The sequence below is a fragment of the Agelaius phoeniceus genome, chromosome Z (genome assembly GCF_051311805.1).
Source record: "Agelaius phoeniceus isolate bAgePho1 chromosome Z, bAgePho1.hap1, whole genome shotgun sequence".
Lineage (NCBI taxonomy): Eukaryota > Metazoa > Chordata > Aves > Passeriformes > Icteridae > Agelaius > Agelaius phoeniceus.
The window spans coordinates 22,262,691-22,334,779 of NC_135303.1; the positions used below are offsets into that span (position 1 = coordinate 22,262,691).

Consider the following 72,089-nt stretch of genomic DNA (forward strand, 5'->3'; position numbering starts at 1 on the left):
CAGGAGGAAGGAGGTGATTCTACCCCTCTGCTCTGCTCTTGTGGGACCCCACCTGGAGTGCTGTGTACAGTTCTGGTGTCCCAACAGAAGGAGGATGTGGAACTGTTGGAGCAAGTCCAGAGGAGGGCCAAGAAGTTGATAAGAGGACTGGAGCATCTCTCCTAAGAAGACAGGTTGAGAAAGTTAGGGCTGTTCAGCCTGGAAAAGAGAAGGTTGTATAGAGACCTCCTAGCAACCTTCCAGTAACTGAGGAGGGCCTACTGGAAAGCTGGAGTGGAACTCTTTATTAGGAACTGTAGTGGAACTCTTTATTAAGACAAGGAATAATGGGTACAAACTGAAGAAGGAAAAATTTAGTTTAGATTTTAGGAAGAAATCTTTTGCTATAGGGGAGACAGGACACTGAAGTAGGTTGCTCAGGGAGGTTGTGAATGCCCTATTTGTGGTGGAGTTCAAAGCCAGGTTGGTTTGAGCTCTGAAAAACCTGGTCTAGGCGGAGGTGTCCCTGCCCATGGCAATGGGGGTTGAAACTAGAGGATCTTTAAGGTCCATTCCAACCACTTAACATTCTATGATTCAACTTGTGTGAAGGCATTCAAAGATATTGATTGATTTCAGTAAACTCTGTGCTTACAAATTATCTGATTAACACAGTATATATAAAAATTATTTTCAAATTTACAGTTTGAAAATAATAATCCATGATAACCCTTTTGACTTACAACTGGAAAAGTAACCTTTAACTTTGCAGTAATTTAAGACCCTAGGTCATTAATTATACTAAGAAGATTTGTTCTGTGACTTTATAAGGAAACATCAAATCCATCTAACTCAGTTTACCAGATGACTTTTTAATATGCAGCATTTTCTGACAGCTAATTGAAAAACACCTGTTGACACAGAACTGGAAAAATAACTGTTGCTGCCTTCTGTGCCTTGATTTTAGGGTTGGCAGAGTTCTTATAACAATCGAAGTTTACCCCTACATTAACTGTTGCTTCAAAAGGTTCTGCTGACAGAGTGCAAGTTAATATTCTCACTGACAGTAATTTATAAATCCACTTTCCAACAGAGATAAAAATCTTATTAAATTTTGCACAAGATAATCATCACTGCAGCAAACAATTAATGAATTTTATGAGAATTTTGGATTTCTAGCTGGGAAGGGAGCTGCAGACTGCATGTGCTTGGTTATGCATCCATCACCACATAATGACTAATGAGACAAGGTAAAGAAATTGAAATTTTTTTCATTCTGTCAATATGTAGTTGGTGTAGGATGCCAGATATAAAATCATTTGTGTATTTGCCAAGTTTCCCAAATCTTGTCATGATTTATTCAAACTTCGACAACCAGTATTAGGTCAATATTTTGAAAATTATCAGATTCAAAAAGATTGATTTAATAGATAAGTAGATTAATTTCTTGTAAATAAAACATTGAATATATATAAAAAATAAAGTTATTACTTACAGCCTGAATTTTTGGGTTGCACTTGGTCTCATCTGAAGAAATCACTAATGACAGTTCAATATCCCCAAATACCATCAGAATGACTCATTATAGAGTCATTCTGATGGTATTTGAGGATATTCTCTATAATGAGACACATAAATTCATATGAGCAGTAATTGGAAATAAAACATGGCATCCTGAAAAGAATACAAATTCCTGTCCAACTATGTGTGGTATTTTATATGAAACAACTGTTTGAATATTTGTGAATCTTCCTTGTGTTCTGCATATAATGCAATCAAATGAACCTATTTATAAAAGTATCTGAGAGAATGAGGTACCATGTCAAAACATAAAGATATATTTAGCTGATTAAAATGAGTCTGGTAATATGACTTTTCACTTTGATACACAAGAATAAGCATTTAGAATTGTTTGGGTTAGTATTAGTACATATCAAGCAAAATTCATGTTTGCCAAATATGCATTAGATTTCTTTGCACAACATATATATGTATTTTCTATGAAGTATATTTTTAAAGATATGTCTTTCATAAAAGGCTTGGTTTTTATGACTATGGCCTTTGGAGACCCAGTACTTACATGATGACATTCTTGTACCCTATGTACATGCATTTGACTTGCTGAAGCAAGAATAGAAAATGATCTATCACAGAATTTGCCACCACAGAATCTTCTGAGTTGGAAGGGACTAACAAAGATCATTGAGTCCTACAATGAATGTGGATCAAACCCACAACCCTGGCATTCTTAATACCACACTTTAACCAACTGTGCTAATTTCAGGGTTCATAACTGCTCTCACAGTCTCCTTCTGGACAAAATATCACCTCAATAACCCTGTTAATTGATGGGTGAGCAAGTGGGTCAGAGATTGGGTGCAAATGATTATAGTGAATGGGGTGTCATCAGACTGGCAACTGGTCACTAACGGGGCTCCAAAGGGCTCCATCCTCACCCCTGTGCACTTCAGCTCCTCATTAACAATTTGGACAGAGGACTTAAGGGAATACTGAGTTTTCCAGTACTAAACTGGGACAAGGTTGTGTGACACTGGTTGTGTGTGTAGACTGGAGAATGAGAGGCTGGAAAACAGTGCCATGGAAAGGAAATGGATATGAGGGTCCTGGTCAGTGGCAAGTTGAACATGAGCCAGCAGTACCCTGGCAGCCAGAAGGGCCAAGTGTGTCCTGAGGGTACATCAGGCCCAGCATCACCATCTGGGCAAGGAAGGGGATTGTCCTGCTCTGGTCTGGGGCAGCCTCACCTTGAACATTGCATCCAGTTTTGGGCACTGCAATATAACAAAGAAATTAAGTTCTTAGAGACTTTTCAAAGGAGAGACATGAGGATGGTGAATTGCCTTGAGGTGAAACTGTATGAAGAGCGGATGAAGTAATTTGGTCTGTTCAAGCTGGAGAACAGAAGACTGAGCAGAGATCTCATCATATCTTCAACACCTTCAGTAGGGAAAGTGTAGGGATAGGGACTGATCTCTGCACTCTTGTGAACAATGAAACAGTTTGAGGAAACTCTCCCGAAAGGTAAGTTAAGGCACACAGAAATAAGGAGGTGATTGATGGCAGCTGACACGGCGTCACCAAGGGCAAAACATGCCTGACAAATTTGCTGACAATTTCTATGATGGTGCCTCAGCAGAGGTGGATGAAGAAAGAGTGACCTATCTGGACTTGTGCAAAACATTTCACACAGTTCTGCACAACATCCCTGCCTCTGAAATGGAGAAGTATGGATTTGAGAGATAGATCACTCAGTGGATGAGGAATTGGCTGGATGGTCAGACTCAAAGCATCATACTCAAGTAGCGACCAGTGGTGTTTGTCCTCAGGGGTTGGTATTGGGACCAGGCCTTTAACATCTTTGTTGGTGACCTGGATAGTGGGATTGAGTGCACACTCAGCAAGTTTACTGACAAAACCAAGCTGTAGTGCTATCACATGCTGGATGACTGCATCTCTATGGGAAGAGATGCCATCTAGAGGGACCGAGACAGGCTTGAGACTTGGGTATGTAAAAAACTCATAGGAGTTCAATAAGGCCAAATGCAAGGTCCTGCACCTGCGTCAGGGCAATCCCCAAGCATAAGAACAGACTGGGCAGAGAATGGATTGAGAGCAGCTCTGAGGAGAAGGATTTGGGTGTTTTGGTGAATGAGAAGGTCAACATGAGTCGGCAGTGTGTACTCAGAAAGCCCTTTGTGTCTCAGGCTGCATCAAAAACAGCATGACCAGTAGGGCAAGAGAGGTGATTCTGCTCTACTGCTCTGCTCTGCTGAGACTCCACCTGGAGATCTTGGACCTATAGGGCCTCCAACATAGGAAGGACATAGACCTGTTAGTGCAACTCCAGAGAGTCATGAAGATGGTCACAGGGTTAGAGCACAACTGCTTTGGAGACAAGCTGAGAGATCTGGGGCTGTTCAGCTTAGAGAAGATGAAGTCCTGAGGACTTAGAACCCCTTCCAATACCTAAGGGGCTCCCAAGGAGCTGGAGAGAGAATATTGGAAAGGAAATTTTTATGGAGTGATAGAGAAGGGATAATGGCTTAAAAGTGAAAGAAGACAGGTTTAGGTTGGATGTTAGGAAGAAACTCTTTACTTTGAGAGTGCTGAGGTACTGGAACAGGTTGAGAAGAGAAGCTGTGCATGCTCCATCCCTGGAACTGTCAAGGCCTGGTCTGAACTGCCTGGTCTAGTGTGTCCCTGTCCATGAAAAGGGAGCTGGAACAGGACGATCTTTAAGGTCCCTTCCAACTTGGTTTGAAAAGACAGGTGTCTGCTAGGGAAAGCAGGAGCCTCTCTTGAAATGGAAAATGTAAACCCCCTCCCTACAAATTATTATAATTTTGAAATTAAGGGGCTCTCAGGCAAAGATATGGGAGCAGGAATAACACTTCATTCTTGGGAAAAAATAAAAATACAATAAAAATACAAATGCAATAATACAAAACAACACTGACAAAGTCAGAATATGACCTGACACCCTGTTGGTCAGGCTGTTGGTAGCAGTCCAATTCAATGGTGGCTGCAGTCCTCCTGAAGTCACAGATGTGGTTCTGTTGAAACAATAAGCCTCTAGAAAGGATGTAGTTTTCCTCTGAAGGTCCAGTGGTGGAGTAGATGGGCCTGGTCTTCCTCTGAGAATCAAATAGAAAAAAGAGCTGCTCCTCTGGGAATCCAGAGGGAAAAGGCTGGTCCTTTGGGAACTCAGTGGGAAAAGGCTGCCTGTGCTGTTCCAAATTTCAGATTATATCCAGGTAGGAATGCTTGGCTCCTCCCCCTGGGCAGAGCATGTCCCAATGGGATGATGTAATTTTATCAGTCATGCAGTGACATTCAATGGCCCATGAACAGAAATCTCCCCTTCTCTCTTCCTTCCCCTATGCACACCATATTCTCCCCAAACCCTTGTCTTTGGGATTATTTGTACTTCTGTAATTTTGTAGGAGAAGAGGTCTCTTTTTTTTAAAGAAAAAAAAAAAAAAAGAGTGTGTTTTATGCCTACAGAGAAGACCCAACTTGAATAGTTAAGATAGGTTCAATTGTTAAAATAGGCTGAATAGTTAAAAGGAAGACGACCAATACACAGCTATGTAGACTTCCAGTCTGATAGTATTTCAAGCTACTGTTTCAATAGCTCTTTGAGGTCATTATTGAAAATTAATAATTAAAAATCTATTCTCATAGCTATCTTAATTTCTGCATTAGATTGGTTTGCCAAGGGTTGTGCATAGTATACAGCCCAATATTTACATAAGAGAGACACAAACTCATAGAAAAATGCAAGGTTTCAGACTTGCTTGAATGTTTGCCTTCATTCACTAAGCTAATGATCTTATATTTCTGAATACCCACCATAGAGCATAATGAAATATAGGTGAGTTTCATATGGCATGATGCCAGTAATTTAAAATGAGACACTAAAGGACCCTTTTAATTGAATGAATCTTTGTAGTTTTTTGGAAGTTTGGCATTAAAGAGACAAACTAAAAGGAAAAACAATCAACAATAAAACTACCAAACACCCCAAAATAAAGAAAACCTCCAAAACCCAGCAAAACCAACCCTGGCCATTTTCCCCTCAGGTAATATGTCCCTGAAAGAGAAATCAGAACTCATAATGTCTAATCAAGTCTAGGTTTAAATGTATTTTGTAACAGAAATCTGCATTATTTAAATGACATATGTAACTATTGAGTGTTTAAATTGCTTGCTAATCAAATTCTATTTTTTAGATGGCTAAACAAAATGTGTTTTAACATACTGCTTTTAGTTATTATATTAAATGCTTACAAGCACAGGTAAGAATTTTATGGCAAATGCTGCTGTAGAGTACATTTTAAATGTCTAAATAGTAATCAATATTAAGAAGTTAGGTATTGACTAAAATATTTTTATAATAAGTAAGTATTAGATTGCTCTTTTCAATTAGACATTTTGCTGACAAATATATGGTCATGAAACTAGACTGTAACCTTTTCAGCTTTCTTCTTTATATGAAAATGGTAGGTTTAAATATGGCTGTATTGTACTGTAAACATCAATTTTAAATTATTTTTAGGTCAAGATGTAACATATGTGATTAGAACAAGCCTCTGGCACACTGTTTTTGTTACAGGACCTTCAGCTTTCTCAGCTTACATTCCTCATACTGCTGACCTTCACAAAATGGTGTGATTTTTGGTCAGCATTTCCCAGATTATTCAATAGTTGTCCAAATACCCTTTTGATAATATTTTTAGTAAAACTAATATCTGTAGTAAAACTTCCATGGACTTTGGCAGGAACTGTGTCTGGTCAGCAATGAGTATTGCTGAAGATTTCCACCAGAAATTGCCCTTGCCTCTTTGGCTGTTCTGGCCACTGATTTCATTCAAAGCTCACTGTTAATCCAGGCTGACAGCATTACAGCTGTTGCAGGCCTAGAAGCTTGCTGCATACAAGCTTAGATTGTTTTCTGTTTTCATGTTGCTTAAATTTTTAATTGTATGAGTATTTTGACTATGAAAAAACAGAGTCCACACCTTTTTATATTAAACTAATAGATGTTTTACACACAGACACACACACTCACAAAGGATGAGTTTGGATAATTGCTTTGGATATTTGTCGCTTTTCATTGGTTTGTCAGTAATAAGGGTTTATCATATCATAAGATGTTTCATAGATATTGTCAGAAAAGCAAAAAAAGTTGCTTCTGATAGCTAGCATTTCAGAAAAAGTAATGAAATGCATTCCTTGATGGTGTGTTTTTATCAAATAGCACATCACTAGCTCATTTGGAAAGAAGAAAGGGATCAACTACAGTCTGTGGCAATAGATAGCCTGCATCTTTAGATTTTGTCAGATGCCCAGGTGATATGGAAAGTACTGTGGCATTGTTTTCAGTGGAAAGAGTCAAATATGTTTTTAGCAGAAACATGCTTTTCCAAACCCTCCAATATAACTGAAATGAACAGGACCTGACAAGCAGTTAAAAAACATAATTATTTTTAAATTTTTTTTCCTTATTGCACCAGCACATTGTGTAACTCTGGGAGTTGTACTGAGTTCTTGTAGAGCCCACTGATTGCCCTGAATGCTATGTCTAGCATATTTCATGTCTGGGGATCTTGTTGGAGATACAGGACTTGTGACGCGCATTATACAGCTGGGAAAGGCAGGGACGGCTACAGAAAAAGAGGTGGCAATAGTGGAACTGACTCCTATAGCAACAGCTTTATACTTTATTCAGGAAGAATCAAGGGAATATGATATCCTCCTTAAACTTTTAAAAGATAGTATGAATGCTGGGCTAAAGATTCTTTGCTTTTACTGGTTTCAAACATGAAGTAGTATTGGAGTGGTGACAGTATATAGATTGAGGTCACCTTCCTTATATCCTTATCCATGTTTTACTACCATGTTGCCCTGATCAGAATACCTTAGTGCAGGATGCATCTAAATCTAAACATGCATTTTCTATTATCTAATATTGAAATGAATGTGACTTTGCTGTCCCCTACTTAGTTAAAGTACTAATGACTTTGTTTTGGATAAACCCCAATATTTCAAATTCCTATCTTTTCATATTAATGTGGTTGGTACCTTCTGCCAAACATGAATAGTTCAGGGAAGGTAATACATGTTGACTATGTTGCATTCATAAGTTATGTGACAATACTTGAATTCACAATGCCATAACTTACCATCAGGAGAAGATAATCACACAAAAGTTAACCTTTGATACCTCTAATAGCTTGCATCAGAATTAATTCTTTATCTCTTGCAATGAGCATTTCCATATCTGTTTGAGCAAATATCTGAGCAAATATGTGATATTGGTTTGATGTAATCACAGGCAAAATTATAATGGACAATATCAATGTAATTCTCTGAAACTTTCCTGACAGTGGAGTTAATGGAGCTGTGGTCTTTTTTAAAGAGGACCTAGTTCCATTATTTACAGAATAAAATTTATGGGAGAATGTCTCAATCTTCCAGCATCTATGTCAAGCATAAGTTGAGCAAATTAATTCAGTGTTTTGATGGTGTGCCACAGACAAGCTGAGCTTCTCTTTTTCCTCATGACTTTGTATTGACACCTAAATAAAACCTGAAAGCAAGTTAGGTGCCCAGATTTTGAAAGCTTTACAAAACTTTTTAAAGCTTTTTGAAATGTTCTGTATTTACATTGTAAATACAATATTTTCTGAAGGAAGGAAATAAAATATTTCATAAATATCCTAGGTTCGTAGGAAGGAAATAAAATATTTCATAAAGGCTTTGCATGCTTGTACACTGTATTTATCTTTCCACTTAAAAATATATTATGAATTAATTACAAATATTAAAAAAATACAATCAAGTAATAATAAGTTAGTAATAACTTGGTTTTATACTTAAAGAGGTGCTTTCTCCTGGAGTCTGTTAGTGAGTTTAGTGTCTCATTTATGCTTCTGTGGTATTTTGAGCTGAGCATAGGCAGCAGAGCAGCTGCAGGTTAATTTGACAAGAAACCTCTAATTTGCTAAAGGCAGTCTACTTATAAGTGCCTGATGGATGTCATACTGTGGAAAAAGTACTGTGGCATATGTACAAACCAGTTATTGTCCACTACTTAATTTTGTTTAGTGTAAGCAAAGAAAATCTAGGTATTTTAGGTGTAATATATTGTAAGATGCTGTATTGTATTTACAGAAAGACAGTTTGAGGGACAACTATAGTTTCCTGTACTATATCCATCAGCCCTCTATTATTTTAGATATTTGAAAAGTTTATATGATGCTTTATTAGCTGTCAATTCTGAGTTTTTTTCACATTTTTAAGAATGAAAGGCATATGAGAATGTTTTGTTTCTGCACAGAGAAGATTATTAATGATTTAATTCAGTAGAATTCATGTCTTTTTAGAGACATGGATGGCTCAGTCATGTAACATATGAGGCTGTGGCTTTATCCCCTTTTTGGAAATGTCTTCTACCCTGTAATTTTCCTGAAGAAATATTACTGTTGTACTGTCTAAAGAATCAGGAGTTGCATGTACTAGGGTATGGGTCATGAACTTGCATTTTCTGTGTGCTTTAAAGCTGAGCTATAAAGTTGAGCTTTTTCGTCTTTTTTATTTCAGAAAGGGTATTTTTCTAATGATCACCTTCTGTTCTCTTCATGGGTATGAATAGGGGTATTTTTATTTCTATCAAAATTCATCCCATTCAAACTGCTTCTGAATTTGAATAATCTGATTAAAGTATTTGGCTGTTGCTTTTACTGTCTGTTTATCACAAACAAGTTCCAAATCTGAAACAGTGTGATGTGCCTATGGGAGATGAAATTCCTCAATATTTTTCCCCAAATGACACTAGCCTCATACTGACTGTGAGGTTTTTAGTTTGTTTGTTTTTGTTGGGATTTTTTTGTTTGTTTGTTTTGTTTGGTTGTTGTTTTTTGGTTTGTTTGTTTGTTTTTTTTTTTTTTAATTCAGTCTGAGTATGGTTGTAACTGTCAAGCCAAGCCTAATGGCACAGACCCAAACTTGGTCTTTCCATTCAGGACTGAAACCTTTTCTCTAGAAAGAAAGAAGGAGATTCAACTTTATTTGTTCATAAAATGTGACTTTCTGGTGGCTATAAAGGAAACTTGTGGAAAGAAATAATGACATTAGCAACTATAATGGATGTAATCCAGTATAAGGCAAACTGTTTCTAGGAGTTCAATTTTATCAAGGAAGAATGCGTTTAAAACCAATATCAACCTGATCATGGTTATCAACCTGATCTTGGCTAAGCAGATGAAACTCTCTTTGTGTCACTTGATTTGTGTGAGCTGAAGTGCTTTGCATGGAGAATTGTTTTCTGTTAATAGTAATTTTTACTTGCAGGATTGCTGAGCCCCAGATATTCAATGACTGATCTGCCCTGCAGAATGTTACTAAAGAAAGTAGTGTTGCATACTCATCTACATTTTCCAAGTTAATCCCGAAGCTATCACCTGATCTTCAGATGTTGTATGACAGCTGGAGCAATGGGTTTAGGAAAAAAAAAAAGATTTTTTGATTTTTTTCCCTATTACTGGACTGTTAAATGACCTTCATTGTTTATTTGCAGGAATCTAAATCTGATTTTAATTTGGAGGACTAAATTTCTGAAAAAAGCCAGGAACTCAAAACACTATTTAGCAAAATATTTTTAAGAACAATGGGCAATAATATAACTCTTCCAAGGGACAGTGCTCCTGCAACTCCAAACTGATACTCTGGAAAGAGAGTTATATGACTGCCTCAATTTTATTTTAAAAGCAGTAACAGAATTTTTGGTTTAGTTACTATAGTTCAGTCTTTTAATAGTTGAGATGGTATCACGGAATTCAGACAGCAAGAGGGAATCTCTGTGCTTGCCACAGATAACACAGAATGCAATCTGGTTTTTTATGAGTGAAATTAGTGGATCTAACAAGTTATTTAAAAATCCTGTTTTCCCATGACATGAGTATGAGAGCTTGAATGGGTTTTCAGCTATATCTAGCGCTTTTAATTGTATTTGTGATTTTAAAGTACTTTTATTATGTACCATGTAAGAAAAACCCTTGGATCAAAGAATTAGAGGAAAAAGGTACAGAGACTAAGCTTATTTCAGCTCTTCATAAGGGCAAAGTGCCAAAGGTTTATTAAAATCAAATTCAAATCTACTGCTTTCTTTTTTTTTAATGTAATAAAATCCACTTGCTGAGAAAATAATCTGCTATATTTTTCCTAATGTATATTTTTTGTTCTGAGGGGTTATATCTGCAAAAAGCTCTGAAAGGTGTGTGCAAATTAGGCCAAACTTCTTCTCTGAAGCAAGTATTTCTAGAGAAAAGTACATGAAGAGCAATAACCTAAAAAATTAAGAACATAACAATATGATAATAACAAGGAAGAACAGTGTTAAATTATCACAACTTCAGAGTTGAAACTGTGCCTCGCAAAAAATTAATGAAAGCTTGGGTATGACATATAGTGTCTTCTCCTCTTTAATCAGAAGGTATTTTGGAAATTGTGATGTGGGAGTGTGTCCTCTACAGACTGATAGTATTGTACTGAATTGTGTTGTGGGTGTATTTAGATCTGAGTGCTACAGACTAATTGTAATGTATTGAGCTGTGGGGTAGGTGTTTTCAGAAGCTACTTTATTTCTGAAATGTTTTAATTAAAAATTTGCAGTAGGCCTCTTTCTTGAGAAAATGATGAGTGTTACAACATTAGATTTATCCTTAGGATGAAGGGAGAAGCGACTGGCTTCTGCATTCCCAAGTCATGTCTAGTAATTATGTCTGAGGTATGGCAGTGTGCTGTTTATAGGAGGAATTGCTGTACCAGATAGGCTTCTGTCATGACTGAGACTATGGGTGGACTAAAGACTCTGGAGAAAGATAAGGAAGTCTACTACAGAAGATTAGACAATAACCTGATCATATAAAATATGCCTCTTAAGTTGACTCTGTTTTTTCTCTTTCTGTGTGATGAGTAGCTAAAAGTACAGACTGTGTATGAAGTAAAATGATTCCTACTGTGAAATATTATCATTCTAAAAGAACAAGAAAAAACAAGAATTATTGAAGGAGGTACTCCACAGGCTTCTGTTATGGCTTGCAATTGTTTTTCTAAATCTGTTTTTTCCATAGGTGATTGGAAAAGGTACATCAGCATCAAATACGAATATCTGGCGACTGTGAAATGTAACAATGTGCTGAAGGTTAGGGTGTTCTTCACATGAATGCCCTGCATTCATGGGCATCCAGGTACCTGCATGCAGCAGCTATAAATTATGGTTTGACTGAATGCCTGACTACAAGGAAAAAACATCTGTCTTCTCAAGATTTGCAGTTAAATTCACTAAATTTCCCAGTATTTTCTTAGTACTTCCTTTTATTTTCTTCCTATATTGCCTTATCATTCCATTTACTCCCCTGTCTCCCAAAGCTCCAACAGCTAAGTCATTATGCAGCTGAATATGACTTCCTTTTCCCTTCTTGAAACTTTGTTGCAAGAGGCATAAAATACAGAAGGAAAGGGGGAATTTGTATTTATGAGAGATTAATCAAGGTTCTTGCAGTCCTTTTTCTATGTTGCTTGTGTCCAATATGTAAGAACCAAGTCTGTGGTATCAGAAGGCCACTGTGGCACCAGAGATGAGTTTTTTTCCACTACTAGGTTTTCAGAGAACTTGGAGACTGAAGAAAAAAGGACTAGATAGTTATTCCTGAGGGCCAGAGATAGAACTTAGACAGAAAGAAGACATACTCTTGATACAGAGTATTTTAAGCAAAATAAAATAAAACATGCAAAACATAATTGTATTTAATGGCTGATGAGTGCCTTTTCATGGTGGAAGACAAAAGATCTTTTCACAAAAGAAAGGTGGACTAAGACCTAAAAAGTTCTCAGTACATTTTTCCTGCACCTGGGAAAATTATCTCAGTAAGTTTTAGCTTTTGTCCCATTGGTTGTGATGCCTGATAAAGAAAATAAAAATAAAAAAGGAAGGAAGGAATGAAAAATAAAAAAGGAAGGATTTATGAAGGAATTCAGTTGCCTCCAGACACTGTAAAAGTAGAGATTTACAGTAAATAAAGTAAATAAAATTTCAACATTGCCCTGAAAGACATAGCTGGGACTTTACTGGCAAATCAATTGCTTTTTGGTTACTGTTCTAAAAATTTGCAATGTCCTAATCTGAGTAGGTCACATTTTATGTTTAGAAGAAAGAAGAATTTATGAAACAATTAAAAGCACACTGAACATGGTATTTTACATGCTTTCTTATTGTGAAAAAATTAGCTTTATGGTAAAAAAAAATCCTAAATATTTTTGTTCTTTCACAGGAAAACAAATGATGTTTCAATTTCTCTGATCTTCAGTAGGATATTTAGAATTTACCCACTTATAAACTGATGAAAGAGCCTTCATGTCTTCTCAGTTAGCTGTATGATCTGTGATGCAACTTAAATGTCACTTTTCCCCATGAACGCTATTTGTTTCACCATTTATCTTACCTTTGTTTCTTTATCTGTCACTAAGAGAGGGCTAATTGGTCCTGAAGAATGAAAAGTGCTATATTTAGTGAGTTTAGAGTGATTTTGTAACTTGAAATTTAACATCTTATAGGTTGTCAAACATTAACTGACTGAGGACTCTTAAAAGGAACTTGTTACTCTGAAATATAACAGTTTCCAGCCATTCCTTTGTTACCTGAACATGTGTATTTTTCCATGCATGAATGTGTAGACTTCTCAGTATTCTGCAACAGAATGTAAAAGCAAAATTTTCCCGTTAAACTTGTTGTTTTAGCATTCTTTGACAGCTCTAAACACTTATGCTTTGCTACAGCCTAATGTAAAGACATGTTCAAATGTAGGTGGGTTATTCCAGGCATATACTGTGTTGTGTTTGAGAGTGCTTTACAAACAAAACTTATTTTTCTTGAAATTGTCTAAGAAATAAATGCAGTAGCCTTCTGTGAATAGTATATAAAAAAGACTATATAATATACAGAGAAACATAATGGAAAGAGCTCCTTTCCTCAGAGAAACCTTCTGCACAGTTCAGTATGTTTTAAAACAAAACTGTGGAACTCAGCAATCACATTGTCCAATTAGGGATGCCTGTGTCCATATCAGTACAGTGAAGAAAAAAAAAATGCTCCTCCTTGTGCTGTACTGCTTAGTTCCTTTATTTCACAGCATTTTCCTGTCTTTCTTTTCCACAAGCACCGAGCTTGTGGTAAAAGTAATTTCATATCTTCCAGTTAATTTCCACAATTAGTTCTTGAGTAGTACTTGAATCAATGCTTGTTTTCCAATTCCAGTGGTGTCTGAAGGAGGGAAGAATGGCCTTCCAAGCTGTTAGACTCCCAAATGAAATAGTAAATCAACTGCTGATAAGACATATATATCATATTAAACACAAGGAATTCACCAGGAAATCATTACACTAAAAAGCGACAATGTTGATTGATTAAAATGGTATGGGCTGGTGAGTGTTAAATCATAGTGAGTGATGTGACATCATGATTTTACATATCATATTTCTGTCAAGACAATGAAGGTAAAAGGCATTGTCATCAGATGATAACAGACAATAAGAGGAATCCTGATGTTAGATTTATTGCTTGGTTTAGATTTAGAAAGAAGTAATTCTTGTCTTGTGCCACTTATAAAATGACTGTAAATTTAGTGATGATGTAAAATTCAAAGGCAGAACCACTTATAGTTTTGACAAAGTGCCAGCTATAAAGTATTTACTGTTCTTGGTGGTTCTGCCTTGCACACTTTAATATTTATCAGAAACACGAATTCTTTTGATAAATGTTTCTGATCTTTGTGAATTTTAAAAAACATTTAGATTTTTCATCAGAAGCTAACCTCCCCTATTTCATAAGAGCAGCAAAATATTTCTCTTTTTTAAATTAAAAGGACAAAAATGATTTATTATTTTTCATAAAGTATATTCTCAGCATATTTATTTTTTTATTATGAAGTGCATAGTATTTACAAGATCCCATTCCTTCTGATGTTCATGACCATTTATAGACATAATTTGTGTCATAAATGCTAAGGACAGTCATCATTAGTATGCTTTATGAAGCAGCAGTCACAGAAACATCACTACTCATATGCTCCAATTTCCTACCACTGATGTATTAAACTTTTTCTCATATCATTATTGTATTTACTGTGTATATTTGCAACTGGAAGACGTCTGTAACACCTGCATTTGTCACCTGTTTCTTTTGTCTGGAGGGAGGTCAGAGGATGCCATGAAGATTCTTAGGGGGCTGGAATACCTTTGCCATGGAGTCAGCCTGAGGGAGCTGTTAAGCCTGGAGAAAAGATAACTCCAAGGGGATCTTAGAGCCCCTTCCAGTAGCTAAAGGGACTCTAAGAGACCTGGAGAGGGAATTTTGAAAAGGGCATGTGATGACAGGACAAGGGTGATTGTTTCAAACGGACTGACAGCAAATTTAGGTCAGATATTAGGAAGAAGTTCTTCACTGTGAGGGTGGCACAGGTTGCCCAGAGAAGCTGTGGGTGCTCTATCCCTGGAAGTGTTCAAGGCCATGTTGGACAGACTTTGAGCAACTTAATGAAAATGTACCAGCTCTTGGCAGGCAGGTTGGACCAGGTGATATTTAAGGTCCCTTCCAACTCAAACCATTCTGTGGTTCTATAATTTGACCTTCTCCTGAACTGTCTTCCCCAAGGAGCTTGTAAAGCAAGAAGAGGCATCATAATCAAGTGTTGGTTTGGTGTGTCTGATGGAGGCCCCTGAGGTTTCACTTCCTTTTAATGTTATTATTTGGGGCGAGAGACCAAAGGAAAAGAACACAAATGTTAAATATTGCTGCAGAACTCCAGCCAGTGGTGGAAATGCTTAAAAAGAAGCAAGGGCAAAAGCTCTGCAGATGTCACTGAAAACATCTGCCATCACACCTGACTTCTGAAAGTCTGCTTGCATCCTGTGCTACTGGGAATAACACTGTGCATTCAATTATGCAACCTCCCAAATTGCTTCAGAGTAGTAAGGCAATGGCTTAATTTTGGCTTCACTGTGGCAGTGAAACTACTGCCTCCTCCACCCCCCGCCTTCTCTTTCAAGATTTCATTACTGGTTTAGTGTAGGATATAAGTGACAGACCATTGCCTTTTATACCAAATGACTACAAAAGTATTTAGCTGCAGAGGATTAATTTTTTCACATTCATGGTCAGGGAATGTGAGACTGACTTACATTAAATTTCCCATGCCATTTGGCTTTCTGAGGCCTGTGCAGTGAAAATGAAAAAGTTTCCATGGCCGGGATGAATTTCTGATGAATAGATAAGGCTGTGTGCAGAGCAGAGATCTGTGACCCTCTGCAGCTTGCAGTCAGGCACTCCACAGCTTCTTTGACATCAAAGGTTGCAGATTGTTTTGAATGAATAGAGCCCTTGCAAATCGTGTCTGCTAATCACAGAAGAGCAGGGTAGCCGTCATCTTAAAAAACTAAGAGTTTGTGAACTGTGGCAGATTATTTAGGCCTTCTTTAAGGTACCTCATCAGCCCAAATCCATGGAAATTCTGGCTGAAAGTTAGCTTCTCTCTTACAGTCTTCTTTCCTTTCTCACATTTCTGGTAGATGTACACAGATACAACACTGCATAAAAAGGGAAAAAAAAGTAGAGCACCTTATAATCAAAATCAATGGGCTATGCAGTACAGAGTACCAAAGAAATATTCAAATTTCTCATAGGGGCCATAAAATTTTAAAATTACAACCACACCTCCAGAAATTTTTATTTTTGCAAGCAGCTTTAGAGGGCTAGCATTTTCTGTAGGAAGAGTAGAAGAGTGGGAGGCTGGAAAGCTGTCTTGTTTCATAGAAGTTTTCTTCTCCTCCTATACAATCTGATTATTCTAAAAGCTTGTTTTTCACAATCTTTCTTCTAGGTTGTTACAGGCCTATTTTTGGAAGGCTGCGATAAAGGTCTTTGTGATCCTGTAGCAAGAATAAAGGGGGTTTGAGCATTCTGGTGATCTGCGTATACTTTGTCTATTGCGACTAGAGCATATTGTATTTATACAGTGCATTCACCCCACGAGCACTGCAAAAAAGATAATTTTTAAATTAAAAAAAAAAAAGAAGGAGGAAAAAAACCCAATATATTTTTGTAAGGGACTGCTATGAGGCTATTTCTTCAACTCTCTCTCTCCTGATGATTTTATAATTTTATTCCTTGCTTACAGTGTGATGCTTTTTAAGGTCCCTTCCAACATGAATGTATGAGTCTATGATTCCATGATTTTATTCAGAATCACAAAAGGGAGAGGAAAGGGAAGGTTCTGGGAAGGTTCTGGGAAGGAAAAGGAAAGGTTCGGAAAGGTTTGGAAAGGTTCGGAAAGGAAAGGAAAGGAAAGGAAAGGAAAGGAAAGGAAAGGAAAGGAAAGGAAAGGAAAGGAAAGGAAAGGAAAGGAAAGGAAAGGAAAGGAAAGGAAATTCCAGAATTTTCACTCAATCAGTTCCACTTATTCCATAGCTTTAAAACAAAAATTTAAAAAGGGAAGAAGTTAGGTCTTTTGCTCATGAATTTACAGTCCATAAATTTTGCCCTTTTTTAGTTACTCAAAGGTATTTCTCTTTTTTCTTCTGATGATATTATATAAATTGCTTTTTACCTCTGGTGCATCCCCTAAGCCAGTTTTTAGTTCTCTCATATTTTACAAAGTTTTATCCCGAGGGTCTCTGGCTGTACACTGTTGTGCCTTGTTCAAGGAGAAAAATGAGTTTGGCTGTATCAGGCGATGAGGTTTGGTAAGGGCGGCAGCGAGGAAGGGCAAGGGCTGCTCTCGGTGAGGCAGTGCCGAACCTGGACGCTGGATGTCACTGCAGGACCGGGGACGCGGCGGAGCGGAGCCAGCACGGAGCATCGTCCCCAGGGTTCCCCCGCCTCCGCAGCGAGACGCAGCCGGAACGGGGTCTGAGATGCTGGCGCTGCCTGCAAGTAACGGGGAGGTGCAATGTGTCTTTCTCTCTTGGAACTGATGAATTCCAGGACGTGGAACATGCAACAAAACCAACCTCGCTGTAGAAAGAATCTTTGCGATTACAATTGTAAGATACTGGGTTTTTAGGTCCCGAAGCCTTTTACAGAGCTTGCTCAGGTAAAGTCAAAACTACAGATTATGGGATGCTCATGTGATTATTTACTATTGTGTTTAATACAGTCAAATAGAAGACCTGGGGCTTTGCTAATTTTTAAATTTAATATCCTTTTTTTTCCCCAAAAAAGTAAAACAAGCTGATCTCAGGCTATTTACTTGTTTCATATTTTTATGTATATTCTCTTCCTTTCACTTCCTATGCCTTCGCATACCTTTCCTCAATATACATCCCATCATCAAAACTCACTTTCATTCATTTTTTATGCAAATTTTCAGTGTTTTTGTAAAAAATCCTCTTCACTTTCTTCCCAACTCTGCTTTTTTTCCCCCTCTATGTTTTGTTTCTACACACGACCTTTACACTTTGGTTTCTTTCAGTCATATTCTCTTTACTGTCATGCTCCTCTTCACTCCGTTATGTTAAACATTTTCTTCTGCCCACCTTTTCTACATAGTTCTTCCAACTGCTATCGCCCTTTCTCTTCCTCCCACTTTGCTTTTCCTTTCCTGTGGTGCTCCTGTTATATGTTCCCTTTGAATGTCATCTTTTCTCATTATTTTTTCCTTATCTGTTTTGTTATTTTCTTCTTCTATCCCAGTCAGCTGAATTCTCTCCATTCTTACTATGTATTTCTGAAAAAACACAAATTTTGACTCTTTAATTTTTCTTGTCAGTTCAGGGACTAGGGGTAAAGGACAAACAATGACAGACCACTTCCTGGCCAACATTTCTGCCACTGCAGTCAGATTTGACTTTGTCTGCAGAGTTTTGGTTTCTAGTAAAATAATGTCTTACAACTTACAAGATTGTGAATTCAGTCTTCCTGGCTTATTATCTTGCTTTATAAGTCAATTCCATTTTTCTCTCAAAAACGTAATTATTCTTAATTGATAACCATGGACTCTGTATAGGAACATACATTATGTATGCACAAGTATTTAATCCACTTTAAGTGGTTGAAACTGAAAAATCTGTAGACATTAGAGAGAACATATGAAACACAGATAGGTGATAAGCACAGACACACCCAGTTATAAGTGGAAAAATACTTATTTAAAATGTTTCATCCACTCATCCAGAACTGACTGCTGAATTCTGAGCTTTATTTAAGACATGTAAAATATCTTCAAAAAACCTAAGCTTTGAAGCATGAAATGTCAAACTCAAATGGAAATTAACTATGTGAGTAAATAAAACCTTGACTTTACAGACTCTTACATATACAAAGAACTTTTCCCTTGCTAACATCTTTTTGTGGTGGGAGGACTAAATAATTTTCTTTCAAGCTGATTAACCATTGTTATAAACACTAGTCTAAATTAATAAAAATTATTTTTAACATCTATCCAGCAAGGTTATTACTGATTCTTTTCTAAACTGATAGAGATTTTACTGTTTCTTATCACATCTGATTCAAGCCTTAATAATTGCACATTGTTTCTAACTGCAGCAAATAATTTGGCCAAATTCCCCTACAACCTATGCTATCTTCTGTTCAGGGTATAATTGCTACAATACCACTAATATTTGCTTATTTATAACTTTGCATAATATTTGGTATAATAATTTATATTTCTTGATATTAAATATTATTCATATTTTATGACTATGGGCTCTTAAATGAAATTTTAATTTTAGCTATCTTTTCCTTTATTAATTGGGATTGCTGATTAGCCTCTAGCACAAGGCATGGGTTTTGCCTAACCTCCAGACAAATGATCAGACAATGAAAGATAATGTATACAAATAATTCAGCTGTGCTCTTAGAGTGAATGAGTGAGTTGCAACACATAATGATAGAGCTCCATTCCCGTCCTGTTTGAAGACTTAATGGGTGCCATACCTCTTGATAAAAAGCACTGCAGCTATTCAGCTACTTGTTATTCATGTAAATGTTTTTATTTCAAAGGAGGAGTGGTTTTGGCATTGCCAGAGTGGGTCAGAAGAGCCTTTGTTATAGTGGAGATACTGGACCAGCCAGAAACTAGAATCAGCTGTATCAGGGTACAAACTGCAGTAGCAAATAAAATGCCTTCTCAGGCCAAAATAGTGTCAAACTTCTGACCTGAAACCCAAAGTTTTTTCTCCATCCAGCACTCTTTCCCTTGATGTTTATTGCAGTAGCTCTTGATATTTTTATAAACCATTTAAATGTCAACTTTTATAAACCACTGAAATAATAACTTTTTGAATTCTGGTAACATATTGTGTCACTATTCAAGCAGCTGGAGCTTCTGGGTGGGTTATTCTTGGAGTTCAGTGATACAGCTGTGACAGGCAGTCTACCACTGAACTGTGGTTTTGGGCACTGTAGCAACAACCATGGCAAATAGTACATGTGTTCAGCTGGATTAAAAATTACATTGAGGTTCCATATTTTAATCTGCTTCCTATTAGTGCAGTGTTATTGCCCAAAGTCCCAAAAAATCACCAATGAAGTAAGTCTATCTTAATTAATATTGCAGGTAGACCACCTGTAAATTTGGATTGCACTGGAAGCATAGTATTTGATGTACTAGATCATAAAATGCTATGAGACTCTACAGGGGATGGTGTATTTCCAGTTGCTGATCTCTCTCTTTGCTCAGTAAGCTGCTAGCCACATAAATTAAGGGAAATAAACTCTACTTTCCCTGAAGTTGTTTAGATTATGTTTGTTGTTGCTAAAGCAATATGGTGTGGTTTGGTGGGACTCAACAGAGAAACCAGTTCAGGCATGGCAAGATAGAAGCTGACCCTTAGCTCAGGACATATTGCTGTGCAACTACAAGGTAAATTCAGAAACGAGGTTAAAAGAATATGCCAATACCACCCTAGCTGATAATCATCCCCTTTTCAAATAATTCCTCCTCTTATCCATTCTCTCCTTTTTCTTCTCCCTTCCTCTCTCATTCTTGCTCCAGGTCCCCACCCCAGCCTGCAGCTGGTAATAGTTTACGGGGCACATAGCTGTGTTAATGCATTGTTAAGGCTGTTTCAGCTGCTGGGTCTCTGAGAGGTCAGTGTCAGGACTATTTTACTGTGAACCCTTGATATGCAGGGTAAAGCTGGGGACAGGTAGAGCTTCCCCCCCTCTCACACTGCAGGGAGCTGAGCTGCTGCAGGCACCCCCTCCCACAGTGTTGCACCGCTGGCAGTGTGGGCAATAAAAAATAATATGTTTCCGATCAAAAGTAATTAGGGCTTGTAGAAGCATGTGTATTAATGGACTAGACATCACATCACAGACATTGCCTGATATCTCTTAATTCAGCTTGGTAAAGCTGCAGGTGTTAAAAAGCTGGTGAACCTGAATGCTGCAATACAGGTGAGTCACAAAAACAATTCTGCAGCTCATAAAGTAAAAGTGAAAATAGGAGAAAATGATTAAAAATACAAAATGTTAGTATAATTGAACTTCTACACTGCTGTCTGCTGGGTTTCTAGAACAGCAGAGAGTATTACATGTAAGGCAACATCTGGATTTGAAAAGGCAAAATTGCAATGTCACTTCTCAGTTTAAGAAAATGTATATTTTCTCATAGAATTTTTTTTTTAAATATGTCTTATACAGACAATGAGAAAGAATGAATGCAGTTTAGATATCAAATACCAAAGGAAAAATCCACTTTGTATTTGTAGTATTTCTAGCACAGAGTGGGGAAAAGGCTACCCAAAACACAGAATTTTTCTTTCTTTCTTTTTCTGGTTCATTTTAAGATGCATGTTGAGTGGTCAATTTTTGCACTCGGTTGCAAGGTTAATCATAGGCCAAGCATATTTATGGTTTTATAATAGCAGCTTTATTTACTGGCTCTGTCTAAATTTTTAAAGATCTGTTTATTTCATAATACATAATTAATGCAAATTACTTCTCATTGGTTATTTATTAATTTGGAATGCATCAGAGCCAGTGTAACATTTATGTAGTGTTCAGTGTATACATGCATATCTTGGCAGCTAGGGATGCAATAAATACTCAGAATTAAGTAAAAAGATCCCTGAAAATCTTCTACTGGGTGTGTTTTAGATTGTCATATAAATTAAAATTTCTCTTTCAGGAATGGAAATTGGAATATAGCTCAGACACAGTCACACATTTAAAAAATTTACATTTATCTTTTTTTCCTAACTTCATGTTCATTTATTGAAGACGCTTTAATTTATCACTTAAGTGTCCCAGCTGTACATACGATCTGCACATGAGAAATTAAAGGTGTAATTGCCTTTTATATGAACCTATGTAATCCTTCCCTGTCTTCAAAATACATGTGAGATATAAGTTAAATTTAGCAGCAAAAGTCCAATGCTGACCTAGACCCTTTGAGAAAAAAGCAAATTCTGAGAGATAAGGCTGTCAGTGCCCTCTGAACCCAGCAGACATTGGCTCAAATGCTATGTAATCAAAATATAATTTTCTTTTAGGGGTGGATAAACACAATATGGAAATTTGCTGTACAGAATGAGCATCCTCTGTACTAGGAAATCTCAGTCAGAAAGCATTTGGTTACTGGAAACCTGCAACGCATACATGCCAAAACAAGGTTACTGGGGATTTTTAAGTCTTAGAAATCTCATCAAAAATTAACAAGGGAAGAGTCTTTTTTTTAGTATATTTTGGTACCATTAAGGCTAGAAATGATAGTAAATTCTGGTGCTTTCTATAAGACTGTATTTGGAGACAGGAAAGGGGGGATTGGGCAGAAAACAGCCTGCTAGTTTTTCTCACTGTTGATTGAATTGTTAGCACAGAAAGAAAGGAAGAGAAATATATATACCTCAGGAGTACATATTTGACAGGTTACAGTAAAAATTGATGCTTTATCCATTCAAGTTGTAGTGTTGGTGCTCAACCTAGATTTCTGTGAACACACACATTTCTTACATCTTTATTTTAAAGGAAAGCATGAAACAAATCTGTAAAAAGTCATGCATTACATTTGCCGTGGGTCAAATATCTGCTGCAGGTAAATGTGAAAATGATTTTCATTCAGAAGCCTTTTTAGTTACTTGGCTATTTACTCATGCCTTTGTATGATTGATAGGTGCAAACTTGACTCATAACTGTACAATTACATTTTTGCAAAGCTGTCTTCTGTCTCTCCCTCTTCTGTGGTTTAGAAGTTATTGATTGATGTTATTGTTAGTTACAGTTCATAAATACAGGTTTTTTATTCTGCTTTAGAAGGTTTATATCAGAGCAGTGACAAAATACTTCCTTACACTCTTAGGCTCATTCTAGTGGTTTTTCTTCTATCCCCAGCAATCTTCCACATCTTTTCCTTGTCAATTCCTCTTTTTCTATTGCTTCTATTGCATGAATGTAACCTCATACTAGAGCTCTTTTGAACAGTATGTGGTCCCTCCCTTGCCTATTATCTCTATACCAGTGATGAAACTGGAGGGGATGAGTATGAGTAGCTTAAACAGAGAAGGATAGCAAAGCACCATAGCATTTTTTAAGACTGGAAGTTTAGATGGAAAAAAATAGGCCAAGTGATGGTCATAACGAACCTTTTATATTTTTAAAGAGAAATATAAGCCAGCAGCAACTAGAAAGGTAATGCAGGAGGGAGATGATGAGGAATAAAACTGATTAAGGCCTGAATAAACTAAAATAAGAGTTCCTCTTGCCTAAAAAGACTCATCCTTCCAAACCATCCCAGTCCATCAGCAGAGAAGACAGAAGTACAGATAACCTCGGTAATAACATCTGTTCAGGATAGATGTCAAAGAATATTAACTGGAAGAGCTGTGAATGCTAAAATAGCTGAGTTCTGCTGGAGATATGCCAACAAATGATAATGTGGCAGTCTTTTCAAGAATTAATATTCTTCAGGCACTAAGCTGTCCTTGTCTTTTATCAGGTCTGGTGTCTAAGATGCTGTATCTCCCAAGACAAGACTGCATCAAGCAGATAGTGTGTGTGTGGCCAGAGAGGTCAAATAATCACTTTCTATGCCTTCTCATCAGCTTGCTTTCAGCCCTTGAATCTGCCAATTAACTAACTTTGCATCTCAGAAATTACCATTTTTATGTTAATTTACTCAGTTAAACAGGCAATTTTTAACACAATTTGAGCACAGTGTTTTGGTTACACTCTAGAATGAAGACATGGATGCAATGTATTTTCTAATCATGAGTAGAGAAAATGGGTGATGTTTTACTTTTTTAGTATCCTGAAATTTTTGCTGGAATAATTTTGAACTGCTACTAGAATTTGCTTCCTCAGGAACTCACACAGTTGTGCTAACAAAGCTATTGTGGTCTCAGGCAATGTTAGGAAAGTTTTGGAAAATTATTCTGGATACAAATAAAGTGTTAGGGGTGGAACTACATTTTAAGCATAAAAATAGGAATTGTATGCCTGACTTCTGATTCACTCTCTTGGTTTAAAAAAAATTTAAAACATTAGATGAAAAGTTATCAAGCCTAGAATGCTGTAGAAAGGTGAATGTGTACTGACAAGAGTTAAACAGACACCATAATTCCTGTCCTGTGGAAATTAAAAATAGTACCATTCAGAACTGCAACAAAAATGACATTTTGAAATTTTCCATGTAATGAAAATTCTGACATTTTGCTTAGAGAAGGTCAGAGTGACATTTCATTGTGAAATACTGAGAGCGTTTCTGGGGCTTCTTGGGTCATCTCTAATCGTCTGCCAGGTAGAAACCTGAGGATTTGGGGGTCCTTTTTCATGCAATGTTCCTGGAGCGCTGGGGGGCAAACAGCTTGTGGTCATGGTTTCTGCAACAGCCTGCCTAATGGGTGACCACTAGACCAGATGAATGGGGTGGCAGAGTGCCAGGCAGAGCATTCTGACTTTTATTAAGATTTAACAATAATCAAAATGTTCTCACCCAACATTCTAGTAAATTAAGAGTTTAGAAAATCAGACCAAAAACCTGGAACTAACTGCTTATGTTTGCAAGGTGCTTTGTACTCTCTGAGGTAACTATCCTCTAAACCACCTTAAGTATCTTTTTCTTTCTCATTTCCTCAACATTGCAAACTTATCAAAAACATGACTGCCTTATCAGCACAGGGAAGTATGGGCTTTATATTTTAATTATTTTATTTTAAGCTTTGGGATGACTTTACATTCTGTGGCTAAATTCAGTTCTCTTGGGTCATCTGGGGTTATTGTCAGATAACATTTTAGGGGTTTTGATTAGTTGGTTGGTTGACTGGTTGGCTGGTTGATTTTTTGGGGTTTTTGTTTCATTGTTTGTTTTGTTTTTCTTTTTCATTTTTGGCCAGGTGTGTCAGTATATGTGGGGTAATTCCAGAGGTTTAAGAGCCTCTCTGTCCATCTGCTTTCTTTGAAGCTGTGCAGTTTGAATTAGTTCTGCCATCTGGATAGGAATAAGATTGTCTGATGAAATAGAACAATTTTGTGAAAACTCTGATTAATGCATTATATGAATGGGAGACAGAGTTGTCAATGAAAATCCAGTTGCACCCTTTGATCACAGAAATCCTTCCTCAGCTAGAGCAACTAAACCTTTTTCCCATGCATAAAATGGAAGTTATAAGGGTACAAACACTGCAACTACTGTACTACAATCATCTATACTGGATCTGTACAACCAACACTCAGAAGCAATGTCAGAGTTCCATGCTCCAATGTGGGAAGGTGCTCCATCCTCTCCATCTCCTCTGATGTCAAATCCATAATGCTGATATACAGTAAGATTCAGCAGTGATATAAGGCAGAATAACTCTGCCTTTCCTTTTCTGGAGCCTTCTCCTGCCTTTTTGTAAGTTGAGGTGGGGAAGACTAGCAGAATATCCATATTCAGCCCTCATCAGGGAACTTCATGCCTACATTTTTTATGCTGTGTTCTTACCCTTCCTTCCTGCCAGGTAAGGAAACATGAATATATAGGACATACTTGACACCAAGAATTCTTGATCCCAAGAATAATTATTTTTCCTAATGCAGAAATATGCCTAACATTTTCAAGAACATTTTCAAGTTACATTTTAGCCCATGAGTGAAGGTGAAATGTATGGAAATAAATACTGTTCTTGGTTCAGCCCTTTAGCAGTCCACAAGACTGATTTTAGTGTACCTGATTCAAAGTATTATACAACAGTTAAGCTCTACCTGGAGAACCAGATATCTTTGTGAAAAAAATGGATGCTTATGTCCATTCTCCAACCTGCAAAATTTGTGTGGGTGAAATAAATACTAATATATGTCTTCTGAATTATTTTGCTAAACAATATGTAGTCTAATACTGTCTATTTTCATTGTCTTATTTAACAGTTTCAAAATTCTTTGTTAACATATACAACACATACTATAAAAATTAGATTTATTGATGCAGAGAATATGGTCAGTGGTTTAGCTTAATTACTCTTGTTTGAATCTCATAATCTCTACTGGGCAAGGTTAACAAAATGACCAAAATTATGTCATTTAGGTATTTCTTTTGCTTCTAAAGACATGTAACTCAATGGAGGTCTACAGTAATTTTGCAGATTGATAATTTGCTGTTTACCAAGAATAAACTTCAGGAGATTATGGATCAAAGGAGGACAGAAATTTTAAGGAATTGCAAAAAGTTATGTAATAAAAAAAAAATTGCTTTCTGATCATAAACAATCATCCTTGCTTAAATTAATTGAAGACCAAGAATTGAAAATAAATCTTGGAATAAAAGTAAGATAGAGATAACTAAAATATTAAGAGTGGAAAAGAGAGGTGCCAACTTCCATCACCTTCAATTATGTCAAAGTAGTTATTTGTAATGGTCTTTTATATTCTCACAATGAAATAAATAAATAAATCCCAGGGGACCTCAGCTCATTACCAAAAACCAAAATGATTTTGCATGTATTTGTGCATTACTTTCTACTTCAGAGAAATGTAGGAGTGCTTCTGGAGATGTATACATCAAATACATCAAATTTTTTTCTGCTAGCCCCCCTAAAAATGCACCCAGCTTTTTTGGAATGAAAAATTACTCAAGCAAACAGGTGGGAAAACCTGTTGCCTTTTTCAGAGGAGCATCATTGATTAGTGTAAGGTATTTCTGAAGTAAGGTGATCATGTACAAATGGTACTTCATCATGTCTTTGGTCTGGCTATTCAAATAGAATAAGGTGAAACAAGAAAAGAAAACAGTTTCAGTATGAGAAATGACTTGTGGAACTGCATGCATGCATTCCCTTGTGCTTCCCAGGGAAATGGTGAGAATTTGCCTTAGTTAGCTTAAAGACCTCTGTGCAGGCTGCTTTGATAGCACTGCTGACTTCAGTGAGTTGGATCCAAAGAACCCTCAGCTCCTGTTCAACTTCCTTCAGCTACACAGACCTGTTGGGTAGTTCTGGTGGAGCACATTTGCTCTATGAGACATGCTAAAGCTATTTAGAAGTACAAGGGAAATTACAGCTGGTGACTAGGAGAGTTTTGAAGGAAGAAGTGTATGTTATTCAGATATATAATTACTTCTGCTATTCCTGCATGGTGGGTGACTTTCTGACCAGGAATTGAAACAGTTGCTCCCATTCCACTGAGAGCAGGAGAAGCACAGATTTGTGTACCCAGTCTGCTTGCAGGATACTTTCAGAACTGGCTGGCTTTGAGCTGACTATCTGCCCCAAGAGTCCTGAAAGCTGGAAGCTGTAGTCTGCTTTCCACTTAGAAATTCAGTAAATCCTTCATCACCCTTTAGTCAAGGAACATTGCTATGTTTCACAGCATTCAAAAAAAAAATTTAATGCCTTTAAAACTTAGTAATTTCATTAGCTCATTTAGTCTCCGATTTCATGACAGTGTTTGTGGGAGAAGGGAGAATGGAACGCTGCAATTTCTCCCTGCAATTGTCATAATGTAAAGGTAGTACAGAATAGGTTAATAATTTCAAAATTTAAGTAGGGTAAATTCTGCAATTTCTGGTTAATGGCTTTGAATGTGTGATACAATAGATAGTGAATCATGGAGGTGTGTGCAGTGCGGTCAGATGACTACCCAAAACCAGATACTCTTGGCATCCATTATGGTACCTTGACGAAAAACCCAACAACAACAAAAAAACAAACAAGCAAACCCAAAAAACCAAAACAACAACAAGAACAAAGAATGAAAGAATGGGTAGATGTGTAACAGAACCCCTTTGACTCGTAAGAACACCTTAAAGGGATTAGGAGTTAAAAATACAGAGGATATTAGCCTCAAATTTATTTTCCTCCAAGTGTTCCCTGAAAATAATGGTTTTATTTTACTCTTTTCAAAGAAATAAGAATATAAAGAGGATATTGCCAAAGATATTTGAAGTTAGTCTGACCTTCTGGTAAAGAAGTTTCTTATTTGAGAACTGACTGGCTTCAACTGAAGTGACCAGGGAGAGTAATCTGAAACAGCTTGTATATGTTGCAGCTGCTAATATGCAGTAGCTGTTACAAAAATTTTTCTTCTTGGCAAAAAACAACAAAAGAACTGTTCACTGGGACAGTAATGAAAACTAGAGCTGCCATTTTTGCCATGATTATTACTATGGCAAGAGTTAATGTGAATATCTTTAGTGCAGTGACATCACTAGTGATGCAGAGGCTGCAAGCCTTTGAATATATCTCTAGCCAGCCTAGAAAGGGTCAGATTTAGAAATAAGAACTTCACATAAATTCACAGAATATGCATAGTAGGAAGCAAACTTAGTAGGAATATAAAAAATGTGGAAGAGGAAAAACTTTCCAAGAACTTCAAATTTCTGTCATTCAAACTTTTTGACCACACTCTGATTGGGCAGTGGATGTCTGAAGGAAAAGGTTTGCTTTCATAGAGGAACTTGTTTCTTGCAGAGAATAGATTACATGATTCCTGGAATATTTGAATTATGGCATTTCAGCATCAGAAAAAGTATCTGAAATTCTTTTTAACATAAGAAAGATTTATCCAGAAAAGCATGAAATTTAAAATGGTAAATCCTGTCTTTTTGTTTCCAAGATATGAATGTTCATGAAAAGCTTGTATTATATATTTATGAGTAGAGAATTCATAGATGAGCTGCCTAGCAGTTCACTTTACAGACACACATTGTTGACTTCATGAACTAATAGAAAGAAAACTATTTCTGCATACCTAGCCTGCAGTGGTTAGATTTACTAAACAATGATGTATACAGTCCCATATATAAACCAGTCAAGAGATACTCTCTATAAGCTTAAGTGCCTCACATAATTTATTTTTTCCCCCAACCAAAGTCTAGTAACTTCAGCTTGCATGATTACTGAGCTTTGTATTCTAGTTCTTGCCATCAATTCATTCTAAAACTCATAAAATGCGAAGAACTGGTGTGTATTTTTCTTTCCCATTCTTTAGTGAATTAATTATTCCTTACATTAGAAGATACAATCTCTGCAAAGATATTCTTCATTGCACTGAATGAAGTAAATACTGGAGTATATGATTTGATTTATCATACATCTCTGTCTGAAAAAGCAAAAACATCCACTCTGCATTTTAGGACCAGACCACCAGTTAGAATAATGAGCATAGCTCTTGTGATTTCACATGGTTTCAAATAACACCATTAGTACACAAGAAACTGGTTTTGTTGCAAATCGTTCTACCATCCTGATATAAAACAGTAGCTGCAGAGAGTAATGTGTTGATAAAGAGACAAAGGAAAGGCCTCTAAGTTTGCATGGTTACCTTAGGAACTAGCAAACACATCTGCACACCCATATTTTTTTTGAGTAAGTATGAATTTTCACTTTAATTGGTGTTATTATTTGTAGAAAAATGTTGTGTTAATGGAGGAAGGGAAAAAGATGTGATACATAGTTTCAGAAGGAGATAAGTATATTGATAAAAGAAGGCATAGGAGGGCAGAAGCATAATTAAGCTGGACTGACTGTGGAGGTCATGGTAGAATAACAAGTATCAAAGGATGTAAAAGCAGAGAAGCGTTGGCATGGAGACTGGTAGGCACTTTAGTATTAAATATAACACGTTTCAGATAGAAACATGGAATAGAGCCTGATCATAAATACTGCTGGATTTTCAGTAATTCATATTACCAAAACCTAAATGAAAACCTTGGTCTTTTGCTGTACTGAATCAATATTTTGTTTCAAGTAGGGAAAAGTTTTTATATCTTCATAGGTTTTGATGCTTGTAGTTAAGTTCTGTTACATCTTGTATGTCACAGAACATTGATTTTCATCAGGTTATTCTTACTGGTGTCCCTTACAGTCTTTTAAAAAGGAGAGTCCTCTTTTCTATTGAACCATCATAGTTGTGATTTTGTTATTATGTTGTCAACATTGTGACAAGTTAGAAGATTCTGTGGTTTGTCCTCCAACTGGGAAAGTATTTCAGAGATCTCTGAAGACCAGGTGTTATGACCTACCCCAGAAGGCAAGGGTAACCCAGGTTCTTGTTAACAGATCCCTTGGGGTAGGTTAGAGCAAAACAAAATGGATGGGTGTTTGTAAATATATTTATATAGGGTTTATTTTAGAACAATACGGCTGCAATGGCAAGTAAGTATGTAGCCATTTTTTTACTATTATCTATAGTAATATAGCAGTATGAAAGCACAAAAATATTACAGAAAGGAAGGAACAAAGAAACAAAGGAAGGAGTAAAAACATATCATCACCCACAGAACTTGCAACAAGAGTTTGTTGTTGCAATTTAGTTGTGCATTGGCTGTAGTGATGCTCTTGATTCATTGGGGGTGGTGGAGGAAGTCACACAGTGACAAAAAACACAAAGTCCATTGAGGTTTTTTATGCTTAGACTAGGTGAAAACACCCGGGTACCACACCTGGAGTGAAAAGTTTTACGCTGAATGATATAATACTGGATGAAGAGACATTTCAGGAGTCTGACACCTTCTGATACATTACAGCTGACTACTACATCAGTGCAGTTGAGTCAATTATAGCCTATTATGGGTCCATAATAGGGGAGTTATCACAGCTGAGTTCACCTGAGTAAAGACAAGGAGACAGTACTCTGCCTCACAGAGTTTGCCTCTTTTCTTATCTTACTCAACACCCAGTTTGTCCCCTGAGCTGGTGCATGTTCTCTCCCTCTACACCTGGGTTACTGTGCATGAGGGCATCCTGCCCCCTAATTGTTCCAGTCATCCCAGTCTCTCCCACATCCTTTTCCTTAGGCCTGGGATAATTGGGAAATAGTACCACCTTGATTTCATCTCAAGTCTCTCACTAGGGAACAGCTATATAAAAAACCTGCTTTTGCCTATACAAAGTTTTTGTTGTTTCTTAATTGTATCTTGAAAATAGCTCTTTACAGCTTGGTTGGCATTGAAAGCTTTGTTTTATTAAAGACATACATGAAAGAATAGAGATTTGTTTGTCCGTCAATAACCATAAAATAGATTTTGGCAAATTGACCACATCTCTCTTTCACCTGGTATCAGTTTTCAATGGTCTTTACAAAATTACTGATCATATGGTTGAGAGACAATACTTGTGATATGTTCTCTTCAACAAATTATTTTATTTCAATAAGGTAATTCATTATTAAGTACAAATTTATATAAAAAGTATAGCAATTTTTAAAAATATAAATAAAAATAATGAATTAGTAATTAATGACTGCCAAGTCATTAATTATACCCAAGTCAAGCTTAGGGCTCCATTTTAAGTGAGTACATGCTCTAGCTGCCAGATGTCTGCTAAGTATTGTTAAAAGTAAAAGTCACTACAAAACCAGTAGTCTAACCTAGGCTGATTCAGAATTCCCTGTGGGCATTTGCAATACTTAATGTGAATTTGTGTGTGTGTGAGTTAGACTGCATCTGACCTGCATTCTTCATAGATGAAATGAAATGCATAGGTACTGTATGTTTAGCATTGGCAACAGAAGAATCCCTCAGAGTTAACACCTTAGAACCATAGTGCTGACAATGAAACAAGGAGGTTCTGTAAGATTATAAATTGCTGTTTTCACATTTCTATGTTCCACTTACAAAAGCCTGTATCTTTCATAATTTTATTTTCCTTGGGCATGTACATGTGTTTGTGCACATGTGCATGCATGGAAAATTGGTGCCATTCAACCAAAGTTGTACATTCAACCCACTAGTTGTACTGGGTTTGCAGGGCAAGGTTTTGTAGCTGTGGGGTTACCAGGATGGCTTCCATGAGAAGGTATTGGAAGCATCCTTCACATCTAACAGAGACAAGGCCAGCAAGCTCCAAGACAGACCTGGCCAAGGCCAAGCCCAAATCCATCAATGATGGTGGTATAATCTCTGAGATATTATATATCAGAAGCAGGAAAAAAAATGCCACAACTGGAGCAGGCCTGTTGGCAGGATTTGTGACTCTGGGGGGAACCATGCTGGAGAAACAAGTTCCTGACAGACTGCACCCCATTGAAGAGGTCTGTGCTAGAGCAATCTGTTCCTTCAGGACTGTACCATGTGGGAGGGAACTAGTCTGGATCAGCTCTCCCACAACTACAGTCTGTGGGAGAGATTCATATTGGAACAGTTTGCGGAGGATTGTACCCTGCTCTCCTATGGGAGTGACTCCATCCTAAAGCAGGGCAAAAGAGTGAGAAATCATCCCCATGAGGAGGAGAGAACAACAGAAAAAACTTGTGATGGACAGACCACAACACCCATTCTCCGTTCCACTATGCCACTCAAGGATGAGAAGGGACAGACTGAGGAGTGAAGTTGAGCCTAGGAGGAAGGGAGGGGTGGGGGAAGGTGTTCTAAGATTTGTGTTTATTTCTCATTATCCTGCTCTACTTGATCAGTAATACATTAAATTAATTTCTCAAAGTCAAGTCTGCTTTACCCATGATGGTAACTAGTGAGTAATTCCTCCTTGCCTTTGTCCTGACCTTTTGAGTCTGTTATACTTTCTCTCTGCTGTCCTATTGAGAAGGGAAATGATGGACACCTGGAGTCTGCCCAGGGTCAACCCATCACACTAGCATCAGGTCATTTCGCTCTGTTTGTCTCTGAAAGGCAGCCACTTCATTTCACACTTAGAAATTTTTAATATGGCCTTCTGCTTCCAAACTGAGCTGTGATGTCTCTAGGTCCTCTTTTTGTTCCTAATTTCTCCTTTCTAGTTTTTGCTTGGCCTGGCCAAGTTTATTTAAACTTATAACTTCTGTGATAAAAAGATTAAAATACATTTAATTCCAATCTGATCCAATCGACTTTTCCAATTTCCAATTTCATGTAGTTTTTTTGCTTTCCTCCTTCAATGTGCAGATGTTATTTTTCTTATTTTATCCTGTGTGAAAATGGCATTTTAAGCTCTAGAGTACTTAAGTAGGGGGCTTATGCAGTGTGGACATCTAAAAGGGGATGATGTAATAGAAGAATTTTAACATTTATTTCCCCCCTCTCTCCAGATATTCTTCCCTCGCTTTTAAAAGATAACTCTGCAATGCTAAACCAACTTGTAACTATAAAATCTGACAGAGAGGGTTATATGTTATATGTACACGTGTATTTTATCTAAACAGACAGTTAGGTATCTATCTATCTATCTATCTATCTATCTATCTATTTAGATATATTGTAAAGATGTTTCAGTCCTTTTTCTTTTTTTTTTTTTTTTTTACATTCATCACCGTGAGTTACTTGGGATTATTCAGGTTGGAAAGGATCTTAAGGTGTTATTAGTTCAACCTCATGTTTAAAAAAGCTCCCCCTTGGGCCTTTTCTGAAGATGGCTGTGATGTTTCCCCATTTCCCATTGCCAGGGATCTTCCATGATCACCATCGTCTTTCAGAGATGGTGGAGGATGACCCTGCAAGAAAATCAGCCCCTTTCTGCTTTTTCTTGAATGCTGTTTGTCTAGACTCGTGGACTTTTATGGATAAAGTTGTCTTTGGCAATCACTGGCTTGATGCTTGTCCCCTGGTTTTAGTCTTTCCCCGTGAATCTTGCCCCTAAGCATGGAGACTTGGGAGAAGTTGATGGGGATATCTGTGGCAAAGAAGGTATGGAGTAACTCATCCTCATCCGTGTCTGCTCTTGGAAATAACCCACATTCTTCAACAATGTCTCTATTTTTTCTTTGTTCAGACCTTTATGGTTGATGTAAAACAAAAGCTCATTTTACTTTTGAAATGTCCAATTAAGCTAGAGTTTTCCCTGTAGCATCCTAATGCCATGCTCAGGCAATGCTTCCAAATTTTTGCTATAGGCTGTCCCTGCATCATTCTACCACCCTTGCTCTATCATGAGTTATCTGCCAAGGCAGACTGGTCTCCTTATTTTCCTACCTTTTCACAGAGTATTAGGTTAGATTTTTCTTGCATTTGAAGGCTGCCATCCTTAAAGCTCTACAGTTTCCCTGAGCTGCTCTTTCATGTTCCCAGGACCGACACATCCAATAGGAGTGCTGACATTTCTGACACTCACAATGGGATTTGTGGTGTAACTTATACAGCAACTGGCTTTTTCCTAGTTTACAGCTGATTTCTTATATTATTTGTTATGTGAATTTCAGGTTTTAAAACTTGATAATCACTTAACATCATCTGAACCTGAATATTCCCTGACTGAGAAGGCACTGAAGCTATGAGCAAATAAAGCCTGTCTCTGCTGCCTAATTCCAATCAGAATTGCGGCACTGTTCCATAGAATCTCTGCTGGATGAACCAGAACTGGCATATCCATTGATTTCTACCAGCTGTTTTCTGCCAATTCCAGTTCCTGACAGGTAGCAAGCTGTGTAGCTGGCAGCAAAGAATCGCAAACAGTTCAAACATGCCCCAGGGAGGGCAAGTGCTTACCCAAAGCCCATCAAGGAATTGCTATTATGCTTCACAAGATACATATACATTCACCACATCTGTCTCCTTTATTTGTACTCAGAACTGACAAAGGACTGAGATAAACATGTGCCTGTTTAATACTGTACAAGAACAAGATGTTTGTAAGAGGAAAACATTGTAGATATTTTGGTGAATAACTTCCTAATGAAACATCTTTTGTATAGTCTGTGAAATGTTTTTGTAGCTAATCCATACTTTAATAGACCAAGTTATCTATTCAAATACCAAGCTAGCTTATTCAAATACTTTAAATCTAAATTTGTTCATTTTCATCTGCTGCTCTGACAATCTCATAACATAGCACAAGCAGCCTTCATCTAGGGACCTGCTGCCTTCTTCATTTCTTTTTTGACTTTTCTGAGAGCTCTCTTCACAATGAACCAACCATAGGATGCTGTAAAATGCTTTCTGAAATATTAATGGTTTTGCAGCAAGTCACCATGGCTTGACAAGCCCCCTTTCTTCACATGAACTAGCAACTAACCATGTGCAGGCTTCTAGTTCATTTTAAATACAAGATTTGCCTTTGGTTTTGCTTCTGTAATGAGTCAAAGCATTCTGTTATTAGTTGATGCAGGTCAGATGATGAATAAATTTTTAAGGCATGGAAACACATTTGTTTGCGATTCCCTGTTCTTCTCCATGTTATTTTAGATAAAAGTGGGGCAATAAAATGGAAGGAAGTTTGGTGCCCATAGATTCTTTGGAAGTGAACAGGACATGAAGGATTTAATATTTTAAAAAGTAAGCTTTATTAGGTAAAGCAAAGATATGTTATGGTGGAAATATTAATATGTCTCTGTGGGAGACCATATTTTGGTAATAGTGTTATAGGTCTCAAAACCTCTCCAGCGATTGTGTTTTTAAGATTTTGAATGGGTGAACAGCCACTAGTATAAATTCCCATATCACCTCCAACCAAAATTACAGTATGAATTCAGGTATCTGAAGTAGAAATGTTCAGGTGCCTTCTATCTAGTAGATAATACTGAATGTAGCAGGTATTACAGTATTATGCAGAAGAGAGAAATTTGTGAAGCTGTCTCTTGCCTTCCTTTAGGACCTGTTCACATTCAGAGCCCCAGAATTTGTATGTATTGTGCAGGGGTTTTTGTGGTATTGTTGTTTGGTTTTGGGTTTTTTTGCTTTGTTTTATTTTGTAGGGTTTTGCTTTGTTTTGTTTTGTGGGGTTTTTTTTTGTTGTTTTTTTGTGGAATTTTTTGGGAGGACAGTTTGTGGGTTTGTGGGGATTTTTTTGTATTTTTGGTGGGGCGAGTTTGTTAGTTGTTTTTTGTTTGAGGGGTAGGTTTTTTGTTTTTGTTTTTGGGTATTTTTTCCTCCTTGAGGGCTACGGAGAGTACAGATGCTCACTTTGTAACTGATTTGGAGTGACAGGGGTTTAGTGTAGCCCTGCAGTTACTGACCTGAAGCATTCATGATTCTGTGCCTTAAGCAAGAAGGAATAAATTATTCTACTACCTTTCACTGTCATTTTAAATCTGTAAGGGAGCCGTACAGTATAAAAACTTTAAGACTGAGATTCTATTGTTAACATATGATTTCTCTAAGTCAGCTGTCAAAGATGGAAACATTTGCCCAGTGTACATGTTGTTAACTATTTTTCAATCAGAAACCAATAAAACATTTTATAAAGGGATTCTAAAGTGTACCTGTTAATTACAGTCATCATATAGTCTTTCAAATGCTAATGGTCTGATTCAAATTTCACTTTGTTTAGTTGTGTTAGAAGTTATGATTAAAGAATGGTATAGCTTTATAGTTGTTTTACTGCCATCTGTGTGCACTAGGCAATAACTCTGTACAGATGGTTGTAATTCAGAGACAGGTTGCCACATGCAAAAAAAGTATGTTTCAGTTATTTTAATAAGATTTATTGCAGCAGTCAGAGTTAAATGCTTGAGCCTTAATGATAATTGCCACTAATCCTTCAAGAAAAATTATCAGAGTTCAGTAAACCACAAGAAGCAGATTTAGCTATAAGCTTCAAAAACCTCTCACTGCAAAGGTATGGTTCCTTTTCCATTTTGTGTTTTCTCCCCCTCCCCTTTCTTTCTTAAACATTTATTTCTATACCTTTTGTCTTGAAGCATTTGGTATAAAAAGACAAGAGATTTTTTTCGCTCATCTTTTGTTTTGTTTTCCATGTATGGATGCTTATTTATATCAAAACATCAGGAGAATCATAAATTAATTTAATTAAGTGGTAACAAATCTGATGGTAAAGGCAGGTACCTCACAAAATTCTCAGTTCCTTTACATTAGAGACTGGGCCACATTCAAACCCTAAACATTTATTTCTGTGTCTGTGATGGCAGCAGTGATTTGTATTCTCCATTTGGGCTGGCATCTTACATCTCTATTTGGCTTCTATAATCAACAGAAGTAGCTTCCAAAACAATACTCCAGGCCAAGACTAAGAGAACCTTTGTAGTATCCTAAGAATTTTCAGGTTTATACTCTTCGTGAACTGAGACGAAAAATGTCTTGTGTGTGTGTCTTACAAAAGTATAGCTGGAATATCAGTTTGTGCCTAAGAGTTTTATTTAGCCTTAACACTACAATACCACAAGGGATTAAATTCTTCCTCTTGAGTTTTAGCTTAGTTTATTCTTTACTTTCTATTGGACAGGGAGATTTTCAGCTAAATGCATGTAGATGTCAACATACAGAAATATGTGTGTGCGCATATGTGCAAGGGTGCAAAGGTGCAAGTATGTGGGTACGTGTATACAGAATGTGTATTTATTATAAATCACCTTAATTACAGATGGAATTACATAACCATTTGCTTTTAGATATTACTCTTGAGCTTTTTTTTCAATATAGTTCTTCAATTTTAATTTAGACAGGTCCCTTATTTTGTGGCTGGGACAAGTTCTGGCATACAACTGATAGGGAGTATGTGAGAGCCAGATGAGGTCTGGAGTCCAGGAAAGCTATATGAATTTCTTTTTATGTGCCTGTCACAATACAGTCTTGACTTGTGATGTTACAAAAATATGGAATTATAGTGCATATATGTATAATAAAAAGATATATACTAGACAACTATCTTGAATATTTCAGAAGGAATTGTGATCATTGTGGTTTGTTTTTTCTGCTTGCTGTTGTTGTTGCGCTTGTTCCATAAACTGCTTTCACCAGCTATACCTTGAATTACTATAAGCATTCATGGAGAAATCACAGCTATGATGGCCCTACTATTTACTAGGGGCCATTATAGTGGTAATATTGAGTGATTCAGTATCAATTTGTTTTGCAAAATAGTGGTTTTGCTAGCATCTAAACTCTAATATAATGAAAATTATGGGAGTAGTGTGTAAAGCAAGGTTTTCCTTTTCTTTCTTGTGTTTGACCTCTTTTTTTGTACGACTCTCTTGCTTTTTAGATGAATTTCAGGACTAGAAACATTTAAAAAAGGGGGAAAAAAAAGGGCAGCAAAAAATGACCTTTTCTCTCATCTTTTTGTATCTTGTGAAATATAGTCTTGCAGTGCCCCAAGGTGGGAAAGGTTGTCACTTTTTGTCTGTCCGCATTATTGTTCTCTGCCACCATGAAGTTGTATTTAAGGGGAAGGGTGCTAAATTCTATTTTCACTCAAGGCTGTGATGAAATGCACTACCTCAGTTTCTGGATTTTTGACTCTTTGTTGGTTTAAAAACTCCAGTTTCTAGAGAAAAAAATTGCAATACTGCTATACAATTAAAAAAAGTGTACAGGTATCTTTGTTTCTATAATAGGTTTTCTGAAATCCTCAGTTAGATTGTGAGTAGTAAACATTTTAGGATTCTCTTTCAGACTGAGAGTATTGAAAACGAAACCTCCTCATGAAGGTTACTGAAACCACGTAGACAATAGCTTCCTAGCATTTTAATACATACACTTTTTTTGTTAAAAATTATCCCCGGGGGGAGGACAGGGTTGAAAAACTGAAGGTTGTTAAGGAGAGAGAAAAATGGGTTGTTTTTAGAATTGTTTTCTTTTAAAGACCAACTCTGCACCTGGGAGATATTAGAAAATACTCAGTGAGAAAACTCAGTACTTGTGTTTGCTTTGGTTCGTTTTCTGTCTACTGAAAAAGAAAAGGAATTTTCTCAGAGTAGATAAGAGGATGTTGTTAAAGACTTAAATGCCTTTCCTACAGACTGGGGCCTCATTGTAGGTGGGGAAGGGAGATAAGAGTGTCCTGAGATTGTGGAACGCGGCCTGGTGAAGATTTTTGCATGCTCCAGGCTCTTGGATATACAGGGCTCTGGCCTTGTCCTTTTTGTCCCTGGCTAAAATGAATTTAGCTGTGCATGTGTCTCCACTTGTTTTTTTGGAATCCTCCAGCCAGTGAGATGGAATAAATCTACTCTTTGCTCTTCAGCCATGGGTTGTGGTCATCTTTGTGTATCCTGAAAATACTTGTTTCACACAATCCCAGGAATAAAAACTTAATGAAGTTCCTTGTGGCACCTGTGACTAGTTAAATAAAAAGCAGCATTAGCATAATGTTAAAATACTCTCTGAAGACTCTAGAAGCTTACCTGAAGAAGCTGGCAACTGAAGCAGGTAAAGACCAGCAGACTGCAGATCAGTCTTAGAGATACTTCATGGTATTTGCCACCTGCCAGCAACAACCAAAGACTATTCCTGTTGTTATTGAGAAGTTTCGCTTTTCAGTCTGGAGAAGTAAGGAGGAGCATGGAGTGGAAGAAGAGATGAAAACTGAGAATACCTCCAGGATTGCCAAATGCATAAGTATGAGAGCATTTTTATGGCTATTTTGGACCACTGAGCTATGTGAAGAAGCTGGAGAAAGCCAAATAAATGGCCTTGAGCTCCATAAGTAATAGATGCTGTTTCATGCTGCTTCCCTGGACTCTGCTCAGCTGGCTGCAGATCAGCAGCTCTGCTGGTAACAGCACAGCACTGTAGGATACTTTGCAGCAGGGTTGGCTGCACCATTAGGAGACAGCAGACCTAGTATTAGAAAGGTGCAGAAAGTTGAATGTCTGACTAGAACTGGCAACTTCCAGCCATACTGGAAAATAAGCTTAAAGTCATATTGTAACCAGCAGTATTTCAGCAGTTCTAAATGATCATGCAGGGGCTCAAGAGAATAACTGCATCCCTTTCTGTCCTAGCCTTACCTGCTGTGTGTCTGTCTCTATGTACAATAATCTATAAATATGTGTGAGCATCTGTTACTATATTCCTTCCCATCTTCCCTCCACAAGCCAAGATTTCCATAGTCTGCTGCCACGGCACTTGTATATGACATTTTGAATGCATGAAGTGCAAAAGCATGACATTTTGAATTAGAAATTAATTTAACAAACGTGTCTGTTGGAAAAACGTTTAGATCCTCAAAATTTGTCAAATGATATTTTAAAAGTTAAAAAGAAATTTCACAAAATGAGCTGAGGAAAGTTAAATGCAAAAGTTAAGGGGGAAAAATGTTCAACACTTGAGAGGCATTATGAGCCTAACAGAGAGGACATGAATATGATGAATGAGGCAAGTTACTGCAAGTGCTGCTGTTTCATTTCTGTTCATCCTTTCATGTTTAAACTTCTTTGGAGCAAAGAACTCACAGTATGGAGTCTCCAATGGTGACTCAGTCTCATGTGCAAAATTGAATGCAGTAGACCCTGCACACTAATGCAGTGTAAGCAGTAATTATTTACCATTTCTTAATCACTGAACCCAGTTAAAAAATAAGCTAGTTGAGAACAGGCAAAGTTGTCAAATTATGTTACTATGTAGATGCAAATAATTTCCAAATTCAATTGGCTTGCAACACAAATTGATGCAAACTAGTACATGTATTTAGTTATAGCACATCACATAGAAGCTTCAGTCTAGTGATGTTGGATATTAGATTAGACTGCTCTAGATAGATTAAAAACTGAAACATCCCTACATACTATTTTAAGTGTTAATTTTTTGCACTTTTTGAAAATGAAATTTTGGAAGGGACTAAATTGTATGAATGAGTTCAAAGCTCCAAAATGGGTGCTTCTCTTGTTTTCAGATTCATAAAAATTGAGGCTAATATTGTGCTAAGGTCCAATTAAGATCATCAAACTTCCTGCTGCTTGCAGGACTGGGGCCAAATGATGGCTCCAGATAAGGAAAATAGATGAAGAACTTACATGCTATGTGGTACTGGAGGTTTTCCTTCGCATGTTAAAAATAGACAGTATTTCTCTACTTGGTACTGTGGATGTGACTCACTCTAATAAGCTTCCTTACTACCCTGGAAGAGCAGTGAATGGACAAGATTTGGTATCTTCATACTGAAAACACAGGGAAGCAGTTCTCTGAGAGTCACAAAGCACTTGTCTTTCTATAAGAGGAGGAGATGAGGAAGATTAAGTTCTATTTTGTAGTTACAGTCTTTTTTATTTTTGCAAGTTCAGATTTTACAATACCTTTTAGAATAAACAGTTTAGATGGGATCATTTGGATTTCACATTGGACGATTTCTTCAGTGGAGGTCTTCTGGGCTTCTGCATATTGCTCTGCTTTGCTAGGAATTGTTCTGTCACACCATGATCTGACATTTGATGCATGTGTAATATCAGCATTCCTCATTATTTCACAATGTACAGTGGAGTAATATGTTAATGTTTATTAATTCAAAATCCTATTTGCTATGAGCAGTAATAACACTTAGCAACAGTCATTTTCCACTTCATTTGATACCCTACTAATTTTAACTGCATGAGACTATTTGTGAGTCTGATAGCTACACTTTATATCTTCTTCGTAGTTATTTTAATTTTTTTCGTTGGTTGGTTGTTTAGTTTTTGCGGGGGGGGTTGTGTGGTTTTTTTTGTTTGTTTTTTTGTTTATGGGTTTGGATGGGTTGTGGGGGGTTTTTTTGTTGGTTTTCTTGTTTAGTTTTTGGGTTTTTTTGTGGTTTTTCTTTGTATGTTTGTGTTTGGGTGGAGGTTTTTTGTTTGTTTGGGTTTTTGTTTGTTTTATATTTTTGGATCTTGGTTTTTTGTTTTTGGTGGGTTTGGGTTTTTTGATTGAAGCACTGATGGGATCATATAAAATTTCAATATCTGACCTCTTTGAGGTCCCTTAATCTTAGTCCAAACATTTGCTTTGTCTCTGTACAAAATCTATGGACTTCACAAATTGTACATCTTCTGTGCTGGAGTTCTGCTAGAGCTTTTTAAATTTCATTTGACATCCAGACTTCCTCCTAATTTCCTTAGAAATTAGAATTCCAGAGTGGCTGAGATTAGAAGGGACCACTTGAGGTCATGTGGTCAAAGTCCCCTGCTCAAGGAAGCCATTTTGAGATTATTGCTCAGGACTGGGTTCAGGTGGCTTTTGAATTGTTCCAAGAGTAGACCTTTCATAAGCTCTCCAAGCAACCTGTGACAGCGTTTGGTAACTAAGAATAAGAAAGTGTGTAGTGACAACCATCTGGATCTCATGTGGTGCTTCAGTGTTTGCCTCTGGGCCTTTCTCTGAGTACCACTTAGCAGAGCCTGGCTATTTCTGTGTCACACCCTCTCTTCAGGTATTAGTACTCATGATTAAAATTCCTCTGAACCTTCTAACAGTCACAGTTTTCTCAACCTTTCCTCACAGGAGAAATCCATCTCCTTCCTCATCTCAGTGGATATTTGTTCGACTTTTTTGAAAACTACCATTTCTTTACCATACTGGGAACCCCAGAGCTGGACCCAGCACTCTTGTCCAGCCACCAGTGTACCCTTAATGTCTCTCTGTACCTACTTTCACTACCCTTCTTTTGTAGTTTATGTTGTTTCTGCTGTTTTTAAACTATTTTCTGTTATTTTTCAGCAAATCGTACCATGAGATGGGAAAAGAGTCCAGAAGTCTTCTAGAGCCTGTGATGTTTTTCCTAGCACTTGACATACAAGAAGCAGAAGAAAGGTCAAGACAACCTATAGAGAGACAAAGGAATGCTTTGATTATTGGATGAGCAAGAGATTTCAAATACATGAGAGGCTGAGAAAATATAAATGTCAATGCAAATTGCAAAATGTATACATGAATTAGCAAATTTTTCTTTTTGTCTTTGGCTGAGCACACTCTTTTAATCTCTACTCCTCTACCCATCCTTATCCCTTTGTTGTCAAGTAAAATGTATATTTTTACCACAATTAGGCACTTCTGAAGCATTTTAAAAGGTATTTCAAGGTATCTAGTGGTTTTTGTTTCACCAACAACTTCACTAGAGGATCTGTTCCCTTTTAAAAACTGGGTTTCAGAGACAAAGGGAAACTCCATGTTGCCCAAAGGTAAAACAGTAAGCCTATGATAAAGAGTTGCAAATAACCATACAGCTCTGAATTCTGATGAGCCAAGAAGTTACATAATTCTTTTCCACTAAACATACTCAAAGTAAGCATCCAGATGTCTTTCTTTAAGAAAAAAGTACTTAAGCAAGGTCATATGGAGGTCAAAAAGCAAGCTTGTTTAGTGTGGAAACTGGAGCAGTCTGCTCTGCATGTTCAGAATATATAAACATTCCAGAAAGTGGCAAATTCATACAGCCTCTCTGTGTAACAGCTACCTAGAGTGCCATGCTTTTTCCTGCTTTCATTCTTTTTTTTTTTTTGTATTCACAACCAGGCTCAAGATCAAATTTAATGTGTTAATGTTAAAAATTTTATCTAAATAGATAAAAATACGAAGGCCTTTTTATTCCTAAGGATGACGTCAGTGACAATTTGCTATAGATTTTTGTCAGTCTTGGAGGAGTTCTGATTTTTCCTTGGGGATTCCATTTGTAAATCCACCTACCGCTGCCATTGTGATCAAATAAATTATCAAAATAATGTGATCATTATTTGGGTACAGTAATTTTCTCCATAGGATACTCACCCCCCTCATTTCTGTTCACACTTTCTTCCACTTCATCAAGTCTATCCTTTTACTGACCTTTTCATGTAATGAAATCCTCCAGTTATTCTTCCGGCTATTAAGTGTATTTTTTAAAAGTTTCTGCACAGTATTCCTCAGACCTACCTATCAGATGTCCTTGCTTACCTTCTATTTCTAGTTTCCCTTAATGTTTTCAGTTATTCTTTGGGTCCTTTGAAGTTTCTTTGGGTCTTGTGTCTCTCCCACTCGCCCTCCCCCCCACCCCCCAAAGTATTCCATGGTTCTGTAAGACAAAGCCTCCCTTTTTCAGAAAACACAAACCCCTTTCAATACAAGTTTTATCAGTCAATTTTTCTTTGCCACACAACTGTATCAAACAGTAAATGAGAAAGGTATCCAGGCAAGAGAACCAAACAATATGTAGGTGAGATAACAGGAAACATGAATGGTTCCAATATATTGCATAAGTTTGGAGTTGTAAAGTCTTTTCTTCTTGCCTGGTTCCACCTTTTTTTTCATCTGGGAGACATAAAATTGGATTACAAATTCTTCTTGGCAGAGGGGGTATCTTTTATTTGTGCTTTAATGCACCTAGCACAGTATGTAAAGAACCATATCATTAAACATATAAAATTTCTTTTTTATTTTAAATAAACTTTGAAAAGAATAATGAATAACATCAAATTGTATTTTAGCTTCCAGTTTTCAACTGGCAGTGAAATCCCATCTATTAACTTTGCTTTCCTTACCTTTAGACTTATCTATAAATGTCATTGTGTTGTAGCAATTGCCATTGGTTTTCGACTTTACAGAAATCTTTTCTGTAGTAGATAGACCTTAGTAGATTGTTGTTACAATACAAAACACGTGTAACAAATTTTGTTTATAGCAAAAAGAAACTGAAATGCTAAAAAATGAAAATGACTTTTCATCCCTTCACATTCACTCAATCCATGCCCTTTATTCTCAAGAAGGCTGTGTAGAGAAGTGTTGAAGAGCAACTTGTTTCAGGACTGCCCTACTGTCAGTAAGATCTGCAGTTGAAGATAATGGGACATGATAATTTCTGCCACAAAGGAGCACTTAGACATTGTGTAATTGGGTGCACAGCAAGTCTGACTGAGCTCTCCTCACCCATAGAGTGGGGAGAACAGGTGCGTGGGAGGACTCTGACCAGGGGTGGCAATGGTCATTTGCTTTCTGTAATCCTTTGATTTTCTCTACTTTCTTATCTTTACTCCTTGCTCTCTTTCTTAAGAGTAAATAAAAGTGAATTATCATTTTGCTTACCAACATTTGGCCTCTTTTGTGTCTTAATCTTGTCCTGGGTATATTTGAACTTTTCCCCTCTCTACATATGCAGTTTAGGACAGGCGGTCGCCATGAGCCAAGAAACTGGGGGAATTTAGAACAACAACTTGGAAAGGACTACCTCCTTTTTCTTACATATTTCTGCTCATTTTCCTTGTACATTATTTTGGAATTCATTAGCATAACCAACTATAGTAGTGCACAAAGCATAACCAAGAATATAGGTCTGATCCATGAAAGTGTGGCCCCATAGACTGATGGTTATAAGGAGCTCTGTATTAACTTAAAAGCCTGCAAAAAGCCATTCTGTATTTGCATCATCAGAACCTGCCATGGTAGACTGAAGGTCTGGCTCCTTAAAGTAAATTTGTTTATCTTTTAGTTAGATAGTCATCCTTAGTGACGCTGTGATTATGAGGCAAAAGGTGAATAAAAACAATATCATGGAGTGCCTCCTGCTTCTACCAATGAAAATAATACATATCATCATAGAACTTGACATAGAAAGCCATAAGACTTATTTCAGGTTTTTTGGGGTTTTTTTTTTTTTTTTGTGAGCACTGGATTTCCAAAAATAAAGTCAACTTTCGAGAAAAGAAGGAAAACAAGAAAGGAAGAAGAAAATTTGAGGCCCTGCCTTATTTTGGAAGAATCCTTTTTTAATAGAAAAAACCTTAAAAATACCTTAAATGAATACTCTGTTACATTCTCTACTGCTTGATAAGGTCTCCCCTCTTTTGGTTAGATGCACTTATAAATTTTAAGAGGAAAAACACATTCATTTTTATTGCTGTGAACAATTAGGTAAAAAATATATGTTTAGTAAAAAATAGTCTAGTACCAGAGGTTGTTGCTTTTTTCTTTACACAAAACAGAAATTAATATCTTACCTGACTTCTGATTGACCATTCAACATTATTTATTTCAAAGCAAACTGGGGTAATTGAAAGGCTTGGGACTTAAAGTTTCTGCATGAGTTTCAAAGTAAAAGGGAACATGAGTGCAATATCCATCTGTTTGCTCCTTACCTGAGGTGGCTGCTGGAAAGAGATCATCACTTTCCATAGAAAGCCATGTGTAAGGCAATGCTTCCAGAGATAATCCAGTGGCAATGATACTCCTCTTGGGAAATAGGTTATTTTTAAAGATGAGGACAATGATCCTTTGATTTATAACTAAATCTTTTAAATATGAAAATATAGCAGTATATACCAATGGAAATAGGAAATTACCAAAAGGCAGCCTTTTGACTGGCCAATTAATGGGTAAGGCATTTTTCGGGAACCTGATCTTCATAGCTTTGAACTGCAAATATATTCAATATGACTGGCATTGAATTTCCAAGAAAGGGAATACCATTGTATATCTGTATTTAACTTATACTGCAAGTAATAAAGCTGATATTTAATACTGGGCTTTATACCAGTCTCTGAGAGAAAAATTAGGAGATGTTACAGCCTTAAATTTCAATTTGCAAGTTTTTTGCTGTTTATTGCCTTCCTTTATTTACCCTCTTGTGTGCCTTCATACACCTTGAGCTACAGGGTATGTTTATGAAATAATTCATGCTTCTAAAGTAACCCAAGAGGCTTGAGTACTCTTAATAAGCTTTGTGTATTGGTATGCATTAAATTACAGAAAACATACAAATCTTTTGGCTCTTACAACACACATTCAGCTTACACTATTTCTTTTTAAAAAGTTTATGGGGCTTTCACTTTCTTCTTCTCCTCCTATCCCTTTACTCATTAATGCTATGTGCTTGAGGCTTCTTTAAGCAAGGTGAGAGAATAATCTGCTCACTTCTAATTAATTTCAATGGGAACTGTGTGGCTAAACACTTTAGTTTGAAAATATCAACCATGTTTCCACCTGCACAGACTTTCATCTCTGGTTAAAGAGACTTTGTCCAAACCTTACAACATCTCTATACTTGCGTAAGTAGCTTTACAGGGCAAAGAGCAACAAGAAACAGCTCCAAAGGGACCTGAGAAGATTAAGATTTTTATGGGTAGCATAAATGTTTTTGTTTATGCATCTTATCTAAATGTGATTGCACCACCTGACTTTTTTCTACAGCACTTTTATTCTGGAAGTTGCCAGCAGGAAATAAGCATGTTTTTAATCCTTGAAGAAAGGTCAGAGTGGATTGCAATTTATTTAGGTATTTTAAAAATAAACCAGCTACGTAACAACATATCATCCACTTATGCACTAATGTCAGCACACAGATTTTTTTTCAGTAATTTTCATGTCTTCATGATTTTATTGTTTCTTCCTCCACATTTATTAGTTTCATTCCAACTTCCAGGTCTAAAAGGAGACAGTATAGTTCTGATCTATGCTTCATTAACATTCAGTAGGAGGGTGAATCAGCCATCAAAACTGAGGGTCCCAAACATCTCATAGCCTGAATGAGTGTCTTTATCTGAGCGGCAGAAGTAGGGAAGGTTTTGCCTTGGCTTGGCAGGCTTTTTTGCTGTGTCATTTCTGGTATGAGCCACTGTTACATCTTGAAGCTTCCCTGAGACAACTGTTGCAGCTTGGAGCTAGGATTTAAATATTCTCTTCTTCATAAAAGGAATTTTTCCTTTTATGGGGAAAAATTTCAAAAGTGTCTGAGTAATGTAGAAACCTAAATCCCATTGAATGTCACTTAGAATCAAATTATCAAAAGCTCTTTTATTCTTAGAGCTTACACTTGTCAGATGCACAATCTGCCATGGCTGTCACAAATCATCTCTTCTAGATCCATTTTCACTTCTAATTTTCTAATAAAAGAAAGAGTAACTTAAAAGATCAGAGAAGCAGGATATAGTCCATTTTATTTAATACGGGGGTAGACTGGATGGGATATAGTGAGTTTTGCTAGGTAGATTGTGCACAGCCATTCAGCTCTAATACTTTAAAAGATATTCTTTTGGGCCACTTGACCTTTTTGTTATGCAGATATTCTTGTAAGAGTATAGCAGTAAATTGAATTTTACCTTGACACTCCTGCTCCATTCTGGCAAAATGACACAAAATCCATACTGTACCCATTAGTGTCAGACTAACACATACTTGTTGCTGCAGGTTTTACTGTTATTGCTGTTCCCTCAGCTCTCCTTTGCACCCCAAGGTACATGCTTAAAAATATGTGCACTTCATGACTCATAAGATATATTTGGCCTGTGCATAGATACAAACAGGTAGAAAGGAAAATGATGGTTAAAATGGCCTGTGGCAATGTGCTTAGAGAACAGCCTCCTACTGACCTGTGTCTGCTACTCTGTGACCTCCGGAGGTGCCACAACCTCTGGATTAGACATGCACTGTGTCCCCTCTGCAGGGGCCTCCTGGGTGCTGCAGCCCTTTCAGGATGGACCAGAGCTGTGCTCCCAGTTGTTTAACTACAAACTTCCCATCTTTGCATTGAGACCCTTTTGTTGAAATCTTCCTAACTCGTAAAAATACTTTCTTTGGGGAATTCACTTTGTTAGATACATATACGGTAGTAGATTCCAAGGACCATAGACAATGTGCAACCTTTAAGAGTGAGATTAACCTCTCACATTTGTAGTAAGATTTTGATTGTTTATACATTGTGGCATTAAAAAACTGCTTATTCTTGTTTATTGCCTAAAAACTCTGTTTTCAACTTAAATCTTTTTCTGTTGGTCAATGTTATGAAACTTACATATTTAGCATTGCCCAGTAAATATTAGTGCCTGCATATTTATTAATAACCTAGTGAATTGTAGTGAATTTCTATTTATCGGCTCAGTCTCCTCATGTGACCAAATGCTCTATCTCTATTGTTTATTGTGCCATTTTCTTCACATCATCTTTTAATTCTATCAGTTTGGGCAAAAGTTACTCTGAGAAGAAGCTTTACTGGAAATATTTGATACCACAATGTTTTCAGAAAAGGTGATACACAAAAAATGTTTTATAAAGAGATTAGGAAAAAAATTCTAATACTCTGGAAAACATTGTGGATTTCTTGACTGATACCTGTGTACCTGAGATGTTTCAAAACAAAAACAGTAGTATAATTCCTTAATAATTAATAAGTTAGTGTTTGTGAAATAAGTCATATTACAATAGTACAGAAATAATACAATTGTACTATTTCTTACAATAATAAGAAATAATGAGTTAAATCTGAACACTGTTTCTTTTGTTGTTTAATGAGAGATGAGAATATCACTGGGAGTGGTATATTGTGAGCATATCTGCACCAAATAACAAAATTCATGTATCCAAATGAATGAATGCCAACAGGTGTAGGACTAGCTAAGAATCTGATTTCTTTGTACAAGTCTAATTTCTGCACACAAACATGCTGATTTATTTTTTCTTTTTTTTTTTTTAATGCAGAAACCAAGTGAACCAATTTAGAGATATTCTCTTTAGCATTAGTATAAGGCATACACTACTCTCATAGTCTTGCAAATATTGCATAAGAATATAGGTGTTTTTATGATTCCATTTGGTTAAACTGTGAGGGAGGATATCTGATTCTAGGTATATTGTATTTAGAATTTAACTCATATTTTTCAGATTTTCATTTATAAATAGATTATATATTTCATCTAGAAGACAAATTTTTCTTCCCAGTTCACTTTCTTAAATTACTTTTGACTTTCAATATAATGGTAAGGATATTCCATTCTGCTTCACAATGAGCAGTAATTAACCCTTCCCCAGAAACAGTGTATGCAAATAGGACCAGATAAGAATGTGTACAAACTTATTCATGCTTGAGAGCAGATAGAAATAACTTAGAGAAATTTAGTATGTTAAGATACATCTTAGTGTTTGGTAAATATGTTATTAATATTTTGTTAGCAATGCAAGATCAATCATTTCTGAAGAATTTCTATGCCAAAAAAATTTATTTACCTGGTTTATAATAAAAAAATTTAGAACTATTTATTAAGTATTTATGCATACACTCTAAATACTAAAACTAGATCTTAATATGATAGATAGATAGATAGATAGGGAAATTGCATTATTGTGGCCACAGGAGAGAGATGGAAAGAACGTTGAGGTGATCCAGGACTCTCTCAAACTTAATCTTTCTTTTCTGGACAGAAATGTACAGCAACATAGAGATGTATATGGAATGATAGCTAATCCTAGCTAGATCACATTGTGACTTCACCAAGAGATGTTTACATCAATGTCTACTGTACATTTGGAATGAAATACAAGCTTTTCACCTATACCAAGGAGAAATTTTCTAACATTTGTAGGTTTGCTTAACACTGCCTGGCCCTCAATCACTGCCAAAAAATCCCAAGATAAAGCACCAAAAAACCCTAAAAACTAAAAAAAAACCCAAAAAACCCTAAAAAATCTCCCAAAGGCCCCAAAATCAGAAATCAAAAAATCAAAATCAAAACCAAAACCAACCAACCAACATCCCCCCCTCCCCTGCCACAAAACAAACAACCCAACCAACCAGCCACAAAAAAAAAAAAAAAAAAAAACAAAAAAACAAAATACAAAAAAAACATGCCACAAAAATTTTAAAAACACCCATAGAAAACAAACCACAAAAAACCAAAAGATATGGGATATGGGATATGTGAGAAATCTTACCCTGGTCAGTATTTGATAACAAATGGGTGAACAAGCAGAACTTCTTCCCTGTGGTACTCAGCAGAGTTCACAATGAGTGTGGTGGGCTGCATGGGATTTTGTGGCATGTGAAGGCTAATCCCAGAGGAGCTAAACTGACTAAGAGAGGATAGCTATTCTCCTTGGCATTTGGAGGCACCAGGTTCAAAACAGACAAAACCCCTCACTTTTTCTCACATGATTAAGTTTACAGCTCAAATTCTCATGCAGTGGAGAAATGATAAATGGCTTTTTAGTGTATTTAATGGCTTTAAAATGTACATGAAGGCATGTATATAAACACTTCCTGAGTACCTGTGGTAGCTGGCAGTGCCAGGGAAGTGCAATACTACAGTACATCTCTTCAGTCTCTTTCCCTTAGAATCTGGTCCTCATAAGAAACCCTGCTCTGAATGAATTTGCTCTTGACCATTTTTTTTCCTCCATTACACTGTATAAATTTAATTAATGGTTTAGCTGCTTAGCTATAAACAGCGTGGAAAGCAGGATCTGCTGTTACAGGCCAGGTGCTGTACAGCAGCTATGGGATGACACAGCTTCCTGGTCTCTTTTCCTCTCTTCCCATACTGAATTCCCTTGTAAGATGATAGATTTTATAGCTACCTTTCTGAGGGGATTGTAATTTGACTCCTGTTGATAGCTGTTGGTAGTCTGTGGTAAGATCTACATATACTTTGCCTTTAGAAACTCTTCAGGCCACAGAGTTGTAAAACTTGTTTCTGTTCTAAACACCTGAGAAATTCATTACTCCAGTGAGGCAACAAAGTACAACATAATTTTTGCCAGCTCACAGATTTCCTTCCAAATCTTACAATGCCTCCTTTCCTGAAAAATTTTTGCCTCTCTGCTAGTAGACGGTATGCTGTGTTTCGACAAAATTTTGTTTGGACATGGATAACAAACTGAACAAAAACCATGGTTAGTGTTTAGAATATCATAAATAAACTTAGACAGCTGCTGCAGTAGCATACAAAATCACTCTGTTGTAAGTGTAGTAAATGAAGTTCTGAAGTTTGGTTCATATAAATGAATTTATTAATAAAGAAATAATTATTAATTTATTAATAAATAAACAATTTATTAATTTATTTTCTTTATCCTGCCCCATATAAAATTAAGTATGTTAACCCAGCTCGTCCATGTTCACCAAATAAACTATGACTCCATGTGACACATCCACAAGCCTTTGGAACACTTCTAGGGGTGGTAATTCCACCACTTCCATGGACAGTCTGTTCCATGTGCCAGACTCTCTTTTCAGAATTCTTCATCTGAGACAAGAAAATTTTATGTCTGTTACAAGGTAGCTTGCTTTCTGTGACTTTTTTAAGATGCTGTCAATTTTTATACACTAGTTTTCTACTCCATTATGTACTATCATCACGAGGAATGCCACCTGACAACCTAACATAAGCTTATGTGGAATTTAATTTTAATCTTATCTGGTAAAGAAATATGTGATGTAGAAACAATAACCACTCTGATGAGCAGAGTCAGTGCAACTCAGTTTGGGTTTTGTTTTTGTTTTTGTATATATATATATATATATATAATTTTTTTATGGTGTCTATTTCAAATAAGTCTTGTTGCCTTTTAGTATAGTTGAATGGGTGATGTTTTTGCTTCTTTAGTCCTGATTTTGAAAAGGTTATTTTTGTACTCTGATGAAGTAGTTTGGACCTGGAGCAATGCATGCCATCATGTGATTACTGGATAAAATAATTATTTTTTTTCTTGCCCTGTTTTTCTCCTTGTACTTTTTCACTAGTTAAAAGGGATTATTTTCCCATGTTTAATAGTATAGCTCAGACCTCATCATTTTTTCCTTCCCCACTGTCATTATCCATCTAGATACAGAAATAAGAGTAGCTGGAGCCAGACTGCAATAGAGAATTACCACACTAGCCTTTCACCTCTAAGACCCAATTCCACATACAGGTGTCAATTAGAAGTAGTTTTGCTCTCCCTCTTGCCCCATTTGTTCACAAAATGAAAACCACTGCACTGCCTCACACAGTCATCCATCCTCTCTCTGTCATGGTGCAGGGGTTGGGATAACAGAGGTGCTGTGCTGGTCTGGAATTAAGTGCAGGATTCGAGGCTGGTGGGGACACTTCACTTCACTATCCTTTTTCATGCTTATGAACTCAGAATTCTCTCTGTAGCTGGAAAGCAGTCCTCCTATTGGAATTAGGAAAGTGCTGAAACAACTTATTGTGTCTTGAAGTCTTTATAGTAGAGAGATGTTTTAGTTGGTTTTGGTTTTATCATTTGTTTCTAAAGTCTCCATCTTGTGATGTGGTGTATTGTTACTAATCTGGAAGATGATAGTCCCCAGGTAACTGCAACATGATAAAACACATCTACTGTACATCTGCTGTTGTTCTAGCAGCTGAAGGTTATTACTGCTGCAGAAGACTAGTAGGGTACACAAAAAGTTATTTTCAGTTTAATTGTGTTTTTCTGCTTCTTTTATTGAAAGAAGTATTCAGGTAGGAGGTTGAAAATTAACAAAGGAAGTAATTTTCATGTATCTCTGAAATGTGTAGTGCAACTCATTGCCATGGGCTATCATGGAGACAAAAGTAGTGATAGGTTAGATTTGGATAAGTTTATGAATCCTCATGGCTAGTAAATATGATTGGAATGTAACTCACAGTTAAGAAGATGCAACTGCTGAAAGATGCAATGGCATATCAGGGTTTCTCCATTAATCTCCTGTTTCATGTACACTTCCTCATGTACCCTTCCTCCTCTAGAGGTGGTACAAGGGACATGTTTTTGTGATAGAGACAACTTTGGTCTGACCTGTTATGATGTTTTTTTTCTTTTCATGTCTTCTGAGGTTTATTTTTTTAATCACAGCTGTTGTGAAAAATTGTATGAAGTAAAACTTCTGATAGTTCCTAGGAAATGATTGATCTGTCAAAGAAATTTAGAATGGAAAGAGTTAATTTAGAGACATCAAACATTTATCACAATAATAAAATTTAAAAAATGTTTATAGGATCATTTCCTGTTTCTATTCTTGGTTTAGGTATCATGAGGATCTAAGATAATTTTGTAACCTTTCTGTTGACTTGTTGGTTTACCAGTTATGTCTCTTGGTGCTATATGACCTGCATCCCAACACCTGGAATACAATACTAGAAAAGGTTATTATGAAAATTCTGTTTTTAATATATTATGTTTTTTTTATATTTATTCCTATTTAGCACCTCATTTTTTGCTTTTATCTAATTCTGAACAGAAATAGCCACATATGCATAGTTTTAAAAATGGCTTTGTTAAAGGCATTTTTGTTCCATGGAAAGCATCTTGCCCACAGGTTTACCTAAGCTAATTTTACACTTCTTTTTTTCATACTTCTTTTTTTCATAATTGTCGCTGTCTCACACCAATGCATTAAATTTCCCCAAAACTATTTTTTTCAGGTAGCCTAAGAAGCTTTATTACTTAGATTTTTAAAATTACAAAGTGATAAGATCTCAGAGTTGTTCAACCAGCTACACTTTAAACCTCTAATTTTCAGTGACTTACAATGTTATCAATTCATTACATATAATTTTACTCTTCATTTAGTTGTATGCTTAGAGACAAAGATGTGTGTATTGTCTAGTTTAAGAAATGCAATTTACTAGTTAAAAAGTTGTAAATTGTGTTCACTATCATTTATTGTGTTCTCTTTCTTAGTGCACTTGATTTAAGGTCTTTCCCTCCATTACTGGTTTATGCAGCTTAAGTAAATGTATCCAAATGCTAAGTAAGACAGAAGAACTAGTAAGACCTGACAAAAAGAAGGAAAAGGTACTCAAAAATATTTTACCTCAGTCTTCAGTGATAATCTCTCTTCCCACAGCCCTCAGACCCTTGAATGTCAAGGCAGGGATTTGGGGGATTAATTCCTTCCCACTGTAAGTGGAATGAGATTCAAGACCACCTGAGGAATACAGAAGTCCACGGGACCCGATGAGATGCATCTTAGAGTCCTGATGATGTAGTTGCCAAGTTCCTTATCATATTAGAAAACTTGTGGCAATCAGGTGAAGTCACCCATGACTGAAAACAGGGTAAAATCATGTTAATTTTAAAAAGAGTTAAAAAAGGAGAATCCTTAGAAATATTAAAAGTGACCAGTCATTTTTACCTCCATGCCCAGTAGGATCATGCAACAGATCCTCATGGTAGATATGCTGAAAGAAAAGTAGCTGATTAGAGACAGCCAACATGGTTTCACCAAGGTCAAATTGTGCCTTATTAATCTACAGGTCTTCTACAATGAAATGACTGCATCAGTGGACAAGGAGACAGCTGTGGATGTCATTTACCTAGACTTCTGTAAAGCTTTGGTATGCTCCCATGGACCATGCATACCTATAAATAGGAGAAATATGGGTTTAATGGATGGACTGCTAGAAGAATAAGATACTGGTTGGATGACCTTTTCTAATATGTTGCAGTCAATGGCACAGTGTTCACGTAGAAATCAGGAAGAAATAGTCTTTCAAGAACAAATAGGCCTTCAAGATTCTGTACTGGGACGAATACTTTCTAATATCTTCATCAATTGCATACAAAGTGGGATTTAGCACACTCTCAAAAAGCTTCAGCAGACAGCACCAAGATGAGGGGTGCTGCTGCTGTGGTGGAAGGACTTCAGAAAGACCTTAACAAGATGGAGAAGTGGGTCTATGTGAGCCTCATGAAGCTCAACAAGACCAAATGCAAGGTCCTGCACATGGGTCAGGGAGATTTCCAGTAACAGCCAGGGGATGTACAAATCAAGAGCAGCCCTGAGATGAAGGAGTTGAGGCTACTGGTGGATGAGAGACAGGACATGAGGTATCAATGTGCACCTGCAGCCCGGAAAGCCAAATGTGTGCATCAAAAGAAGCATGGACAGTGGGGCCAGACAGGTGATTCTTTACTCTGCTCCTCTACTCTGAGACCCCATCTGGAATACTACATCCACCTCTGAAGCATAAGGATCTGTTGGAATTAGTCCAGAGTAGGACACAAAGGTGATCAGAAGACTGGAGCACCACTGCTATGAAGACAAGCTGAGAGAATTGGGGTTCAGCCTGGAGAAGGGAAGGCTCTGGTGTCACCTTAGCCCTTTCCAGTGCCTAGAGACACTACAGGAGACCAGAAAAGGGACTATTGTGAAGTGTGAAGAATGATAGGATAAGGGGTAATGGCTTTAAACTGAAAGAGGGACGGTTTATATTAAAGTGTAGTATGAAATTCTTTGTGTGGGTGGTGAGACAGTAAAACAAGTTACCCAGAGAAGCTGTGGCTGCCCTGGCTGGAAGTGTTCAAGCCCAGGCAGGATGGGGTTTTGAGCAACCCGATCTGGTGGAACGTGTTCCTGCCCATGGCAGTGGAGTTGCATTAAAGGACCTTTAAACATCCCTTACAACTAAAACCATTCTTAAAAGCAAGAAGAAATACCAAAATAAAAAGTATTCCCTTTTCAATGAATATTTGTCTTTTATTGGTCTGGGGGCTTCAGTTAAACCCAAGAACTAGAACAGCATAAGGTAATCCTTAGGAAAATCCTTACACATTTTTTAATTGCCTGTTTTAGGGTCTTTGGGCCAGTCAAGATTGGAAGATAGGGGCTTCTCCTCTTGTGAGAACCATTGTCAGCGGGGAAGTTATTCAAGTAATTTTTTGGGTCTACCTTAATAAAACTGAAAGGAAAGTAGATATTTGTTTGAGATTTGTGTGTTGTAGTGTGTACTATGTAATTATTTTTGAGTATTATTCTTGTATTTACCATGATATTATTATTATTTTTATTAGCAATAATACTATGGGTTGTTTGTATTATAAAAAGACAAAGATCACATGTAAAAAGCAATACATTGTATCTTTCCAGTGGCATCCTGGAGGATATGAAGGAGACAAGGTTTTATTTAACAGTGTGATGGAAGAAGATGTCCCAGTAATCAGGATGTGAGATGGTTTATGAGGATGAATAGATTAGACAGTATATTGGAGATTTTTCCTTAGGCAGGAAAAATCAGCACACTTAGTTAAAGTTTAGAATTGAAGCCATAGGAAGAGGACCTAATGAAAAATGATGCCAGAGTTATCAGTATGGTAGCAGGACTGGGATGATTTCAACAGTCACTGAGAAGAGAATGATAAATCCAAGGTCTGAATTCAAGCACATATAATGTTTGTGGCTTGTTTTTTTGTCTTATTGTGAATTAATAAAATGAGTTTGAGACCTGGATCATGTTTATAAACTTCAAGTATTTGAAAAAAGAAAACTTCAAGTATTTGAAGAAAGATAATTCCATTAATTCATACTTTGCAATAAAACATAAACAATAGCCATTAAAACCTGACATTTTAATTTTTAGAGAAAATTCCAATCATTTATCGTGTTTGACCATGTATTGGTAAATTATGGCACAGCCATGTGGTCAGATTTTCCTCGCAGTTTTATTTGACCATGGTAATGTTATGTTGAGAACTGGACATCCAGAAGGATACAAACCTGGTCTTATGCCCTGGGAAAACTTTTGGAATCTGTTTGTACTTGGCTGTATCTTGAGCCAAAGATTGGTTCTGTTTGTTTGCATAATGCACTTGGTTACTTCCATTTGTGCTAATACTGGTTCTCTAAATGCCTAGTAGTTCTCAGGATGAAATAGCTATTAATTATTCTCTAAACATCTCAGTGTACTCTTATTGACTTCAGTGATTTTTGTTGTATGATCCCCCATCTTGTTACTTTTAGGTTCTTTTTTCCTGATACATTCCTAACCTACTATGCCTTTCCCAATTGAAAATTTTCCCTGCATTGGATCTTTTCTTTGTCCATAGTCCTACCTTGCTTTTTGATGGTTTTCTGAGTCATGGTGACTAGATTTTAAGTCATATTCAAGATGTGAGTTTTTTCAGGATTTCATTAATAGTTTTCTGTTATGTTAGCCATTTTCTACTTGATTCTCAGTCTAGTCTTAATTTTTAACACTTTTAATGCCTTTCAGCATTTTTACAGAGCTCTTTCCCAAGGAGCACTAATGTAGAGCCAAGGAATAGGGATGTATATGAGGATTAGCTTTTTCCTGCTGTGGTGAGTCACAGAAATAAGAGGGCCAAAGAGAGTCTGTCATTGATGGCATTAAAGATATTTATTGTGTGAAAAGGAATATGGATGAAGAGGAAAAGATAATTAAAGACTAGCAGAGCTCTTACTAAGGTGCAAGCATGACTGGGACTATCAAGGCTGGATTCAGATATGATTAATTCTATTATACAATGAATGTAAAAACCTCATTAAATTTCCTTAGCACAGAAACAGGAATGAGAGGTCATTTACTGTAAGAAGTAAAGGGAATGGGATTCTCTTATTTGCTTAAGTGCAGAAACAAAAACAATTAAATTGTTTTACTGTCCTTATAAAAATACCATACTGTGATATAGTACTGGCTTTCCACTGAACACAGATCCATTCAAACTTGTGACCTACAAGTCCTGGTGAGGGACTAGTCCTTACACCAACAGGAAGTTTTTCCAGTCACAGCCTTCCTTTGCAGTAGTCAGCTGAAGCAATAAAAAGTCCTGTCAATACAGCAGTTGTGCCAGAGCCGAAATCTTCAAAGCACTCACAGCCAAAGTGTCTGGAATTCAATGACAAGGGAGTGAGAACCAGCCAGCCAAAAAAGCCAGCCACCAAAATTACTATTTCTGCTATATTCAGGAATGGATGCAAAACTTGCTTTATACTGAAAAATTCTGAAACTGTTCCTACTTCAACACCTTTTACCCTTGCAGCCAGTAATCTCATCCTTAAAAATATTTCTAAAAGATATATTGCTAGTGTAGAAGAAGATCTGGTTGTCATTGTATCTTTTGTGAGAGCTTCAGGTTTAGCAATGAAAAATAATATATTTGTCTAGAAAGATAGGTTTGTCATTATATTTCTACTATACTGTAGAGTGGGATTTCACCCTTTTGGTTCCTTCTCTCCAGAACTGTAGCTATATCAGAAATGCCAGAATACATTTAGTTAATTAACAAATTTATAGACTACTTTTTCCCCATTTCAGTTAGTGAAAACATGAGTTGCCTAATTAAGCACAGCTAAGACACTGAATTTTTTTCTAACATGACATGGATGCCCTGAAGAAAATCAGTATTTATTGCAGTAATTATCATTTTCTGCTTGGATGTTTTAAAACTGATCTCAAACACTACAGTTCTAAAATTAAGCAGTTTCTGTTAAGCAATACCATCTGTATGTACAGCTACTGTAGACGTTAGATATGTAAACTGGCAGATAAGGTATTTTACAGCATCACACTTAAACTAGGTGGTTATATTATTAGTATTAGTACTTTCTGAAATTGCATGCCTTTTTAAAATAAAATGGATTATACTATTACTTGTCCCCTTTTAGCAGATGTATTTAACTTTTTAGTTATGAAATATTTGATGGGAAAGCTCACTGGGGAGTTTATTTGCACTTGAAATTAATTTCACTTGTAAGGTGGAGAAGGAATTTTAATAATTGCAGAAAAGGTAATTTAATGTATTCTTAGCGTATGACAGCATTCTTACCACCACAAATCAGACTAAAGGCTCTATTTGTGAATGAATCATGTCCCGTTTACCCTCCATTTTCATATAGTGTAAGTTTATTGGAAATACCTTGCGGTGTGTCTTTTGTGTAACATTTTAAATTGCACTCAGTCCTCTGTGGCTTAAGCATGTAATAATACCTTTTTTTAAACTGTGGGAAATAAGAAAAGACAAAAGTAAAGAGGTATGAAGGATGAGTATATTAGAGAGGAAACTCAAATGAATTTGTAAAACTTTTTTTTTTCTGAAAAATGCTGATTTACAGGTCTACTTCATGATTTTAAGTTTCCAGCACTAATTTAGCCCTGGAAACTAAGAGAAATCTTGTCTGATGTTGGGCAACTGCAAAATCTGCACAGGCTGAAATAGATGGGGGAGGAAAGGAACATTTTTTTCCTTAGATATCTCAATCCCCTACATATCTCATTTTTTCTCAACTTCCTCCTTTATTCTAATATTATCAATCCTTATTTTCATGGATCTTTTCATTAAAGATAGGCTGGGTACAGATATATCCATTGCATTTAACCTCTTATTAAGTAAAGGCATGAATTAGACTAGAATTTAGGATGGACAAGCAAACAAACCTGGAGTCACATGGTCCTGCTTGTCATTCACTCTTGGTCTCTTTTTAAATATTTTGTTCTAATTTCGAGGAGCCTTTTTTCCTCCCACCAAAGAGTTCACTTTCATACTTGTTAAACTTGCAATCTGGGACAATATCCTTGTTTTAATCTGAAATATGTATAGATGAAAAAAATTTCATGGTGGGAATACCGCGGGACTTTGTGAAACCACAGGTGAGGATTGCATTTTTTTATAGTCAGCAAGTCACCTCCCCGGTTTCATATCAGCTTTTTTATCCTCCATGTTGTTTTTGTGTTTCTTCCAGACTGGACTCCCTCTGCCCCAGAGGGGTCCTCTAACCTGCTATTTGCATCTGTACATAAATATTTCATATAGCCCACAATGCTTTATGCATATTTTAACTGAACAATACCATTTTGTAAATTGTCTGTCAATATGATGTATGCCTGGTTACTGCCATGAAAAAAGTGTTCAGTATTGTAGTAGTAGTGAAATATCAATTGTCCCTCCAAATTCGGTCCATTTTCCTGCAGTACTAAGGAAAGTAAAAATGGTCTGAAATTCTGAACTGGTTTCTGAGGAGATGTGAAAAACTCTGTCAGTTTCCAGGAGTCTGCATAAATATGCATAACTCTTCTACTGAGTCTTACTGCCAACCTGAATGGGTGACTCTCATTAGCTCCAGCTTGGGAGGATAAAAGGTAAACGTCCAAAATGAACTTATATCTGTTTGCTGTGATGACAGGTTTAAAACTCAGACTGTGTCAAATATTTGCAAGCAATGCTACAAAAACCAATGGGCACTGTGACACAAAAGAAATATCAATTCTTTCATACCTATTTAGCAATTCATATGTCCACAGAACAGTTGCCTTTAAACTTCAATCTTTTTTTTTGTGCAGTTCTATGTTAAGGTCTAGGAAAATCATGTTAAACAGGTTTATGTCATTTAAAATAAATGGCCTGCCAGTTTGAGGGGCATCAAGTATTGCTAAACATTTCAGTCATGCATTGGTAAACAGTTTTTTGTATGATCACTGACAGTACATGAGTGCATGACCATTTCTGAAATAAGTGGTGGATATGGCAGACCTGAGGGCCTAAACTGTATCATTCAGGAAGGAAATAAAAGACAAGACCCTCAGACAGGTTTTACTGTGTGTCCCAGCTTCTGGAGACATTTTAGTACCATACTGTGCTTTTCCACTATATAATTCTGAGAATTACTTAAAGGGACATTTTGACAAATAGGTATTAGGACTGTATGGAAAACCCTACCCCCATTTAAAAAGATCTTCTAGAAGACATCTCTGATTGATTGGTATTATCTACTCTTTAAAAACCTTCCCTTCACATGGTTAAAGAAAATAACTCCCTCTGCCACCAATTCCTCACAAAATGAACAAACCAGAAAAACCATTATTCTGTTTTTCATATAGATTGTTCTTCCCTCAGTCATATGGGTATGATCATGATGTTTCTTCTGTTGCTATCAATGTGTGATCTTTAATTTTTATAAGCAGACCCTTGCAAAAAAACCTCCTTATTCCTTTCAGAGTGGATTCACTGAATTTAAGGGAATTTCACTTAGGGCTGTGACAACTGACCAACAGTCTGTTATTAGGGACTTTTTACTGTAGTTATAAATCGCAAAAAAACCTTGTCAATTAGCTGAAAAACATTCACTTTCTCCTGACAAAATGCTATATTCTTCTTATATTTCTCTTTTTAGAACAGATATAATGGCAAAATAATTTTTTGTGCTTTTACTTGTACTGTACAACACATACCTGTGTTCTTCCTGGTACTAAATTTGTGGTAAAAAGTCACTGGGTTGTTATGTGGGTGCTCATAGTGCATTTTTATGTGCATTGATTAATTTTACATTCTTTACACCATAAATCAAGGTAATAAGGAAAATTTTCAAATGTGCCACTTGAAATATATCTCTCACATTGCCTTTGTTCTATTTATAACCTTGTTTTTCTGTACATAAAGTGTTCCTATATACTGTAGAATAGCTGATATATAGTAATGGGTGCAGAGCTGTAAAAGTCTCTCTTGGCACTCTTAACATGGTCAGATTATTATTGTGTTCACCGATTCAGCTAGATGTGTTCAAGGATCTTCTCTGGTCTGAAAGGTCAGCTGCTTTTAGTTGTGCACTGTCAGAATACTAATACTGTCCTTATTCAAATTACCTGCTACAGTACTTATTAAATTGATGGCCTTGTGCTCTAATTTAATACTGCCGTCGTTCAGAGGCAGGTCGCAGCTGCACTCTGAGCAGAATTAGGTGGTGCTGAGGCAAAGTTCAAGCAGAAACCATAGTTTTGGGCTGCATTTTCCCACTAAATTAGCAGTCAGATGCAGTATATAATTAATTAGCACAAACCAGGGAAAGCTTGTCATTTAATAAGCCTTTTTTATTTTCACATTACACAAACAGTGGGAATTGATCCATTAAGTGCCTAGCTATTAATGCTGTTAAATGTATGTCTGGTTGTTAAATTGAGATGTCTAGTTACATACGTTCAGTATTTAAGAGCTTCTCACAGATTGTTCAGTGTTTGCTGAGATTTTAAGTCACGTTCTACAAATCAATAATGGCTCCATAAATGAATTTGAACATTTCTGGTTCAGATAAATAGATCTGAGATGCATAGAAAAGATATGATGTCTTGTATTGTGCTAGTCACGACAGCATGGTATTCATTTGTTGCCCTAAATATCGAATATTCTGCTTATATCATGCTGCTTATTCTCTACATTGCAGCCTTCTTTTTCCCTAAAATCCTTGTTCATAATTGCCTAAGGCATTGTATAACTTCATCTCTTCAGAGTCCTATGTGGTATTAAACATGCAGAATAATACATTTCAACAACCACTTGAAGATGTCTGAGGGAGCACAGAGGATTCTTGTCCTTAAAAAAAAAGTAAAAGGGCACTCTTATTTTTTGACAACTGTATTTCTGTACTGGAAATAGCTGTGCTCATCTTAGTCTTACAATATTCTAGGATTTAAAGGTTTTAACATTCTATATATACTATAACCAATGTGTTTCTAGAAAAAATGTATATTGGCAATGAGTCATAAGACTAACTGCCAAATATAATAAGAAATCTTGTCTGTTTTGCTCCTGTATGTTTATTTCATGTGGGAAGTGGGGAAGCATGGTGTTTTGTATAGGGGTCCTGGAACCAGAACAGAGTGATCTCACTTATTCAAAATAAATGTCTTAAAATGAACCTAAACTAAAGGCTCAAAAGCAGGGAATAGTCTTCAACATTTCTGCCTGATGAAGGCAATACACCACAGTAGAGATAAATATTGTACTCTTTTCACTGTCTTTCTCTGCATCTTGGTTGATTCACAGTTTCTCCAACAGATTCTTCAGCCTCTTTTGTCTGGATCTTTCATTACCATTTCAAATCTTCCCTTGTTGTTGTAGGCCATTTACCACGAAACCTCCAATTCTAACCAAGAAAACTCCTAGGCAGGTAAAACTCAAAGAGTGTTTTCTCACTAAAAAGGCACAATTTTGTTGTGAGTGCAAAACCCATTTTAGGTGTGGTTTATAACACAGCTGGAAGAATTCAAAGTTCAGCATCAGACTTGACAGAATCAGCACCACATCCGCCCCTGTGTGCATCAAAAGCCACTGAGGTCTGTGTAGAAAGAGGAGGGCACAGCATTGGGTAAAAAAGCTAAAGATGCCTGTGAGCCTAAAGTAAACCAAATCAGTTTAAACTTTGTATGCATTTATACATCTTTGTTTCACAACACCAAAGATGAAATTAATTTGGCACTTGCACACACATTTCCTAAAAACATTTTATTATAAGTTCATTAATATTAAATGTGCTTGTTTGCCCAAATGAACTTACTTTAATTAGTGGTGATAGCTGTTGGAAAGAGTTTGCTATAATGATCTAGTTAGTGAAACAGTTTCTCATGCATTAAGTGCTGAGATGGTGACATCTTTTACTCACTTTTAAGGTCCTGCACACGCCATAGCCAGGTGTTTTCTGGATTGTGGGTTGACAGTGTGATCACAAGTGAGGAAGACTAGTGTTTATCTGACAACTGATAAATGAACCCAGTACCTTACAGACTGCTCATCATCCCTCAGGATGTTAGACAAGCAGCTGTCTTGTACACCCTCCTTTCTTGGATACCTCCTTGATAGGGTAAATTAGGCCTGGTATATGAGATTAGATCACATCGTCAGAAAATTTCAAGGCTTCCAAGCAAAATAAGAACTGAGTAAGAATAACATTCTTCATGCCTGTATATAATAAAAGGCTGAAACAAGATATATCGAAGGAGCTGACAATGCTGTTGATGCTTTATTGTTTCCATTTGGCTACAAAACAAAAGAGACAGCAATACATTGATATGCAGGGTGAAGGCCTATATGCTGACATAGATTTTTTTTAAACAAAAAAAAAAAGTATACATATTTCATATGTCCTGGTTTTAAAGCTTTTTGCAATGTTTGCGATAAAAGGTACTGCAGATTTGCATGTTCAAAAACATCCTTGACAGCTATGTAAATTTTGTAGTTTGACAACTCCTCATCTTTAGCTAAGGTAAACAAATAAGACCAAGCTGACTGAAATTTAAAATCTTCCCTGATCCTGGGGATGTGATGGCAGCTTGTTTGCACTGGCGGCCAAAACCTACAGGATTGTCAGAAATTGTAGGAAAGCTGAGGTAACTTTGATGGACTGACCTCAAATATGATGTGAACAGCTGTGTGGGGAGAGGGATGGGAGGTTGTGGAGGTAGGCTGTCTACATGTCCGTTTGATCTTCAGTCAGCATTATGAACAAGCACAGTATTTAGATGCCTGAGAAGATGATAAATCATCAGTTATGAAAGGAGGTAAGAGCTTCTCCATTTTATACTGTCTATTTGCTCTAGCTCTGGATGAGGGTTTCACCATGGTGGGCATTGTGCAATGGCAGAACAAATAATGTGCATGTAAAGATGAAAGGCTTCTTTATCCAAGCTAGACAAACCACACTGTCTTTGATCGACTCACAGAGAGTTCTGGTTCCTCTTGTCATCTAGTTTAAGTATGTGTTATTTGATAATCACAGTCAAGAAATGAAGTTGTGAGGCCTCACTCATAGGACATGTATCTATATTACAGGTAAAAATTGTATTTAATAACTATGCATTTTGTATCAAAAAGACTGTGTGCACATGTCTCACTCTGAGGGGCAGTTGGGGGCTTTTTTGCAGAATGTGGTCAGGCAAGTCCAGGCTCCAGCAGAAATAAGAAATTTATCACGGCAGCTAGACAATGTATTGTTTCAGTCTGCTTAGTGATAGTTGCTGGGGACCTGGTTTGGAGTATTTATGCTATTTAGCACCCAGATCAGTGTAACCCAAATGGTGTGCTGCAGTGGCATGACTTTTAAAGACAGAGTGCTTACATTTGCTGTCCTTGAGCAAAAGCTACTGCATCTCTAATTTGATCTCCCCATTACACCCCAGACTCAACTTTCTGTTTAATGACAGTATTTGCACTTATTTGGCTTTTGTCATAAAGAATGACATCTTTGTACACCGTTTCAATTCAAAAACTGCAGATATTAAAACCAGACCAAGGCTGCATGGTAAAACAACTGCATGTGATGTATTTTTCCCCCTCTACTTCACAGGTGAGGAAAATTCGCAAGGATGTTGAATGTTCTTGAGGTCTGGATTCAGGATGCTGTACTCTCATGTGAGCCCTGTCATGTATAACAGAGAGGGACAGCCACAGGTACCATGCTTCGAGGGATGCTTTGTCAAGGCCAGCAGGATGGAAGGAGGACAGCAACTGAAATTATAGGGAACTGAGCAAAGACTGGAGGTATACAGTGTAGCTAGTCCTGGGTACATTCTAGAGAGATATGATATTACAACTATGAGTAAAAGAGGGGATTTGGCTTACAGGTCTGTTAATTCCTGTTTCAGACATTGTGGACAGTGAACACGATGTAGAGAATAATAGCACTTTAAAAATGGTATGAGAGTTTTAAACTAGATGAGAATTTTCATTAGAACTGAAAATAACAGGAAATTCTTCTTTTCTACAGTCTCCTTCATGGTGATCTGCACTTCCCAAATAAATAAATGCTTGCAGAAATTATTGAAAGAAAGAAAATAAGAGAGTAAGCAATATATACTCTTTACAAGTCTGATTTTTTTGCTTAGGTTTGTAAATCTGTCTTGGTTTCAGTTCTTCTAACTGAAGGAGTTATAGCATGATATCACCTGAGTAATTTCTGAGAGCTTGCTTATCCCTTTCAGCCTGCTGTGGTGTCCATTGCAACTCATAGTGTTATGAAAAGCCACATTTACTCTACTGTTATTTATGCAGCTGGGAGCGTAAACTGTCTTGTCTTTCCAAAGTCACTCAATGAGTTCAGTTAGGATTCCAGTCTTGCTCAATATGCTGAATTGAATCTTCTAGGTTACTAGAAGTCAACCTTAAGCAGTTGGAGACTTCAAATTGATAATTTTAAGAGATTAGAGATGCACACATGTGTTCTCAACAGGCTGCACCTGAGTGCATGAAATCCATTGCACACTTCAGTGAAGGTGCAACAATGATTCTAGAAGAAAATATTTCATGTCAAGGTTTGGTGATAGCCTCATTCAGAAAATATTTTTTTTTTAAGTTTCCTGGAAATCAATGTTTCAGTCCTGCAGTGAAACCTGTCCCATAAGAACTCTGAGCCTTGACAGGTTTCTTTTACTGTCTTGTACTTGACAGCTATTCAAACAGAATTCAGGTGACTTTGGTTTGGAGTGTTCTTAGGTTTGTTTTTGGTTTTTTTTGGTTTTTTTTTTTTTGTTTTGTTTTTGTTTTTGTTTTTTACTTATGCATGTATTTAGTACAGTTTCTTAAACAGAACCATCTATAATAATGTGCTACTTTTCATAAAAATAAATGAGATTTACTTTTCCATTCTTTTGACTGTCCTTTTCAAGTGGCATGGTAATATGAAAACAGTACTTGTGTTTTCTTATATAATCATTTTAATATTTTTTAATATTTGGAAAAAATGTATTTGTAATATTTTAATTACTTGTGCTCTGATAATGTTTCATGACTAAACTTCAAGTCCCTGCCAAACCCCAAAGTCATGCACAGATGAAGATTAAACAAAAAAAAAGTTATGAAAATGGAAGAAAACAGAATAGAAGAGCATAAATCAAGAGTTGTAATAAACACTTTATCCATGATTGATTCATGTGCTCATTCATATCATATATAACTTGCACGTGGAGAGCCAAAATCGTTCTGTACCACTCAGTATATAAAAGGCAGCTAAATCTGCTTGTATAAATCTCACTGATGTTGCACTCTGTAACAAAGCAAGTATTTTACATAATTAGCATGGAAACTCAGCTACATTTTTCAGGAGACAACTAATTCACTGCCCTCACTGCAATAGGATAACACCAAGTAAAATAGGTGCTCCTGGCTGCTTAGCAGTCTTCATAATTAGGCCTTTTTTTTGATTGCCTAAATATGGATTCAGAAGTTTAATTTTAAGCAAGTCTTTTTTTCTTCCTTTTTTTTTTAATTCTAGATATTACAGGGATCTTGGTCAGAATGGCCATTCTCTTCTCTCTAAAACTTATTATTTTTAAAAACTTAATTTACAAAAAGCCTGCTGTACTAGAATTCCACTGCCATGTCCAAAAGAGAGAGAATATGCAGTCCTGTTGCTGGATCAAAGCTGAAATGTTTGAATCTTTAGATCATACAGTTATGCAAAATTTTCTAGCAACATTTTTTGGCCCAATTTTTCATCTTCATATTTCCCAGCCTGCTTATTTCATTAAGTGGTGCAAAAAATCTGGTTCTTTATTATGATTTTGGGATATTGCAGAAATATATAGCTATTCCTGTTCAGAGCAAAGCTCTATATCATGTATGAGATGGGCCTGTACGTAGTCATGATAATACTACTTAGGATTAAGACAGATAGCATTTTGTACACTTCTGTATATAAAATTGATGAATGCTAACTTGTAAAGCTCTAGCAGCAAAAAAATATCAAATAATAATTTGTGTAAAAAAAAAATTATTCGTTAAGTTCCTTCTTCAAAGTGGAGACTCTCATTCAACAGGGTCAGCAAGAATAGATGCTCCTGTTGTCTGATAGACTGGGCACCCACTGGGCCTGCGGGCAAGATTCTGAACTTAACGGTGTAGTGGTCTGATTTAGTGTGACAAAGTCTTTGTTATCACAAACTGAGGTAATCCAAGGCATTCTTATTTTAAATAAATTAAAGAAAGCTTCTTGTACAAGTAAAAAGACACTTTCCTTTCTAACACAAATAATCTTATTTTTAAATTTCTGTTATTTCCAAGTAGGTAAACTTTTATTTTTCTCTTCTAGATATCTTTGGATTTTTTTTTTATATCTCTGAAGTATGATAGCTACTGCCATTGCAACTTCTGTATGAAATTTTAACTAGAAGGGTGGTAGGGGTTTATACTTCAGATTGTGACTTGGAAACCTTGTTGGGAAAGGAAAAACTCAGCAGATGTCAGATATTTTAAATCTCTTGATTTGAACTGTGAACTATTTAGAGCTTTTCAAATCTATAAAATAAAGCAGAGGGACTTTGTGGGAGAGGGACTGTTTGGGTCTTTAAGTGTATTCTTTCAGTGTCATTCTTAGCCCTCTATGATATTTTTGATATCTTCTATTCAGAGAAATCAAAGAGTGGAAAGAAATTTACTAACTAAACATTTAATATTATCAGTAACAATTTATTCCATCAAAGAGAGGGAACTGGTTGCCATGTAATGTATATTTTTTGTAGAAACTAGCCCATTTTCAATAAATATAGCAATGAACATTTTGTCTTTTTTTGCACTGATTATTCTTTTTTGTAAAACAACACAGTATCCCACAGATGTAAGAATGAAGGATTTTTCTTTTTAATTCACATTAAAATGTCTTTCTTCTATATCTGCCACAGTGTTATTGAAAACATGACACCATTATTTAAAACAAGTCTGAAAAAAATTTCTAAATATCTGTAATTTGGGGGAGAGAAGGATGTTGAAAATTCACATAAAGGATTTTTGCATACTTAGAACCTAAAATAAGGAGTAATTAACTGTTCCAAATATCCTCCCACTTATAATAATAGGATGTCTTCAGTGAAATTTGCAGAATTTATCTTATTTTGCTAATTGATTGGTATATTCATCATTCAATGATATATTAGATAGATTTGGATTCTAAATTACTTTTGTCTGATAAGCCTTCCAATTAATTCTTCTCACACTATTTTTCTAGTGACATCTGAACTTCTTTCATTATATAAAACACATCTTGAATAAGACATTGCTGAATAATAAGCAGGGATCCTAACATGTTCAAAATTAGAACCCCTGACAAAGTCAAATGCATTCTCATTTAGACAATGACCTCACCTAATGTCACTTTCTGTGTATCATATTGAGGGGGAGTTTTTAGTCTTCCCCTTTTTGCCTATCAACCCTTAAGTTAGAAATTTTAGAGGAAGAAAAATACAAGGGATTTTGCATACTATTGGTTATGTGGTCTCACATACAAAAGCCCAATTAGAATATCTGTGTTTGTGATATTTTTATTCCACATTGTCTTCAATTTTCCCCCCTTTTTGTATTTTTAATCAGTCTTCTAAGAAGAGTGTTTTTTTATTTGGGCAGTATTAGATTTGTTTGCAATTTGCATTTTTCTCAATACATCAGCCAGATTTCTTTTGCATAGATAGCATTTCATAAACCAGAGCACACTGATAATAGCTGATTTAACTGACTTGCTAATACAAGGAGCATATAATTTTAAATGGACCTTACATCTTCATCGGATGTTAGAGATGAAGACATTACTTCAAAATGTAGGTAATTATAGCCTCTTTTTCTATCAGTGCTATTTTCTGAGGTATTATCATAAGATAGCACTTCTGTATTAAGCAGGACCTTAGAGTGGCAATAAATCAGTCCAACTGAGTCATCATTGTCCAAGGCATCTGAACTACTGAAATGTTGTGGATCCTACAGAGAGTGTGAAATCACTTGACCCTTGGCATTAACCTTTACTGAATGAATAGACACTGCTTTCCACATCGTGGAACAAAAGCAGAATAGTATTGATTAAACACCACATTCACTTGATATTAAATACTGGCTGAACTCACTTTTTGCTTTCCAGCTCCAGTGGGAAAAACCCAGAGAGTTGCTGAGTCTCAGGAGAATGCATGTTTGTAATTCAGAGCAATGTTTTTTCCTGCAAAGTTTTCTTTTTTTCCCCTCTTTGGATCAATAACTGGCAGCCATGATCAGCCATGAGTATGTATTGTCAATTCTGACCTGTGTACTTTATCACTTGGGGTGAGAGGTCACAGTGCTGTGACTAATAATGCAGTCGTCCCAGGCATGAATAGTTTCCTGCCTGTAATGCAAGTGCATATATATATAAATATATATATATATGTGTGTGTGTGTGTCTGTGTGTGTATGTATCTATATCTCAACAGTCTGCATTATTATAAATCTTGTTTACCAAACCTCTCAGCTATTTGCTTTGAATGTCTGATTAATCTGCTGTGTGGCATCCTATTTACAAAAGCTCTTAGAGATTTAGTAAATGGTTTTGCTCTTGGCAGGAATGTGAGTTCCCAGGAACTTGGAAGTATCAAAGTGGGAATCTCGGGAATTAACTCCCTACCAAAGTTATGGAAGAAAGCTATTGCTTCATTTGATAAGTGAGGAAAAGAAGAAATGAAATCAGGAGAAGGACAAACAGAAGAATTCTTTCAGTAAATTCTCCTGTGTTTCATGAGGAGAGATTCTGCCTTCATGTGCTTAGCTGTAAGCCCAGAGAAGCTCAGAAATGGGCTCCTGTAGTGCACAAGTCCTTCCCTAACATGATTGATCCAACGTATAAAAGGTTGAGAGTGAAGAAAATACAAAATACAGTATAATGAATAGAAGCAGCTGCAGCAGCGTCACTGTCCATCTACAAGCAGGTGACCATTCCTGCTAGAAACTGCATTCCAAAAAGTTGCCTGAATTTAATTCCTTTTTGAAACCAAACAAGTTCTGACTTTAGCTCCATAATTACAGATTTGTCAAGCAGGATTTATGAAATCCTGCTTTTTCCTGTTTGGGAAATTTCACCACAAATAAGGGTTTACAGAGCTAGATTCTGACTTTTTCCATTTCAAAAGGTTTTGTAGTATTAAAAGCCAGGGGAATTGCATCACTTCCCATAATTGTTTTCATCTTGATGAGTTTGTGTTCTGCCTTGTTCTGCCTGCAGATTCCCAACAGTGTAAGTTGTGACTGTAACCCATGTACCCTTTCGGCTGGATATCAGCATTCTCTCTGTGGAGTATACTTTACATATGTAAGACTCCATGCATATGAATAAGATTTTTTAAAATTTATATTGAAAGTCTGAAGAAAATAGCCATAGTGTCATGTAAATCACTAAATTTTCATCTACAAAATCTCCTCAAAACTGAAAAAAAAAGCTCAAAAAGGAAAATCCACTGTCTGGTTTAACCCATACAAAAATGTCAATTTATTTCTCATAAAACAGAGATATTGAAATGTAGTAATAATAATACTAGTAGAAATAACAGTAACAACAATAACAGCAATAAAATTTGTTATGGAAACTTATAAGAAATTTTAGGAGCAGAAAGGATAGAAAATTTCTGGAGAAGAGTAGCCACCAATTCTAACCCAGCAGTGTGCTACTTAGGACTTTATAGAGATCGTGTAAAATGTAGATTCATTGTGCCACTGTGCAACTGGTTTTTGCCACCAGCAGGAAAGACTTCAGCTCATCTGTGGAATTGCCGCACAAACTTTTCATTTTTCTTTGGGTCTCTGTTGTTGTTAGTCTTGCAGTTTTTTTTCTTGTTGGCCCAAATCACATTTGAAAACCAAAAAAGGCCTGAGTCCAACTTAGTCCTTGTTCTAAGACCATTTTACCTTCGTGCAAGTGGTGAAAAAAAATGCAATAAATACACCCAAAGCTATTTAGTGGCCTTCAACTAATTTAACCTAAGTCTGAACCCAGACTATACAGTGCTCTTTTTTATGTACCCAAAGGGAGTTTCACAGTGTGGACATTGTCTTCATATCTTTCTTGACCTGCCTTTTTTTTTAAACTTGTGTCAAAAGGCTATTCCTCATCTGAGGTGATCTCCAGCTATGCAGCAAATATTTTTCACGTAACTATATGGATATGCTGTCAGCCAAACTTTCTAAAACAGCTTTTTTCTTTTTCCCCAGTTACATCATACATAAAGAACTAATAAACAGAAGTGCTATGTTTATTTAATATATCTCTAGGCACACATAACAAGAGTACACTACCATAATCTAAATGCAGGGGATGCTCTTTTTCATGTAATACAGGAGCTCATACCATGTGGCTGATAATGATGAAAAAGATAAAAGGATAAAGACTCTTTAATCCTTGCTTCACTGTAAAGCTGTTAATATTTGTACATACATGCATATTTCTACAGAGTAACAAGTATTAAAGGAAGATAAAGTAATCTGGAAGTTTTCTACAGTCAGAAGAAATACAGCTAAAGATTGTCTGCATGCCAATCAGAGCTC

At 36.5% G+C, this 72,089-nt stretch overlaps 1 long non-coding RNA gene across 1 annotated transcript; it reads left to right on the plus strand.

Annotated features, from left to right (window-relative positions):
* Nucleotides 1-17,158: 17,158 nt before the first annotated feature.
* Nucleotides 17,159-44,605, plus strand: LOC143692157 (uncharacterized). The gene is made up of 2 exons (XR_013180010.1): nt 17,159-17,651; nt 42,264-44,605. It is a non-coding gene; the product is annotated as an uncharacterized LOC143692157 (long non-coding RNA).
* The last annotated feature ends 27,484 nt before the right edge of the window (nt 44,606-72,089 follow it).